Genomic DNA, 61,167 nt, shown 5'->3' with positions numbered 1-61,167 from the left:
GATTCAAGGTTGTAATACAAATTGAGTTTTAATCAGGGGAAATTCTTCAGTTTTGGTCAGGGAAAATCAGGAAAATTTCAGTTTTTGGCAAGGGAAATCAGGGAAATTTTAGTTTCTCAAGATCAGGAACACATTTTAGTTTTTGACTGGGAAATCGGAAATTATTTAGTTTTGGATAAGGAAAATCAGGGAAATTTTATTTTTTGAAGAAGATCAGGAACACATTTTAGTTTTTGATAAGGGGAAAATCGAAAAATATTTAGTTTCGGACAGGGAAAATCAGGAAAATTTCAGTTTTGGAAAGAGAAAATCAGGAACACATTTCAGTTTTTGACAGGAAAAATCTGAAATTATTTAGTTTCAGACATGAAAAATCAGGGAAATTTTCAAATTTTGTTTAAAGCAATTTTTGAGGTCTCAACGGGTAAATTATCTGACACGATAGCAGTTAAAGAATACAGCCTTCATTTTTAACTCTATGCTCCATTAACTCTAACCAAAACTTTGAAGGAAAAAAAAATTTTTAGCACGCTAATAAAAACTAAACTTCTCCCTCATCGCAATACCAGAAATTATAATAAATATTTTGTTAAAATTGAGTCGATCATTTACTACCTATAGCAGATCCCGTCTAAAATCAACAAACTGAATGAGCTTGCCACATATCGGATAACCTTTAAACTTGAGTGCATACAAAATTCAAAAACTATAGTAAGAAATATCTGGACCATCTGGGCGAATATGGCAAAAATGTATTTCGCATTGGTTAACAAAATTCTCTGTACGAAATGGGGATTCTCGAAGAAATTAACATGAATATTTTATAAAGCTTACTGATGCTTTTTGGATCTTTGAGCTTTCGTGATTTGAAAAAAAAAAATACCGGTTCAATAAATATCAAGATTATGTATTGGGTTCTGATCAAATTTTGACTAATCTGAAATTATATTCGTTCGTTAACCTGCTATCAGGAAAAATTTATAATTATATATGTATATTGTATACTCACATTCTGTTTTAACCTAGTCCTTTACAACAGCATGTGCGAAATCGGTGTGTATGTGTTTGTATCGACCTTTGACTTTCTAAATGTGAATTGTCCGATTATGATTTCCCTCGATGTTGCATTTCTTGAAAGCATGTATATCTGTTTCCATTGATGATGAAGATTATCGTTCTGATCAATTAAAATAATAGCTCATCTTCATTTTCTCACATTCACAAAATATTGTTTCTTATTTCAAACTTAGATAGTTCATGTAAAGCTCTCTGCTATTCATGCGAAGGGTTTTAACAAGTGACTGATGTGTGAAGATGTCAATAATTCACGGGGAAAGAAAATTTAACTTCCTCTACAGAGAATCGAACCCACTGTGGTGACAGCGTCCATCACGAGATGTCGCTGTCCCAGCACATACAAAGCAAGAGCATGCCTGTACAATGACAGTTGGAAGATGCGCTGTCGCATAAGCTGCTTGTTGTCATCCCTTCTTATAGGTTTTTTTTAGATTATATTCTTGTGTAATGCATTGTATATTAATATTACCAGTGTGTGGGAAGTGTTCATTCATCGCCTCTCACTACGCCATATTAACATATATTTTATTACACAAGAATATAACCACAAAAAACCTACAAGAAGGAATGGCAACAAGTGGCTTATGTGACCGCATTGGCAAGTCCTCCAACTTTTATCGTACTGGCACGCTCTTGTTTTGTGTGCGCTGGGGCAGGGCCATCTTGTGATGGATGCTGTTGCCACACCACATCCTCTCGCATGCTGGGCAAGCTTACTAAACCACTATGCTGCAGAAGCTGTGAACATCTTTCCTTAGAGCTTGCATGCGCTGAACAGGATTGTACATCGTACAAACAGACTTAACTCAGCTAATGGCTTGCATGCACTGATATTTTTTGCCACCAGATGGTGACTTATCTAAAGACATTATTATAGATATCTTATTTAGTAATAATAATTAGTATTATATTATCATTAGTGTATCTTATTATTAATAATAAGATACCTACGCATATAATAATATACGAAATCGAAACCCATGCGTAGGTTCAATTCCCCGCAGAAGCAGTTGAATTTGCCTTCTAGGATTCATCTTTGCATCAACCAGTTGTTAAAACCTTCATGCCAATCATATCAGACTCTGGTCTTTATACAAGTTTTTGGTTGATCTATGAGTTTTGTCGAAAAAATGTATCCAACCATAATTTTTTGTGCATGAACCAATAAAGAGAGAGAGAGACAGAGCTTGGTAGGCATGGTTTGGTGCACGTCTGTAGGCAATTCTAGTGCACATGCTTGAATTTTTTCCTTTCTAAAGAAGTTGCTCGCCACCACGAACCACTGATGAATGAAGAAGTGTAAGTAAGCAGGGTCGCATTTTTGTTTTTGACAAAATGGCAAGAAAAACTTGGACAACAGTACTGCATTAATCGTTATGAAACCGCTTGGTAGTACTCTTTGCCGATGGTTGTGCCGTGCGGTGCTGACTCGTGATGAACAACCACGTCACTGAAGTCATAGAAGACGGTCAACACGACTGACATTTCATCTCCTGAAGCCCAAATCACCAGTCAGAATAGAATGAACGGATCCAGTGCTAATGCTCACCTTGTCTACAAGTCCTCTGATCTTGATCTGATGATCCTACATCACCAGAGTCAATTGGTTAGTGACAGTTACATTTCAGGATGTCAAATGCATATCATCCCCCATTTGTTGCCAAAAGCCTGTATATGAAGGGGTTAAATCAGGGGGCTTGTGGAGCTGTTTGTTGCGGCCCATCGATCATTTTCAGAAAAGGTTGATACATTTAAAAACGATTTAATTCTAGAATTAATTGAAGAAATAATTTCGGAAATGAAAAATAATTTTGGAATCAATGAAAGAAATGATGTAATTTCAGAATTAATGAGAGAAATAATTCCAGAATAAATTGTGGAAAATTTAGAATTCTAATGAAAAATAATTCTAGGATTTTTATATTTTAATAAATTTCGCCCCCTTTGCAACATTAATGACGTATCTGAGGTCCACACGTTATTTGGATACTTTTTCTAACTGGAAGTATGCCTCTAGGATCAAGGGTTCACCTGGAAAATGTGGCAAAGGGAATTATGGAATGCACCCTGTATTATCTCCGCCTATGATGGAAAAACAAAAGACAATTGTCCTGAGCCCTGTCAACCCTACACTTGTGGGGGCCATGTGTACAGTCAAGTAATATCGTTCCCCATGCCAGAAGCATGAATGTGCAAATTTTCCCTTTTTTATCAGCTGTTTGGATACTTTATTTTGATATGTCTGAAAAGCGAATGTGTATCTCTATTGAAACAAATGTTACGAAAAAGTTTAGGAAAATAACTTCCATAGTCATTCAAATGTCATTTCCCACATTGCACATTCGTTCTGCTGGCATGGGGAGATATATCTATATGGGTTTTTATAAAAATATATTTCTATTTCGTAAATCAGGGGTTCTTTAACAGGGATTGTTAAAGATATTTCAGGTACACTGAAGCAGGCCATTGGAAGCTCCTTTCTGCTCCTCAACGATGACTTTCAGAATGTTTACCATGTGTGGCTCTCAAAAAACACATTTCACTCCTTTATCACTTCAATTCCCCCAGTATATACAGAAAGCATGGGCAGTGCAGGATAATTAGTTTAGCTAGTTAGCTTATAGTTATACAGTGAAGCCTCGTTACAACTATCCTTCCATAACCTGTTGCTCAATAGCACCAAGAGTATTCATGCAGATTTCATGCTCGCTAGCACTTGATCAACTCTTCAATTAAATACCCTGTAAAAATTTCATTACAATTAATGCAGATTTCAAGCATACGTATGTGAACCTTGCCATAAGGTGTCCATGCTCAACTCACACATGCTCGCGAGCATATTGTGGAGCCCTCTGAGTAATATGATGTGGCCTGCAACCTCAAACCATAATTTTGAAAGTAAATTACACTGCACATTTACAGTGCTGCATAGCCGACCTTCTCCTCAAGAGAAGGTGGGGGGAAACCTCACAAAAATGAGAACTAATTGAAATTTGAGAATTTTCCAAGTAGGGCATATCGGAAAAACCAATTGGTCCTTGCATTTACAGATAACTTGTGATCCGTGGCATATTTACAGATGGCTTAACTGGTCCATGGCACAGTTCCAGATCACTTAAGTGGCCCACAGAAAATTTAGATCACCAAAGCACATTCATAAATCACTTAACTGACCCGCAGCACATTTGCAGATCACTCAAGCGGCAGACAACACAGTTACATATCAATTTATTGTAGCTTCTGCCGTATAAGCCCCGTGGCACATTCATAGATCGCTTAAGTGACTTGCAACACGTTTTCAAACCAATGAAGTGGCCCGCAATCTCCTAAAGGTTGAGCACCCTTACCACTCTGTTTGATAAGCATATAGAAAGTGCTTGCAACTCATATTTTTTCACATCTTGTATGGAAATGTTTATACTCTAATGCAGAGGTCTTCAACCTTTTTCTAGTCGCGAGCACTGTTTGAACCCATCACCAAAAGATCACTCTTATGGCAAGTTTATGCATGATTTCAATCCTCCAATACAATTTGTGTTTACTTAAGACGTTGATCAAGTGCTTGCGAGCCTGAAATTGGACACAAGCATCAAGCACTCTGGATGCTTCAGAGAGCACAGATGCCTGCTCTATAGCTAGTTAGTTTATGAACTTGATGTCTCTTCTGTGGAAGAGAAAGGTATGAACACACTCTTTTCTCATCATATATCTCAGCTTCTGCATTTACTCGTTCTTTTCAAATATCTTGTCACAAAAACACACAAAGTTTTTTCAGAGAGCATTTATTTCTCTATAGACATGATTAAAACCAATACATAAGTCATCAAGAGCAACTAATATTACGTGAGCATTTCAATTCGTTTTTAATTGCATTCACAAATTATACACACCTAACAGAAACAGAGAAGAAAACCCAAAATTATCTGCTTGCAATATAAATTGAGAGAAAACAGGATTAACGCAAGTTCTGAGATTCCAACAGTCTTTCAAATAGGAGACAGAATCATGCAGCTTCTTTTTACACACATGCGATATTTTTTTCTTTTATAAATGCTACGTCCAATCAACATAAACTATCCAAATGGAGATATTACGATTGGCAGACAAAAGGACTAATTGCTTATAAAAACGAGATGACTTTTTTCCCCTCTTCTATCTTGAATCTCCGGTTTTCGGCTCCTTGGTTCTAGTCCAGCTGAGGGGAAAAAAATTACTTTAAAAACTGATATATACATGATATTTAAAAATACATGTGACCACAGAAGTTGATACACACACTACATAGCTATAAGAATGAATCAAATGAAAACGGATCAGTTGTTATAATTTAGTTTATTTTTGTATGAGTGTAAGTGAAACTTTGAGTAAAGGTAGGGAAGGCAACCCTACTGCAGAATGGACTTGCCATTGGTAGTCACTGGGAATCACGTGATATGTGTTGGCAGTCGGCCGACAGTATCGTCCACCAAGCAATAGTTTTTCAGCTGCGTCTGTGGAATGTTTACTGGTAAAGAAGAGCAATGTGATGTTATTCATTTTTTTAATGGGAGAAGGAGCTGGAGTTCCCAACGTGCATCACAAACAAAAGCACTGTACATAGACTGCCATTGACACATGTGCAGGACTGACACAAGCGTTTCCACTGTGTGCACTCACTTTTCTGTAGTGGAGTTTCTCTGCAGTGATGCCATAAACGGAACTGAAACACTCCCACCTGCTGATGTCCCTTATTGTGCGTTGTCTGTTTGAGTTGATTATCTGGTCAACTTCTTTCACCAAAGCATCCTGATGACGAGGTGACCTGGCCAGGTATGATTGATTCCCGTCCCTACGGAAACGCTTGTGCCAGTCTTGCACTAGAGTCAATGACAGTGCATGTTAATTGTACACTTTTTTTTGTTCACCAATGCACTTCACAAACTCCCAACTCTTTTTGCCACTAAAAAAATGGATAACACCACAGTGTTCTTCTGTACTCTCAAACATTTTGCAACTGCAGCTAAAAGAGCCACTGTGGTGGTGGTCATAGTGACGGACTCGTGTCGTGAGGTCCTGGGTTCGAACCCACCGTTGCCACAGTGGTGGTTGGCGGAAGTTGGTTTTCTGTGGTTCCCAACTCCAAGGCACGAATACGAGATGATCTCCCCTTTAAAAAGTCTTGCAACAGACCTACAAACAGTACAAATGTAATTCAATCATAACACATCACTTACTTCACTTCCGAAATATAGATGGCACCACTAAAAAATCGAACACAACACTACATAAGCACTCAGACTGTTAGGTATACACACAGTTGCACTTCCGGCACAACTCACTAGGTAATAAATCACCCATAGATGGTGATAGACCTGAGAGTTGTGCTCGGTTTGAAAGAAAGCTCATTGCTGAGTATTGTATACATTGTTTATGCATCCCCTAAAAATACAGATGACAATGGAATGCTATTGGATAGCATCAAAATTACCAAACATAGAATGTATCCAACTACTTTGTAATGCAAACTAGTAGGTAGTAAATCGCCCATAGATGGTGATAGACCTGAGCTGTGCTCAGTATGAAAGAAAGATGAAGCTGTAAAAACAACTGATTGTCTGTTGACGATACTGTTTGCTGACTGCCAGCACACAACTCGATTCCATTGTCTTCCTTATTCCTTCCGCTCTACCTCTACACAAAGTTTCGCCACACTCCTATAAAAATAAACCAAATTATAACTGTTCTGTTTTTATTTGATCCACCCTTATATAATTACATTTACTAATGACAGTTTGCAACCTCCCTCTAAATTTGGTACTTGTCCTGTATCACTGTGCATCAATAAACGAAGTAGGTTTTTGTACAAGCTCGTAACGAGGAACAATCATCATTTGCAGATTAATTACACACAGAGATGAGTAAAGGAATGATTTCAATTAGAATAGATTCTCGTATAAAATAACTAACTCTTGAAACTTGACATTAGTTAAATACTTGCAAAATTACCGATGAATCTAAACCAGCAGTTCTCAACTGGTGCTCCACAGCTCCTTGAGTAAAATAAAATAAATCAGTAAATTTGATAAATAAATAAAAAAAATAGGCCTACTGGGCTCCACCATAGAAATTATGTACCAAAAAACGAGTAAAAAAGGTTGAGAACCGCTGATTCAACAGCATTGGCCCTGCTTCCCCACATAGCCATTTATCTTATTCTCTGTGAAAAAGTAATCAACTTCTGTGCTGACGCAGGCTTCTACAGTCATCCATCGGATGACTAAAACTTGCCTTGCTATTTGGCCGTCATCTTTTCAAATTCTTGGTATCTCCCACAAAGGGATACTGATATTACCTAGATATACTAGAAAACTTGGTATCCAGAGGACCTGATACACACATTTCTATTTCATGGTCATGGTACACACAGATATTGGAGTATTGGCAACCAGAATCCCTTTGTGTCTGGTGGACTAGATTGCTAGTCCCCTCTCTACAGCAGTGAGGTGATTCTGAAGTATTTATGTTTGTTTGTAGTGTGCCTTTTCATATATAGATGGCTTATTGCCCCTCTCATGCTTCTTCCCATTTAAGCCTTCTCACTTAGACTGCTCTAATTAGACCAGGACCTACAATTTATTACCGATTCCAAACGGCAGCATTTTTTTTTATACTCACCAAGAGGTTGGTGCGCTAACCCCTCAATATGGGACTCCCTGAGCTAGCAATCTTTTTCTGTAGTCATGTGGCAGTTTCTGTTGTACTTATGCGCCAGGAAAGTTTCTGACAAGGACGACCCATATATCAAACTCACAACACCTCTAAACATCCTTTGGTACATTGGGCTCTTGGTCTCCGAGCTAATAGAGTTGTGAAATAGAGTACTTAAATTGCCAGTCTCTTGGTCTCTAGGATAATTGAGTTGTGCAGTCCTTTGGTCTCTAGGCTACTCAAATTGTCCAGTCTCTTCATCTCCAGCCTAATCAAGTTGTGCAGCATCTTGGTCTCTCTCTCTAGGCTACTCGAATCACCCATTCTCTGTCTCTGAGTTTGATATTTTTCGTCACACCACAGTCACTTTCTGCTCACAAGGGCTAACTAAACCAGGACCTAAAATTTATTGCCAATTAAAAATGGCAGCCCTTTTTTTATACTCAGCGAGAGGTTGGTGCACTAGCCCCTCAATATGGGACTCCCTGCCCTAGCAATCTTTTTTCTGTTTTGCAGTTTCTGTTGTGCCGTGCATCAGGATAATTTCTGACAAGGACGATCCAGGTATCAAACTCACACCTCTTAACATTTTTTGGCACCTTGGGCTTTAGGTCTCTGAGCTAATCAAGTTGTCCAGTCTCTCGGCTAAAAGAATTGCCTAGTCTCTTGATTTCTGGGCTAATCGAGTTGATCAGTCCCTGGTCTCTAGGCTACTCAAATTGCCAGTGTCTTGGTCCCTGGTCTCTAGGCTACACAAATTGCCAGTATCTTGGTCTCCGGGCTTATCAAGTTGACCGCTTTTCATTTGCAAAATATTATCTGCAATACTCAATGTGATGTAAACATTAAATATAATGCACTTAATATTAATGATTTCTAGAGAAATTTAAGGGAAAAAAATGTTGGTGTAATGAGATATGCAGATTAAATAAGTGGGAGGGCGTGGAGTAACAAATGTTAACAGCAGGTGGACATCACTTCTGAAGACATTTAATGTCATAACAGGTGAAAGATTGGGGGAGGAGGCAAGACGACCATGGGTAAACAGCCACGAAATTTGTGGATAGAGTGCAAAGAGTGAATTGTATTTTTGACTACTACTACTAAACCAAACATGTACCTTGTCCATATTCCTCTGCGGAACTTCTAATGAATTGGTACATGTTGGAATGTGTGTGTACGTGTAGTGAACCTTCAGTGAAGTTTGTTTCTGTGTAATGCTTGTTGTGTAGTGCTGCCATCTGCAATCACTTTTTTAAACTGAGTTTTTTCTCAGTTATACCGTTGTAGGCCTGTTGCTCTCTGCAGCAAGACTTTTTAACGGGGAGATCGACTCGCATTTGCCCCTCGAAGTTGGGAACTGTAGAAAACCAACTTCAGCTGACACCACTGCAGCAACGGTGGGGTTTGAACCCGGATCCTAGTGATGACAGTCTACTTCACCAAACACCAACTGTGGCCATATCGCTATATTGCAATTTGCTGCCATTAGTGAGATGGGTTGGAAGTGAAGTGGAAGTGAAGGCACTGTCTATCGGTGGTCGCCTCGAGTTTGTTAGGGAAAATATCTTATCTATATCCTCCCTTGGGTTCGAACAGTGATGACAGTCTGTCACTATGACCACTTGACCACCACAGCGACTGTATTTTTTTTAGCTAGCTATCTATATTCGTTTTCTACCTTTCATTCACAGACGCCCCAACTTTTGAAATCTGGAGATCCCCATGCCCATAGACCCGATCAAAAACTTTTTTGTGAAAAAAATGTCTCCCCTTCCCCTCCAGGCAGAATCTGTGTTCTGGTACCCCCAACCCAAATATAATAATGCAAGACATTTGTAAAGCCCCATGACTCCCCTTGAAAAGCGAAAAATTTTGATATAAAATTATATGAACAGACACCATCAGTATTCATCAACTTTCCAATAAGAGGCAACTCTATCTTGTTTTCAATTTTTATGCTATCTGGAATAGACGTGGGAGATGGGGGAACATAACCTTTCTCAAGTGGCACAAATAACAAGGAAAAAATCTGTCTATCCTGTAAAATATGTGACGATCCAACAAATTTACACAATAAATCGTCCCTCCCTGGAATATCTCCACTTTTTATTTTCGATGCAACTGTATTGCGACAGCTTTATATCACTGTATCATCACAGGTTTATATCTCGCAGTCAGCAGTGTCAGCACACAACAGCGACCATGTAGGGTTCCTATAGATCACTGTAGCTACCGTAATCTATGACAATGGCAGTCATAACGTACAGCAGAAACCATACCCGCAGCTACGGCAAACCAAACAAAATTGAAAACGTGGCTGAAGACAGCGCAGGCGATTATGATGCCGTAAAAGAATTGCAATGAAAGGGGGTGGGGGGAAGGGTACATATATACACTAAATCTTATTATTTGCCAGTCTGCTGGTGCTCAGGTGAGGGAGAAGTTCATATGAGCCAGCGACTGTTTTTTTGAAAAATTGAGCATAAAAAGAATCAGTTTTTAAGGCCAACTCTCTGCCATCACCTGGTAACTCTTGTTCATTCCTCATCACCCAAAGCATAAAATAACGTATGCACAGTTAGCGCTCGTAAGTTTTTGCTAAACTCGAGAGAATTTCAAACTATTCAGGAGAGCGGGAAGAAGGGCAAAAATCCAGAAAGTTTGCAGGTCTGCATTCCCCCACAACCTGGAACTTTATTTATTTGTTTGCTTAAAAAACGTGTAAATAAATGCAGTATCAATTAATTCTAAAGATGTAAAACTTTATGTCAGAAATGACTCTTAATGAACATAAATTCACTGTACGAGGAACTTATACTCACTGTTCACAGTTATGAATTATTTTCTCGGCTAGTTCACGAATCCTCTCCTGAGGATGGTGCATTAGCAGTTTTGTGACCATTTCGATGCCACCTTCCTCTTTCAACACAGAACAATATTTTTCAGGATAGACTAAAGTTAGGTTCGCCAAAGCCCAAATAGCCCAATACTGAGCCTCTGGAGTGTGATCCACAGAAAGTAGACGAAGTATCGGTTCAAAAGACCTAGATAGAAGAAATTGTGATGCACTTATCGATAATTCTATGATTTTATTCACATTCTAACTTTCGTTGCTTTTTTTTTTATACTTTGTATATTTAACATACAAATTATAATCAGCACATTACACCAATATTTCTATAACAATTACCGATGAATGATGATACTTTCAATTCATAATTGTCTACTTTTGTTCCAACTATTGAATGGCATAAACCAGTGTTCTTTAACCGCTGGTAAACGGGAATTTCTTACAAGATCTGTGGAAAATATTGACCAATTCACGCAGCCAGTACATAACTTCATTAATAAATTTAAAGTGTTCTGCCGAATAAGAGTCTATGATACATTTTTGCAAAATCGATTTTTTTTGATTGAATAACGTTCCATATAGCTTCCCTTACACATTCCTGAAGAAATCAACAAATGTAGTTGCTATGACCTTCGCACAGCTGCAATCAATGCAAACTAGGTGTTTCCCTAACTCAGAGATGACTTTCATTGTCTCTCTTCTAAAGTTTGAAAAAAGCATTGACAGGCCGAACGGTCTGTCAATGCTTACAATGTTGTGGCATCTCTATATTGTGTTTATTTCCGTCTTAGTTGTCAGCAGGTTCCAAAATTATTTCCCTGTTTATTTTTTGCTGGTCTGCAAATTAACTTTGCAAAGTAACTTTTCCCATTTATTTTTTTCCAGTTCAGATTATTTTGTCCATTTATTTATTGTTTCTAGTCTGCAAGTTATTTCTCCCATTTATTTATTACTTGCCAGTCTGCAAATTATTTTTTCCTATTTGTTTTTTTTTGTTAACAGATTATTTTGCCATTTTTTCTAGTCCGCAAGTTATTTCTCTCAATTTTTCGCCAGTCTGAAAATTATTTTTCCCATTCACTTATTTTTTGCCAGTCAAATAATTCCTCCTATTCCTGCCGGTCTGCAGCAGAAAAATGGTTGAAGAACAATGGTATCAATCACTGGTTGATATCAATTAACCATACATGTTATGATAGCATCTCTCACACAGCTATGCTATACGTTATCTTCAAAGATTCTGTTTAAGAAAAATCAAGAGCAAGCTTGTGCTGAAATTTAGCTCTACATGTTTAATCAGCTGTTTTAGAACAACAGCCATTTCTCGATCTTTAGCATTGCCTGTGACAGAACACCAAACATAAATCCAGACACAAATACAGAGTGACATATAATAGGGAAAGAAATATCCACAATACTCGAATTATTTGAAATTATTTGAAAAGGCAGTATTGTGAAAATATAGAAAATAATTTGTCTCACTATAGAAATAATCAATGCAAATATTCTGTTAATCAGAAAGTCTGCTGTTGAAGCTAATAGTTCAAATAATGATAATTAGTTTAATTTATTACATAGTATTTTTACCTTGTCTGGGGCTGTAAAATATCATGCGCATGGACAAGCTGTTGGCCACTCCTGTTCTAGGTGATAAGAAAGGTAGAGAAGAAAGAAAGAGCTCCAAAGTATTTTTTCTTCCTATTTTTTGTACAAGATATCTCGCCTTTATATAGAAAGGCGTTAATGACAAGGTTGGGGGAAGGAAGGGAAATCATCTGCCTCTTTTCCTGCTAACATACCTTCAATGAAATCAGAAAAGATTTAGCTTACTTTGGAGCGCAATGTTGTATGAAGTCCCCCCACCCCTCTCCAGAGTAACCTTGTAATCTCATTCATAGGAACAGAAGGAAAAATTCCCCTCCCCATTGTTCTTGTAGGACAGAAAAGCATTGATGTCAACATATTCCAATGGAACTATAATAATGCGAGAAAAATAATTTATCGTACCCAAGAGACAACATGCAAGAGCTCAAACATGGCAATTGAAAGGTTGATTACCTGTAATTTATGTTTCTTTTTGCATTAAGACTCCAACTCTGAATAGCTTGAGCCATGCGCTCGAGAACGACATCCCTACGGATCTGCAATCCCATCTGATCCCATAATTCGGGGCCGTCAGATGCTATGTGTGACAGAATTCCAGCTGCATTGTAGCTGACCTCAATCCCGTCACTCTTACTAGCCAACAGATCACTGAAAAGAAATAGAAATACAACTGTTTCACAAAACTGGTTTTGTAATGAATGGAGAAACTTTCAACTTCTTCACTGAATACAAAAAAAATCTTCAACAGCCCATATTTGCTGTAACACTTAACTTCAGGGACAGTTTAAGTGAGGGTGCACCCGGGCGGCATGTTGTAAGGAACAGCAGCCTAAGCTTTTATTCAGAAATACAGGTTTTTAAAATTTTGGAATAATAAAATGTCACGACACCACATGCTGTGTCTTTTGAGTCATATCAGACAACAAAAATGTTAAGAAAACTACAGAGAACGGCAGGGCCTGGGGTCGTAATACCAGAAATAGGAATGGATTCTATCACATGGGACAAGTGTGCATTTTGGTTTTTTCCACCCAGACGTGGATTTAGTTTTGCTCCCTGTAGACTCTACAAATTTTGCTGCCCTTCTAGTCTAATGAGAAAAAAAATTGTCTAAATTTTTTGTTCACTTATTCATCTAATTATCTGCTCTGCGCTTTAACGCAATTGCCCCCTCCACTTGTAAATATGTCTGTGTCACTATGTTACTCCTTTTGCCACTCCCATGTTCACAAACTCTCTAGGTCTCCCCTTCTCTCTGCAGAGGCAGATTTGTGGTTTTACTACCTGTGGGCTGTACAAATTTTGTTGCCCTTCTCCCATTCCACTAATTTTCTTAACCACTCATTCCTCAAATTTGCCGCTGTGAATTATAGGCTGATAAGACCCCCCCCCCCCCATGCAGTAATTTTTCGGGAGTGGTCAAATAAAGGCAAAGAAAGAATTTGGATTCTCATTTGTCTAGAGCCTGTAGCACCCTTCGCACTCCCTAGTTTCCACCCTGGGAACATTGGAATAGGTATTTTGGCATTAGCAAGGTTCAATACTAAAAAATTCAATCCTAAAAGAAAGGGAAATGTGTTGGCTCATCAATAAGAACTGTAATATAAAAAAGTTATCTGGCATAATTAACAGTGAAATAATTTTAGACTAAAAACGGGACAGTTTCTTTAAAAAGGGGGACGAATGGTCAAGTTCATTTTAGGTCGAAAATGGTGTGTGGTTTTGGACAGATAAACAATCAGGTTCCCCTTGGCTAAAGCCTCCACCAGGGTCGTCTTTAGGGACGGCACACAAGGTTTTGCACACGGACGGCAGGTGAAGTAGAGCCGTCCCTGGTTAACTTGCATGTAAGAACAAGTTAGATATAGATACTATTTTTCTCTAAATAACTGATATATTTTTCCCACAATAATGTCTCATCACAAATGTTCCAGCAGGTAATATTATGGCTTATATTCCAGAAGAGATAGAGCCCACGCCTGTCTGGTCTGACAGCCGGCAGCAATAAGATGGCAGTTTGGGTGCTCGGACCAAAGCCAGATTTATGGTTTGCTACCCTTCTTGCATGCTCCAGTCTAATTTTCTTCACCCCCCCCCCCCAATGTCTCAAATTTGCCACTCTGCGCTATAACCTGCTACGCCCCTACCTCTATCTCTAAGTCATTCTTTTGGTCACTTACATGCTCGCACACTTTCTTTGCCACTCATTGACCTGTTTTCTCAATCTTTTTGTCATGCACATGCTTTCATTCTGTTTTGGTCACTCCCATGCTTCACACTTTCTTAATCACTCTCATGCTTTCACATTTCCTTAGTCACTGACATGTTAGCACATTATCTTGGTAATTCTTTGGGTTTCTCACTGACCTGGTCCCTCACTGGATTGGTTACTCTTTTGGTTGCTCACTGACCTGGTCCCTTGCTAACCTGGTCTATCAGGCATGAATGTGAACTGGACTCGCATTTGAAACAGTCTCTCCACAGAAAGCAAGCAGACCTTAAACATACTTACATAACAGGAAAATTCAAGCATTTACCACCCATCTTTGCTTCGAAATATGTAAAGCAGATGGCAGCACTAGCAGAAACAAGCTCAACTCTAACAGTATAAATATGTTACAGGGACATACATTCTAGTACGTACCAATTCGTTAGAAATTCCACACAGGAATGCGTGCAAATCACATTTAAGGTTGAGTAATAGGTTACTCTTTTGGTTCTTCATATGCTTGCACAGTGTTTCTTGTCACTTCCATGCTTGCACACTATCTTGGTCACCCTTTTGGTTGCTCACTGACGGGTCTTTTGCTCTTTAGGTCACTCTCTTATTCACTCACATGCTTACTAACTTTAGGTCACTCACTCCATAGGCAGATTTATGGTTCTATCACCTGTGCGTTGTACAAATTTTTCCACCCTTCTAACACTCTATTAATGTTCTTGACCAATCATTCCTCAAATTAACTGCTCCTCCAAACTTGATGCCTTGGGCTTTAACCTGCTAAGCGCCCTCCCTCCCCCCTCCTGTGAATATGCCTCTGACCTAGACCTATGCATGGTTAGTTTTTTGTTAGTGGCAAAATAAACATTTACAAACTTCAGTGGCTGAAGAAAATGATTCAAATCCGATTGTAAAAGGGTAAAACTCATCTGATTTGTAAAGGGACAGTTAAGATAAAAATGAGTGCAAAATTCTACAACAGTCAACAAAACTTCTGGAAAGTTTTCAAAAAATATCGCACTGTGAAACATTTCCAATAGTGTATTTTTTTTTTTACAATTTTTATATAGAATAAAAGACTAATTGTTCTTCAAATATATTCCTGAAAATATGATGATAACTCAATGAGAATATAAATACTATTTCTGATCAAGCACACTTCACATAAATAAGCACTCTTTCAACAAAAAAAGATCAGGAAACTATTTCACAAAAAATTAAATATCAATTCCATTTTCTACCTGAATACAGTCAAGTATTCTTCTTTCATCAAATATGGCCTCTGTTCTTTTACTTCGGCAACATTTCCCTTTTAAATTTGAAAAATAAATAAATAAACACAGTTAGTCGTTTTTACTAAGTTTTCGATAATCGTGGAAAATATAGTGGTACAAAAATAAACATACCAAGAGACCCATCATATTCCTCAGTAACTCAGGCTTCTCAGGAAAGGTCTAAAGAGGAGAAAAACAAATTTGTAATCAACTAAATTAGAAAACACAGTAGAACACCTGTATAACAATACGGGAGAGACGAGAAAAACATATTATAAAGGAGTTATCATTATAAATGGAATAAGTGTTTTCTAAAAATATTATTTTGAAGAGTAATTTCACTCCTCTTAAAAGTTTTAAGGGGTATTTTTTTATTGTAATTGAAAAATAGCTCTACTAAAAAAATTACCTAAAATTTGATTACCTAAAAAAATATTTTAACTCTTCAATGAAATTTGGAGAAGTAAAATTGAATTTTTTCATGCGTGTTGGCAAAAACACTGGATGGAATATATTAACACAATGGAAAAGTGCATAGAGACTAGACATTAATAGTTGTAAAGATGATTATTGTTATAGAGGGTATCATTATCAGGTGTGTCCCAAAACAATAGTGACATGCATTTTTCAGTTTTTCCTAAATATAAGTTTATTCTGATAAGAGCTGTTACCCCACCCATACCTAGCTTGTATTGAATCTTTTTCAGACAAACATTTTGTTGAAATTTCAAAGGATAAAAAATTATTGAATATTCTCTCTAAAAAAATGTCCCAAAATGATAGAGCCACATAAATTTATTGCACTGTTATGCAAATTTTGCTACGTTTGCATAGTGAGTCTTTGCTGCAAGACTGGAGGGAAGAAAAAGACTGGTTTTATTATATTGGCAACTGCATAGTTTTCTGTCTCAAATTTAACATTTTGCGCTTTTATTCTGCAATGGATTGAGGAAGATCTCTAACATCTTGAGAACAAAAATTCATGAATTGCATTGGAATAGGTTGTCGTTTTGAGCATTTTACACAGTCAATTTACTGATTCTGTGCCGTAGTTTCTAATTATTTGTAATTGACGGGACTGTACGGCACCAGAAAGACTGAAAATAGTCATCACGCATTGACTAAACCTCAGAAAAGAGATTCTATGCAAAGTAAGTAACTATTTCATAAATTTAACACAAATAGCATCATTTCCTGATATGAATATAACTACATCTACAGTTCATCACCTTTTTAGGCGTTGTAATTACATTTGCCATAGCAAAATATTTACTCATCTGAAACTTATACTACAAACAGGAAATGTTCACAGTATCCCATCATTCAGAAAAATCTGAATGATGGGATATATCAGGAAATGTTGAATTGGTGTCTAATTTCATTTTTTGACTCTCAAAATGGCTCCATAGCAGGAGAATTTCAACAGGAAAATTTGACCTAGGAGTGGTTTCTTGAGAATGGGATTCCAGTGATGAATTGGCCTGCACACAAATACTCCAAACCTCAATTAGATGAAAAACATGTGGGATGCAGTGGCACGTAAAGTATAGAGCATTGCAAGCAACAGTGTTGGGCACGTAAAGTATAGAGCGTTGCAAGCAACGGTGTTGGGCATGTAAAGGGGCCGTTCAAGTATTACATCATTATCGATGGGGGGGGGGGGGAAGGGGGTTTCCGATTTGCTGACTTTTGATGACAAGGGGGGAGGGAGGTTTGGATAATGCTTACGTCATCAACCACCCTTTATGAAAATATGAGTTAGAATTCAGAGGGGCAGAGCTGATGACGAAATTTTGCTGACAAGGGGGTCCAAAATGGCTAAAAATTTGCTTACGTAATACTTGAATGGCTCCAAAGTATAGAGCATGGCAAAACAACAGTGTTTCAGAACTTGAAAGTGCAGTCTTCAAAGTGTGGCAGGGTGATATTACACAGCATCATTGATAACAACTTGATTCATGAATATGAAGAATGCTAAATTTTTGCTACCATACGACGATCATAGACTAACCCTAGAATCAATATAATTAAAGGGTGTTCAGCAAGAGAGTGCAGGTAACTCAATTAAGTGATCTGGGAATGTGCAATAGACATATACCTGTGCTACAGTGATCTGTAAATATGTTGAAGGAGACTTGAGTGATCTGGAAATGTGCTGCAGGCCAATTAAATGATCTGTAAATGTGCTGCAGGCCAATTAAATGATCTGTAAACATGCTATGGGTTACTCAAGTGATCTGAGAATGGTTTGCAGGCCACTTAAGTGATCTGGAAATGGGCCAAGAGCTACTTAAGCGGTCTGGAAATGTGCCGTGGGTCACTTGAGTGATCTGAGAATATGTCATGAACCACTAAAGCGATGTGGAACTACACCGTGGATCACTTCAATGATCTAAAAATGTGCTGCTTAGTTCATTTTTGCAAAATTAGGCTTGAAGTTGGGGGCCACATCACATGACTCAGAGGGCCACATTTAGCCCATGGGCTCTTGGTCGAACATACATGATACAATTTATAATCATGCAAACCATGATCGAAAACTAATACTCATTTGCATGAAAATAAATACCTGCAAACATCTCAGGAATAATGTCATGCCGTTTCCCGTGAGGAACCTTTGACAGTTAACTGGAGTTTCATCTGGTGAAAAAAAATGAAAAATAATTTTAATTAATAATGATATTAAAAAAAAAAACACATTCAAGTAAATTCTGATACAAATTAAATACAAGAATGTTTCAAAACTTCACTTTCAAAAAGAGAAAAGAAATATCAAAATAGAACATTAAAAAAACAATGTATCAGAAAATGTTACCCGTCACATTCCACAGCATGCTCCAAGCTGTTTCCATGACCTCATCACAAATTTGATTTTCCAGTCTTTTAGTTATTAACTGTAGCATTTTCTGTAAAACATAAAACAGATTTTTTTTAATGTGGAATTGGGTGGGGAGGGGATTCATTATGTGGCGATTAGGGATTGTTTTTTTTAATGCTGATCGCTGAGAGCATACTTGGATCATCCACAAGCTCTTTGAATAATATACAACAAGGGTACTCAATCTTTTCGGGACTGCAGGCCACCAGGGGCGTAGCCAGAAATTTCATTCAGGGGGGGACCAAAGTGAAAGAACAATAGATTTGGCCATCTTTTTCCCTTTTTTTGGTCATTTTATCGCATTTCGGGGAGGACCTTGTCCTTCCCCCCCCCCCCCTCCCACTACACCTTTGCAGGCCACTTCATTGGTTTGGAAACATGAGGGCCACTTCAGTTATCTGTAAATGTGTCACGCAATTGCAGTGATCTGGAAATGTGTGAAGAGCCACTTAAATGATCTATAAAAATGCAGCGGGCTGTTTAAGTGATTCGAAAATAAGGTTGCGAGCCAATGAAGTAATCTGGAAATGTTTCACAGGACACCTAAGTGATTTGATCATCGTTTGTGGGCCACTTGAGTAGTTTGGTTATTTGTCGCAGTTACTATATCAGAAGACCATATTTGGCCAGTGGGCCCTGGGGGTGAGCGTGTATGATTTGCTGCAAAAATTACTTTTTACGATACCCTCTATAGCAATAATCACCTATATAGTAAAACTTCGGCTTAAAAGTGATATTCAAGAAAATCAAAATCTTTTCTTCTTTCAATTTTGACTTGATATAAGAGTAATTTCTTGCAAGACAAGCAAAAATTAAAAAAAAAATTCAACATATTTGACTTAATAAATAAGATATTTCTCGCAATACGCACACCAAAGCTCCTAGATCAAAGTGTCTTTATTATCAAAGACTTTTCAAGGAGCTCTGGTTCATATGAGACTGTGTATTTACATTGTCTGTCAAGCATCACATGATCACAACTACGAAAGCAATCTTTTTCTTTCTTTCACAGCAGGCAAGGTTGTCTTAATGAGGTCAAGGGTTAAACCAAGAATTTTTCTGGGCTTTTTATTTTAATGAAAGACCAAATTGAAAAATATATTGTATGCATATGTGTACTAATGAAAGCTTTCAAAAGTTTAATGCACATTGTTTTATTTTGGCCCATTCATTAAGACATCACAGACTACAGGACTGGCATTCATAACATAATCCTATGGAAGACTGTCTCACCCTCTCTTCTTGGGTATTAATGTAAGTGGAAATTAAAAAGTCAAGCCCTTGCACTTCTATATCATTTTTAAAATACTTGAGCCTCCAATATAAAATAAGTAAAAGTACAATAATTTAAACTAAATCAACTTACACTTTTTCTTTGAAAAAGGATTGTGATTAACATGAGGGAGAACAGTTGTGGAATTAATCATTTGAGTTTTCATCATCTCTTATAAGGAAATTTGATTACAAGCACATTCACAGAACTAATTACTCTGATAGGATGGGAAATCTCAGCAAACTACTCAAGGACAAGATGTAACGTGCCTGTAGATGCAACTTTAATATATTCCATCTCTATGACTATAAATCCTTTATAACAATGTTTCTTTTGTCCCTTAGGTATCATTAAATGTGAGTTTTACTGTATATGTTCATATTCATTCAAACTGAAAGTAGTCAGAAGTGAAGTCAAAACCCACCATAATGCCATCCATATCTCCAATCATCTGCTTCTGTATGCCATTGACTTGACAAGCTAGGCTGTTTAATAAAAACACGCCAATTCTTTGTACAAACTCATCTTGATCATCTGGTGTTACGACTGTCAGCAAGATATCAACTAGCCTTCGATAATAGTAAAGCTGCAAGAGTGCAAAAAAAAAATTTCTTTTTAAGTAAATAAAACATTATCAATATTAAACAAAAACTAATTGTTATGAAAATTAAGTAATGAAGTTCCACCAGATTGTTAGTAAAAAATATAAATTTCATGATTTGTGATATTTTAGCTGAAATTAATGCAAATTCACTTATCGCTTACCATATCCTCAGGAATATTAAAGTGAACCAAAGTAAGACAGGCATTTCTGAGCATCTGTGAAACAAAAAACACCAGATGAATATTATCATTTTTCTTGTACTTGACTCACACGAATACATTTCTACAAATGGCTTCCAAAAAATTAAGCACACGACAGCTTATATAACATAAGGACACTACTTCAATCTTGCCCCATTGGATTGGTCAGTTAGTGGAACACAAATGAGTTGTACTCTGGCATACAGTCCTTTCACGTGGGGTCTTTGGCACCTAGTACTGGCAGATATTGTCTTATTGAGTAATGCTGCAACCATGGATGTAACAGTTGTGGAGGTCACTCGTCGATTCTGCTTAGCTGCAACAGCAATATACCCCAGTTGAGGAAACAATTCAAACAGTTGTCCAGAGACCTGTGCCAGGTCAACCACGGGTTACCACCACCTCTGAGGATTGTTATATTGCTACAGTAGCCTAACGATTGTCTTGAGAATAAGCCTGCAGCATTATGTGAATGACATAAGACGTATGTCTGATGCTATAGAAGATAAATGCTTGGGCATAACACATGTTCGTCAAAATGAAAAAAAAAACTGAGGGAAATTACACAAAATAATCGAAACATTAATTTGTGAAAAATCCCTTATGATGCATGTAACTTAAATTACAGCTCACAGTATTGCCAATATCTCTTTCTGAATTTTTGTGACATTTAACTGAAATTTTCATGTTAGTTACACTACACACATGGCAACCAAATTATGAAAAAATAAAATTGCTATTTCTTGTGCGTGTAATTAAAAATCATTTACTTAAAAAATGCTCATATCTCACCAAATACTAAATTGTTACATTTTAAATTTCTTTACGGTGTGTCTCATGTATTTTCTCAAATTTTTTGCCAGTTTTGTACACATTGGTAGAAAACTGCATGTTATAAGCAAAAAAGCATGCAATGAAAATTTAAATGTTTATTTAAAAAAAAAATTTATATCTTCATGAGTATATGTGCTATTTTCATGAAATTGCATACAAGAGTTGCACGAACAAAGTAAACTATTCTGTGAAAGTTACAACTTATTTGAAGCTTTTTTACATCACACAATGATACATTATCAAATTTTGATAAGCAGAGAGCAGGAGCATCAGAAATGCATCAATATTTACTCACCGTAACATCGGTACCATGAGCAGACATGGCATCCAACAAGATTTTGATTATTTTCCTATAAATAAAAATAGTAAGTCTCAATATTTTTTTAAAACATTTCACTAAAGGCAACCATATTTCAAGAACTGAAAAAATTTAACCAGTGTATTAACCAGTACAGAAAACACTCACATCTGCAACTAGTATATAGGCTTTTACTTCACATATTTTATCTTATTTTCAAATTTTTCAACATTCACCAATAACACAGTGACTGGAATAGTAAAAATATTCACAAAATTTTATTAACATACTTTTTTATCTTGATATTAAAGTTGGTTTTCTCCTCTCCTTTCACAATATAAAACAAAGATGCACTAAAAAAATAAATAGAAAGAAACAATTGTTGCTTAGAAAATGATTACAAAGTATCATATTTCATGAAGTTTATTTTTTGCACCAAGTGATGACACTGTGCATGTTTCCACACAAATGAATTTTAAAAAAATTTTCCTCAATTTTGATACACACAGAAAGACTTAGATGTTACAGGTATTCTGACAGGGTAATAACACAAAACCTTACACAGGGTAATAATACAAAATATTTCGAAAACGGAAAACACTAGCATCAAAGATCAACCTCACAGCAAACACACTCACACTGTCTCCACCAAAAACAACAACAAAAGAAATTGCAGCATAATTTATAACACGGTGGAGTGAAGGAAATTATTTGAAGGTTAGGTTTCAAAAAAATTTGTGCAAAACGCAAGGTCATCTATTGTTGAAAAGCTTTGGGCTTTGGACCCAAAATGTTTCAAGAACAAAATTTTAAAGAGAATAGTTGATCAGGTTTTTTAATTCCACATACAATAATTGTTTCGTCTTTAGCAAATTTAATTTAAAAGTTACAATTTTTTTCCTATTCATCCCATGTTAATTTTCATCCAGTATAACGACCAATCTGTATAATGATCAATCTAATACAACGTACAAACTCAGCTTTGCCCAGCCTTTTTTGAAATGTAAAAAATCCATGTTTTCGTTTGCTGAAATTGTGTTTGACCCTTGATATTAGAAAATTTTGTACGTAAGTGCACATGCATGCAAATTAATTATTAAAATTATTATTTTCCGACGTGATGAATTTTCACTGCACATTGTATCAAAATAAATAACTTTTTCTTTCCCATGCAAATATAAACCTCTCTCAGAAAGCTAATTTTTTTTAAACGATCGATATAAAACCTCCTAATATAAGGTTTCATGGAACAAGGGGGAGCAGGTCACTATAACTAAATTCAACTGCACAAAGTTTGAGTATGCACAAAAGTACAACAAATGAATTTTCTTCACCAAAAAAAAAAGATTGTGATTTTAAAAAAATTTGTCTCCTGAAGTTTAATTAAAGAGGTTTTGTTATATTTTACTGACGGTATCCATTAGACACGTATTCATATGCAAATTACCTTATGTCCAGAAGTTTGATATGTTTTACTAATGAATTTGTAAAAAGCAGGAATTTTTATAAATTTTCTTTTTCCCTACTTTGAAATCAGAATTTAAGATAAGTGGAACTAACAATAACTCTAAGTTTTTTGTCGGCTGCTACACACATTCAACGTATCTAAGTTTGGCTGTATATGAATAATTTTGAGTATCTAAAGTTTTTTTCACTGTATTTTAACAAGGAATTAACAAAATATCTCAAATAGATAGCAAAATGATCTCACCTGCCAGATATTTGTATATGCTTTTCAGCCATGTGTTCAGACATAGCTGCCAAAACAACATCTAGAGCAAGCTTCGGGTTATCACATGAAGAAAAACGGAATATGTGGAACAGATCACTGAGGACCTTCTGTATAATTTCTGCTCTGTGGAAGTACATCTGACCAGCTATGAGCACTTGCTGTTCATTCGCATCACCTGAAATCTAAAAACAGTGAAAGTATGTCAATCCCAGGTATGACTGTTCCCAACACAGAGAAATACAATATCATCCACTATAACCAAACTTGAGCAACCGAATTATGGTGACTACAGGTGACGAGTGATCAATCCCATGAGACTGAGATTTCTTGCAATCTATATGCTTTACATGCTAGTAATTTGATCATTTTTGGCACACCACAGTAATTTTTTGCACGAGGTGCTAATTACTGGGACCTGCAGTTCATTGCCGAATCTGTATGGCAGAGTTTGACATTTATTTTTCTCACCAAGGGGTTGCACGCTAACCCCTAGGTGGGGGGGACTTCAAGAGGTAGCAATGTATTCTGTGATGATCTTATCACTATTTCTGTTGTACTTCCGCATCAATAAAGATTCTGACAAGGACGAATCATGTATAGAACTCCCAACACCTCTGATCGTCCTAGTATCTTATTGACCTAGGCTACTGCACCTTACTTGCATGCTAGGGTGATTATATATTTTACTTTACCTATTTACAATGTCACTCATGTTTCCCTTCACCCCACTTCTTCAGTCAGAATACTTTCTGGTTCCATCTAAATATAGAAGCTGAAAATTTGAAAAATGACCAAAATTTCTTTGCGGGACATGATATTCTGTACCAGTTTGGTCCTAACTACTCACCACCACACCCAAAGAAAAGTACAGGCAGAGTAAGCCCTGAATATTCACCCCCAATTTAACAAATCTGAATCAGGATTGTCATCTCGAGACAACACCTCTCCACTTGAGATGCAATCTCAAACAAAAAGACATTGACAACTTGCATTCCAAAATGAGTCTGGCCAAAATGTCAATGGCGCTATGAAAGTGGAAATTGAACTGATTTAATAATTTATTTATTTCATTAATTTAACACTAATGAAGACCCAAAGCAGACAATTCAGATCGCGATACAAATTTCAAATCATTATCCTATACTTCTGTGTGATTGGGCAAGTTTATTTGACAAGTGATGAATGGATGACTCAATTTATCAATTAATGATCAATGCCATAGCAGCAGAGGACTTGGGGGTCTGCCCCCCCCCCCAAATGTGAGAAAATTACTGAAAAAAGGGAAAAAGAGGTCTAAATCTATTGTTTTATCACTTTGATCCCCCCCCCCTGAACAATGTTTCTGGCTATGGGCCTGTTCATGATTGATACCTTTTGATTTATTTTATATTTTTACCTTTTGATGATGCTTTTTCACCTTGCCATTGTTGCCCACTCTGGGGAATTGTTGAAATAATTTAAGTTTCAAATAAAGAAACCCAGATTCATCTATCCTTAGGGAAACGCTTCCATATCTTGCAAAAAATGTGAGGCAGGGTGAATTTGGTGATGTCATGTATCATTTCCTTGATATTCAGCAGAAATTTCAAAGGGAATTGGTTGTTATGGTCTTTGCAGAAGCATATAGAAGTCGGCCTTCAGTGGTGCCCCCTGGTTATCCAATTGCCTCTGGTCAGCTGCAGTTGCTTGTGTCGTGTTTGTCACATGTTTTACGCTTATAGTGGACGACCAACCTGAGATAGGTGACAGGCTAAGTATAGGCTGATGAATTGCATTCTGAATATTTGTTATTTTTAGGAAAAGAAAGAAAACATTTTTTCTCTTGCTCGTAAGAAGAGGCATATTTTTAACTATTTTGTGCAGTTTGAGAGACAATCATCCCTCATGTGTTTCTGCCATCAGCAAAATCATCGGGGAGGAGGATTAAAAACCTAAAACTAAATTTAACATACTACCTTTCTGGCGGGTATATGATGACGTAAACAAGATTGATAGGCAGTATTATAGAGTCCAAGAAATTCCAGAGGCCTAGAAACTCTACTCTTTAGACCAACTATATCTGTTGCCAACTCTTCTGGTACTTCAGGCCTTTTCGTTCTAAAAAAATAAAGAAAAGAAAAATATATAGGTCCTACATTTATGAGACTGCATATACAGGAAACAATTAAAAACTAAGGTCATGGATTGCCATAGTGTATAGAAGTGGTTTCCAAAAGGTGGTCTGCGGGTGGTTGCTGAAAGGATATATGCGATTTGTTTTAAAACAAAGCACGAGTTAGAATAAAAGTATGAGTAACTTAAACATAGTCCCTCAGTATTTGTTGAAGAGGTATTCAGGTAAGTGTTAATTTAACAAAATGTACAAATATTAACCTCTTGGCTGCTTACGACATATTACAGCAATTACAGTTTTCTTTAGAAATTCATATCACTATTTTCCTGTTGGCATCTTAATATGGGTGGGTTACATAGATGCTCACTTTGGAGAATAAGGGAGATTTTAGCATTGATCCAAATTCTGTATGCAGATAAATATAAAAGGGCTTTTTCATTAGCAAAAGTAAAATCATGAGGGGGGGTTTCCCCTACAGAAAACCATCACACTGCACTAGCCATAGCCAATTATTGCTAAATGGCAGAGTAAATTATCTGACATTACTACAACGAACTAAAAATCACAGCAACAACAAAAATGGCCATCTGGCCAAAAAACAGAACTTGCAGATTAATCAGAATGTATTGGCCATGCGGGTGGGGGGGGGGGGCACCATCTTCTAATGCTTATAAAGAATCTGAGATGCTCCTTATCAGTGAAAAATGGGGAATTTTGGTACCAACTCCATCAAAGCTCAATGAACAAGCATCGTTTTCGATCTGTGTGTATGGAGAAAGATGAGAAGTGGGGTGAATCACTCACTGAGATTGGAATTATGGTATTTGACTTTTGCAATAGCATAGCATTTGCAAAAACCTTTTTTTTTTTTTTTTAAATAATAGCAATACAATCACAAAAACATCAAATATTTATATTTTATTATACAAAACAGTAATTTTTCTTGCAAAAGAAATGAGTGATTGACGTTTTCACTTACCAAATACGGAACTCATTCAGCATTTTACGATTGATCAAACCCAGTTTTAAAAAAAATGTAAAACTGCTACAGATGATACATATGATTGTCATACACCTTCATATAGGTGATTCATTGGAAGGAAAATATGAATGAGGTGAGACATTACTTGTTAAATTGTAAAAACTGTTAGCCTCAATTGATTGCAATCGGTAATTGAGTGATAATATATCACATTCCCGAAAATAATTTTAACTGACCACTGTAAAAATTGCTTTAGGCCAGGATAACACTATAAAAGTTTGATTTTTACAAGATCTTTTACAAAACTTGAAAAATCAACCAATAAGCCTACATTCTCTTGAATGTAACTGATAAGTTTATTGGTTGAATTTTTCAAGTTTTATAAAAGGACTTTTCTAAAACTTTTATAGTATATAATTCTAGCCTAAGGCCGGGATTACACTATAAAAGTTTGATAAAAATAAAGTAAATAAAAAAAAATAAATAAGTTTATAAAACTTGAAAAATGCAGCCAATAAGGTCACCGGTTGCATTTTCTAGAATGTAACCAATAACCTTATTGACTGGATTTTTCAAGTTTTATAAAAATACTTATAAAACTTTTATAGTGTAATCCCGGCCTTAGGCTAGAATTATATACTATAAAAGTTTTAGAAAAGTTCTTTTATAAAACTTGAAAAATGCAACTACAAAATTCACTTTTTAAAAAAATTGCTCATTACAAATGTAAACAAGAAGAGCACACAGTTTTTAGCACCACCAAAAAGCAAAAAAAAAAAATCAGAAATGTGTGCCGGTGATTGGCCAGATGAAAGGGAAAATATTTTTTCTTTAATTTTCCTCCTTTCATGCCACGTGGTCTCAAGATTTGCCATAAACAGGTTCCCTTTCAACTATTATCCATAGAACAATCCTTATAAACTGGTTCTTGTTTCTCAGACTATTTGCAAAAAAACCCCTTAGAAAATAGTATGCCCCAGGACACTGGTCATCTCACTGATTCGATTGCAGAGACGTAGAACTATCACTGGCTGTTTGGGGGCTTCAATCTTCTCCTCACCAAAATTAAACATTTGTTCCCGATTCAGAACAATGACAACAGTTTAAACCTGTGACATTACTTTGGGAGAGAAAAAGAATTTTCTTTAGGCAACAGACTTTTTCAGCGAGGGAAAATTCTTTAAGTATATTTTTTCCCTTTAAAAGTGGAGACCCTTTTCAATCGCTGTCAAAATTCGGGTGATATAAGAATTTCAGGGGTACAAAAGATTTTTGAAAACTTTTTTGCAGGGGATGGGGGAAGCTAAAATACATGAAATTCACTGCATAAAAAGAACAAAAAATGAAACAGCCGAGTGATTGAGAAAAACAAATTACCTAGAGGTCCGATTATTTTTAGCATTTTCCAACATTTCCTCTTCTTCTCGCTCCTGAACTCTATCACCAGCTAAATTAGTTCCGGAAATGTCCAACGACTCCAGCTGTTCCAGATTCTCCACAAGTAACTTGAGTGTGCGATTCGGATTTTTATAATGTACATGATAGTCTCGAGCTTGGGACACATCCAAGAACCTGAAATGAATTTTGAATATTATGGAGACCCAAAAATGAAAATTTCAATAAGTCACACTTGGTCCACATGTTGACATAATTTCACCATTTCTGCCATCTAAAACAATTTTTATTGGGAGGTAATCATGGAATTGTTATCATAGTAGGCTAACTAAAACCTTAATGTTTCAAATTGTGAAAACAGAGGGGTTGGGGTTTCCTTCTTCACATAATCTGCCATAGAAAGGAAAAATACTACAATTGGAAAATTTTTTTAAAAATGTTTGATACAATGACTTCTCAATATAGCATCAGTTTTCTGTGCAACAAAGGGAGGGGGTTTGTTATGAGTGACAACTGCATTTGGTTAGACTTTCTCAATTAGAAAGATTGTTTCAATTCAATGATGATTTACTGCACCCTTCGGGGATGTCAGGACACTAACTATCTGCTCTGATCACAAGTGAACCTAAACTTGGCTATGTGCTAGCCAGGGCCTGTTTTTCTCATGGGCAAACTTTTTGGGCTCAGTTGCCCACAAATTTTCAGGACCCCTTCAGATGCCAAAATTCTTCTTCTGAACATACTTCTTTCAATATTTTAATTTTTTATAAAAACTAACGAGCATTTTTAATTTTTGTCTTAAGTATAAGGATGCAACTAGATACTTTGTCAGCTGGGGCATGCAGGGATTTTGATGCCCCCATGTAATGTAGAAGGAGCAATGTAAGGGTAAATTCAACATCTCTTCTAGTCCAGCACCCAGGGAACCAGATCCGCCTGCACCCTCTCAGTTGCTGCCCTGTTTAAAAGGACACAGTCTCTACCCCTAAAATATAGGCCTATACAATTTTTAGCAAAAAAAAAAAATCCAGCACCATGAAGAAAAGGACTGTTTTTATTGAAATTAAATATGTGTAAAGTTCATACACAAGTAATGAAATGATTAAAAATTCAAAGTCATGGGACCCATCAATGGCTAGCATTGCACCTGCTCCAAGACTGAAGTGGAATTCACGCTGAACACTGTGATGCCAGTCTGCTGGCAGCCATGATGATTGGCTACGACACCACTGCTAATATTGTGGGGTTAAAGAGAGACACTCAACCAAGTGACGTGAGATGGTGGAAGCAGTGTCATCTTAACGTGTGGGCCTCAAGAGAAGAGGGTCTCAGAAAAATAAGTAGTTGAAATTTTCAAGAATCTGCCAGGTGGGGCCTCAGAAAAATCACTTGGCCTTGGGTTTCATGATGCTCTAAAGACAGCCCTGGGTGAAAGGTACCACGGGTGGTATAGAAGAGAATGTTGGATAGCAGACAAAGATGCTGTTGGGGATAGTGTTTGGGCTTGTTGCACAATCATCCGATCTTGCCAGACCAGTCATTTGAGGGAGGGGGAATGTTAGGGGAGGCTGATTGCTCCTTGGCTTCAAAAAATACACTAGAAATGATATATATACACATACATTGAGTTTGTGTTCTTTGCCCCTCCCCCTTGGAAAAAGTTGAAATGACGGGCCCGGATCTCGCCTTGAATTTGTGCACCTTGGTCTTCCAGAGCCTTCATTCCCCTGAGTTCCTTGAAGCAACCATTGCTGCCAGCACCTTTGCACAGCCGCGTCTGTACAGTACAGGTGGCAACCTAATTTGCTTGGTATGACCAGCCAGCTTTATGCATCTCAATTATGCGACCATGTTCGAAGTCGTCTAATTAGCTATAAGGTCTTCAACAATGTTGTAACACCATTATTGTTTGTGTCTCCAGGGAACTGCAATGCTAACAACGAGAAATGATAAACCTTTCGCAATTGTTACTTGTGTTATACAATGCTAGTTACACAGTAGAAATGCGCACATGACCGAAGTTAACATTGATTGGCCTTGAAAATTTAATCATTTGCATACTCTGTATAAAGGGATTCACATGTAAAATTTTGAAACGATCAGATTATTTTTTAGAGGTGCTTCATTTCTTTTTTTTTCTGTTAAAGAGTGCATATTCTGAACCACATTTCCCGTGAGATCTCTGTCGACTTGACTCGAAAAATGATGAAAGGCATAATACATAGGTCTAGGTATTACAATAGTAACCAACCATATGCTTTTTATATTTACTTACTTTAACGACTTCAGGGTGAGTATAGAAGGAATGCATGCCTCCAGTTCCGGAACATTATACAAGATGAGAGAGACCAAGTTCTTGTGGTTCGCTAGATATGAAAGATCGCCCAAGTTTTTACACCTTGAAAGGTCCAAGTACGTCAGAAACCGCATGTTCTCTAGAGAATACTGCAAGTGCCTATAATATGTTGGGAAATCCAAGCTGTTGACGACTAGTTTGCGAAGACGAGGAGCGTTCAGAATATAATTGCAGTGCGGTTCGGATAATATTACATGCTGCTGCTCTTCAACGGGGAGTTTGCTGAGCTCCCCAAGATCAAAATACTCTACATCAGCTTCTTCGGAAAATATTTTCGTGCATTTTCCAATAACGAGAGATAACAGGCTGGACCTCAATCTATTGATATTATACAAACAGTCTTGCGTCAGGGTGTTGCATTTCGATATCACGAGTTCTTGTATGTCGTGTGAACATATAACGTCCATGTCATCATCTATAGCTGAAGAGTTCCCCAGATTCACACGACTCAAGCGTGTCCTTAAAGGGTCTTGGAATAAATTAAACAGCCTCTTCTTGGCCAGACTTTCTTCTTCCATCTCCTCTGTACATATTTCAATTACACGATCACATATTTCTCTCGGCAACGTGATGCCATCTCGTAACCTGCATCTGTCCGAATTCTCGACGCTACACAGCAGCACGTCCAAGTTCTGCAAGCAACATCGGATCGCTATATCAACCAGAGTATCTGGCGAATTCTCAACCCAGACGGTGCAAAGCTCTCCCATCTTTGCTGATAGAACCGAAAAATCAGAATATGTCTACACAAATTTACAAATCTTCCTGTAGACTCATGGAATCATCAACCAACTTGATGCACACATTGAAATAAGATTAAACCTGCGAATGAAAAAGCAAACAACATAATAAGAAACCTGAAATAAATTGCCCAAAACACATATACATAATAATTTTTTTTCGATTTGTTATCTTCATTAATGATGAGTTGAAGAAGCAGAAAAGGAACTGTCTCTTTTGACAGATATTGTAAAGTACCGTAATAATACATAAATTTTTGAGGTTATTTTGTTATAACCTCTTTAAACATTATCATATCAGGCTGAAATTTTCTAGGCAATGTTGAAACACACCTTAGCTTTCAATTCGTGGTTGAAGAAAAATTTTATCACTTGAGAGGGGGGGGATTATTTTTTCCGCACATTTTTTCCACCCAAGGTGGGGTAACAATGTGCCACCTTATTTTTTTAGACCAATACATGCTTTGAGCAACCCCCCCCCCCCAATACATTTTTACCTCTTCTATCCAATAGAACAAATTTTGTTTGTGGGGAAAAAATAAGTTCCAGTCAATCAAGTTACTGAAAATAGGGGGGGGGGGGAAATAGACATTTTCTTTTAGCACTTCATATTAAACCGTTTAAACTATAAAAGGAACTTCTGTGGTTATCGTAAAAAATATATATAGGACGCACAAAAAATTCATTTTTTGAAAGGCACCATGAACTTCCCCTCACTTCCGAATTTCACTAGGGGAGCGATTGTATTCTTTATCTCTGGGTCTTTTTATACCAAAATTCATCTTTAAGATTAGGTGAAACCCAAAACATGCTATTCACGGCTGAAACGCAAGACCCATCAAAATCTGTCATCATTTAACCTAGGTAAAGTTTGCCCCGGTATTCCACCAGGATAAAATCTCCCGGCACATCGCCGATATTGCGCTCCGCCAAACAGAACACATTAAAAATAAAAATTTGAAAGAAAATAGAATTCATTTAAAAATTCCTGAAGAGATAGTTTATTTAAGAGCCGCTGTGGTGGTCGAGTGGTCATAATGACGGACTCGCATCGTGGGGACCCAGGTTCGAGCCCCACCGTCACCACAGTGGTGGTCGGCTGAAGTTGGTTTTCTGTGGTTCCCAACTTCAAGGCGCAAATGCGAGCCAATCTCCCCGTTAAAAAGTCTCGCCACAGAGAGCAACAGTCCTACAAACAGTACAAATATTCAGTCACTACACATCACTCACTTCACTTCTGAGATATAGATGGCAGCACTGAAAAATCATACACAACACTAGATACGCACTCAGACTGTTAGGTACACGCACTTACACTTCCGGCACAACTCACTAGGTAGTAAATTGCCTATGGCAATAGACCTGAGTTGTGCTCGGTTTGCAAAAAAAAAAAATTTATTTAAGACTGAATGAGAAGGAAAACTTAATAGCATTTGAAGAACAAAAGAAAAATGACAAATACGTTCAAAATTTGGCGGCACATTAATACCCCCCACCCCCAAATTAGGCCTACACTTTATTTGAATTGCCATGCATAGATTGTAAATAAAATAACATAGAAATACGCCCTTTGGCATAATCTATCTTACACAGCACAATAAAGAAATAATATACTTGTTTGTGCTCAGGGCCGCCACTAGATGCTTGGTCACCCGCAGCAAGCGAGCATTTTGACACCCCCTTGTAATGTTGAAAGAGGTTTCCGAATGAAATTTGCGCCCCCCCCCCTCGGGTCTAGTGCCCGGGGCACAAGACCCACCTGCTCCCTATAGTTGCGGCCCTGTTTGTGATCCAAGATTATGTGTGCTTGGTATCACAGAGGAAGGTTTGCATAAGTTCCACACACTTTTAATAGGTAGTTTATATTAAAGGGTAATTCCAATTTTCTATTGAAGACAGATTTCTGTTTAATACAGGTTCCGTTAAAAAGCAGGTTTTACTGTATAAACCCATTACATAGTTGAAAAAAATCAAAATTTTCAAATGGCAAGTAACATTTACGGTCAAGCTCTGGCTGGCAATTTTTTAATGTTCATATCAGTATCAACATCACCATAGGCGTACACAGAATTTTTTCAATGGGGGGGGGGGGGTTTACGTTTTTTCCTGCAAAATAACACTATATTCTCAGCTTTGCGTACGCCAATGAACATCGCAAATATCGTCTTTTGATGGCCAAGTAAAAGTTCCTTTTTTTGCAGAAACTTTACTTTAACTGACATTTTCTGTGTCAAAAACCCAAAAAACATTTCATTTTACACTTCCCTGGAGATAGAACTAAAATCTGGTTGCCAACATTTATTCCACACGGTTCTTTGGCTGTCTCTCGTCATTATGCTGTTCTGTGTGAACTTCTCTCGTTTGCAGGTTTATTTTAGTGAATTTTTTTGGTTTTGGAGACAATTAGCTGCCTTCAACATTTAATCTGAAATTTTTATGAAAAAAGGGTTTCCTTGTATTTAGGGATAGAAAAGATTTCATTCCCTGCCTGGGAAACACAAGTGAACTGAGTGACTTTGTTTCTTTTTCAACTTTATTCTTTGAAATATACAATGAAGATATATTTTTCCAGATATTCTTCGCTGAATGGCAAAGAATATCCATACCAGCGGTTTTCAACCTTTTTGACACAGGAGCCCTTTCTGGTATATAATTTCCATGGTGGAGCCCTTTGGGCCTATTTTTTATTCACTTGTCAAAGTTACTAACTTATTTTTTTCGTTCAAAAAACTTTATAATTATTTTTTTCAAATTTACTGGTTTTTTTTTTAAATATTTTTCTGGAGCAGCCACAGAGCCCCTGGGAGTCCACACAGAGCACTGGTTGAGAACCGCTGATCTATACTATACTCTATGATACTATGAACTTTTCAGCACTGAGTGGGTCTCTCAGCATTTTCTCACTCATTAGCATTTTCTTGCTAATGTAGCTTCCCACACTCTGCATTTAATGGTTCCACCAACAGGTTTTTTCCATGCCCAATCGCAGTAAAATGTCATTCTATATCCCCTGGTTGTAGCATTGCTAAACAAATAGAATATTTCTGCTTAAAATGTTGAGCAGTTCCATCCGATTGATATATTTCTTTATAGATCATCAGCTGTAGAAAGTCATCTTTAATTTTTCTTGCAATAGCACTATTATTAACTATGGTAACTGCATATTTATCATGGTGCAGATAATCAGGCCCCACACTATTGGAATAGATTTGAGAGTATCATCATAAACGAAATAAGCCATAGCAGTATATATTGTACATAATGTGGAAACTCCAATGGGCTGACTGAATTTCATCTTGTGAAAAGAAACTGTAGTTTTCATTAAAATCAAATTGCAACAGCAGTGTATTAGATTGCAAGTTTTGCAAGTTTGTTTTTTTTTTAATATTCTCAAAAAACATTTCTTGTTGTTTTACATTAATATGCTGTAGAAACCATTTTTTTTTCGTATTTCGTGAATGAATCATTGAATGTTAAACAGATTTTTTTTTGTTTCACGACATTCGTTTCAACTTTCACATCCACTGAAAAAAACCTCTTCCTCTAGATGTGTTGATAAATCTTCAATTATACAATGAAATTTCTTTAAGCTTCCACAGTTACCACAAGATTGGTAATAAGTTTTCATTAGTTTCTTCACATATAATCAGTTTAACGAAATCAGATGTGCGATTAAGAAAAAAACTCATTCCTTCTAGTATGTCTTTCATGACACATGCACAAACACAAATTTGGTGGTGTTTTGTGCCTCAAGCAGATGGGTGTTGGGCGATACTCACAAAATTTAGAAAGACCAATCTTCATGTTCCAGTTTTCATTTTTAAAAATTTCGCATGTTTCTCCAAGAGTCATGTATAAATATCTTTTCTGTACCTTGGATTTTTTTACCACATGAATCTCTTATAATCAGTCTTTTGTACCAGGTAAGTTATGCAATCTTTTAACAAATGTTTCTGCTCGCAGTTTCTTGTCAAGTGTTGCAACTCTTGATTTTGGAAGAGGTGGCTGTAAAATACGTGGTAATAATTGATGAGCTAATTTTTTATATAATAACTGCTTTAGATTTATTTGGACTCTTAGGTAAACTTCTCTTGTCTTATGGAACAGCTTTCTCATATGAATGCCGATTCTTAAAAGCTTCTCTAGGTGAAATTGCATCAGAATATTCAGGTCTTCTGTTTTTATTGAAATTTTTATAACTTTCTTTGTTCTGTATTCCCTTATTTCCTTTCTTTTCTTAGCTCTTGATAATCCTTTTTCTTTGTCATTTTAAGTTTTCTGAATTCACCTACCATTTTGTTTCCTAGATGTTTTTGAAATTTTGATAGCTTACCTTCTTATTTTTGGTATTACGGTCACAGAGGCCCTGTCTATTTATTCCCCTCAAGTTATCTCAACATCTCCGTTTTCTAGGTATGACTCAAAAGCATGATGTCATGTGATTTTTCACTGCATAAAATTTTTTTAAATCATGGAGGCTTAACTAAAGTCTACAGTGTTGCCCCTTACAACACGACATCCGGGTGCACCATACCCTCACTTATGCTGCCCCTTGATCTTATACTTATTAGCATACAAGGAAAAAATATTCTATTAACATGCCATTTTAAATTTCAATACATTTTTTAACAGAATTATCAAGAAATATCTCCCTGCATTCACTTTGAACTTGAACAACCCATGCAGTCACTGCATTTAATTACAAATTCAATATTTCCATTTAGAACATTAATCAACGCAGTAAGACCTCCCCTTGATAGACACCCCTCTTTTACGGCCAAAATTATTTTCTCTTGTGCAATAAAAGTATTTTGTAACGCAGGTGTTGGCAAAAAAAGAGGTTTTACTGTAATTACTTTTATTATTTTTTATGATGATTTTACACGCATAGCAAAGAACATGATAAAGACAGTTTTGATGTTTTCATAAAAAATTCAACCAAAAAAAAAAATTTTTTTTTAATAGCTTCAAACTTAAAAGTGTATGCATCTTCGGAAAAGGGGCCACCATCGGTAGCACCCAGAGAAACTGATTGGCCAGTTGAATGGTTAAGCTGCCCTCAGCATATCTCCAGATCACTTAATATAAACCACAGTATATTTACAAATCACTTGCGGGACCCGCAGCACATTTCCACATCACTTGAGCGGCACATTTGGAGATTAATTTAAGTGGCCTGCAACACGTTTCCTTTCCAATGACACGGCATACATCCTCCAAAACGTGGAGCACCCTTACTTTGCCTCAAATTTTCAACCATTGGTAACCTTTTGAAGCATTAATGTTTCAAAACACACCTTTCGTGTTCTGCAGACCCTTTGTGCCACTAGGATGAAGGCAAGGGATCGCTTTTGCCATCAAGATGTAAGCCACGGGCCTCTTTGCTCATCAAGTCCACGGTCTCCTTTACTGGACCCCTGGTCAAGAACCACAGACTTTGATGATTTGGGGGGGGGGGGACGAGCCAACCAAATAATAATATAACAAATGACGTATAAAACGAAACATGCTTGTATTTGTATAAAACGAAACTCACAATTTATTTCATGAAACTGTTATTTCAGTGAAAATTACGTTTTTAATGTGTTTGTTCGAACCTTGCCAGCACATTACCTACCATTACATCACATACTGTTTACAGCTCGTCATTATTATTATTATTACCTGCGATGGCTAACAGTATTCATAGACACCTACAAAAATCGAGAAAGCCGTTCGGATAACAGAAAGATAAATTTTAACCACCGGATTATTAATTACCCCTCCTTTGCGATAATATTTGATTGGGGTGACGGGAAAGGATGATAACAGCGAAAAACGCACGTCATACCTGAACGAGCGACGTTCCGTTCCTCGTATGACCCTTTAATAATAATCGTGATTATGATCACTTTCAGCTATGTTGGTTACAGTCACTCACGGAGGCCTTACACGATGGCACATTACGGGGACGATATGATTATCAACGAACGCTTCATAAAAATAAAAATATCCAAATATAATGTAGCCGTGATATAGAAAATATCTTATTTATTATTAATATCTGATTATTTTCTAGATTTGATGCGCTATGTTTTGATTTCGTTTTCATTTCAGTAATCCTCATCAGAAATTTATTAATTGCGGAAGTGATTGTTTGTTTACTTTTGGCTTCGGCTGTTTTTGATATCCCCGACTCGGATGATGGCTAATATAAAGAGGAACCTTAATATCCGTCGCTATGTTGTTTACAGTTTTGCTATCGCCGTGGCGCTGGTTATCGCCGCTTTCGTGCATTTGAGCAATTTCTTTTGGGGTTGTTTTTTGGTGTTCATTTGCGTGACCATGTCCAATGTTAACCTCATGCTCTCTTACGGTAAAAACAACAACAACGCATCCTCAGCAACGCAAAAACGATCGGGATCTCATTCCGTAATCGCCGACCCCAGAGTAATAATTATTGATTCTTCTATCCTTCTTCATATCCTAATCTATTAACTTCATTTGTACGTGTATTAACAAATCCTGTGTCTATTAAGCACTAAGAAACTAATGAAACCTCTCTATGAGAGCTACCCATAAGCTCCTCAAAAACCACTGGTTAAGGTGGAATTTAGGGACTCAGCATGCCCCCCCCCCCTCTGTAATGAATTGTGTGTAAAGAAACAGGGAAATAAGAACTGTGTATCAGGCTGGAGTCATTTTAGCCTCACAATTATGTTTGAGGAATCCCCCCCCCCTTCCTCCAGTAAATTTTGAGAAGTGGGTGGGAGCCCCTTCAATAATTTATGAAAATATTGTGATTCAGAACTCATTGGGGCAACCATTTAAGGCTCAACACATGGCCGGTGGGCTCCAAAGTTGTCTGATGTGCCCCACACAACTGAAACCTAATTTTTAAGAATTAACAGAATCACTTTTAACAGTGGTCATCCCACATTGTGCCTTTTCACTGTTGATTCCAACAGGCCTGTGCTTGAAAGGGGTATCAAATTGCAATGAAGCACTCTCATAAAAAGATGGTCTTAGTTTTTCTTTTTAAAATTTTCTATATTGTTATATGAATGTTACATATTTGTAAACTTTGATGGGACCACTGAAATATTTTGTATATATATATATTACTATCAAAGCTCAAAGTTGGCTCGAAGTGGCCAGCCCAGTTGATCCGTCAAGTGTCCGAAATTTGGGTTTTTGCTGGTTCCTATATGTCTATCCCCGTATTGTTACGAAAATTTTGTTTTATCAGTAAATAATTGGTGGCACAATTTGTTGAGGAACCCTCATAATGCTGTCAAGTTGGAGTGATGCCAAACTGGAAATGTAAAGTTAAACACTTTAATCTTGTTTAAAAGTCTGGAAGTTCTCTGTAACCTTTAGAAAGTCGTGCCAAAAAACAAACTATGGAAGAATTTTAGAATTTTTGCTATGTCTATAAAACTATGTGATAGACAGAGTGAAGAGTCGGTGTTGCTGGACTTTCTCCTCAATGCGAGAACTTTATTTGTAGTTTGTGAAATCGTTGTCGGTAAATACATGTAAAATAGCTGTTCTGTGTGAAAAAATCTGTGACTTCCTGCAAATTATTTCATCCTCTGCTCATGTCAAGGACTTGCGAGACATTATCTAGATCAATATGTATCACTATGATATCGATATTCAGATTCCTTTGATCATTAGGGTTGCCATAGCTAACCATAATAATTATGGTTATCTATGGCTAATTATAAATGGTCATGATTATCACAAAAAAATATGCCAACACAGCGATGACCCCAAATCATAGGGATAGATATATTGAGGATGGTTTAAGGTTAAACAAAGGTGACCAACAAAGGTTAGATCAATGGCTCTGGGGAGCCTAAAATAAGTATTGATTAGAATACAAGACACCGCGGGTGGAAGAAGTTTGAAGTGGGAACCCTCCACTTCATGCATCTTTATTATTCACTGTCGTTTCATTGAAGTTTGACAATTTACCTTCATTTCACCTTTTTTTTTTTCCGCTGTTAAACTTATTTTTGCAACTTAATGAAACCAAAATATATCATTTCCATTATATTGGTGCTCAAGTCTTCGTGAGGCATTTTGAAAACATATTTCAATATTTAAAGTGTCCATTACTCTGAAAATGAAATGGTTACAATTGTTGTGATAACTGACAAAATTATAGCCATATGCCCACGGTTAAATAACTGTTGTGTGTATAGGTTTTCTTGGATATTGGTTTCTTATCAGTGTAAAACTGTTTTCCCAAAATGGGTAATATCGCCCCCTTGTGGGTGAGAAGGTGATGCGAGAAAAAATTTCCGAAAAGGAGATGTGTGGAGCAAAAAGTTTGGGAAACTATGATGTAATGGATATTCAATGACCATTTGTCATTATGTTGTTTGTCAATATAAGCAGGGCCACCCCTTATCACACATGGGGTCCGGTGCAAAAATAATTTAGGAGCTCCTTAGTCCCGATTCATTCATATATTTAATGGGGGAGGGTAATCAGGACATCCAAAGATTCATGCATCATCACAGAATACACAGGAATGCTGAAAAATATCCACTCAAAAAATAGAGACACAATGAAATGTTACACAAAAATTAATGGAAATTTTGAATCGAGGAAAATTTAGAATTGAAGAGAAAATTTTATGTTGATGAAAGAAATAATGAAAATTAGGGCCTAATGATCTGAGAACTAATGAAAAATTAAAACTGATGGATCAAAAATGATAAATAATTAAAAGATTTAATTCCAGCACAAATGGAAATTCAGAATTAATGAAAGAAAAAGTTAGAGAATTGATAATTCCTGAATCAAATCAGTTGAAGCTCAAACACACACCTTGTTTACTACAAAGAAAATGTATTTTTGATTATGTATATTCTTCACCTCTACCAGACCAGAATAGAATATGGAGCCGATTCCCATCCAACTAGGACGACTGTTGGCATACAAGATGGCCAGGAAGGCCTATGAAGAGAGTTAGAAAATTGGAAAGAAAAAAAAGGGGGTGATGAAGAAGAAAACGGGAAAAGAAAAGAGATGAATTGGTCAATTTGAACAAGACAGGCTAAACAAAATTATGCCAGGGATTTTTGCCACCACAACCTTCACATTCGTTCCAGGTCCCTCATCTTCACCTCTATTACTGTAAGTGCTGGGCTCTTTAAGCCGTGGGTCTTGGTACGACTGGTCCTGTCACGCACCTCTAAGAGTGACTCTGGATATATAAGCATAATAAATGGCTGATTTGATTAGCCAATGATTCTTTTAATCAGAATCTACTACTATACAGGGGGGAATTACACTTAATCTGCCAATCAAAAGAGGGAATAATAGATGAGCCCATGTGAAGCATAATACCATAGCAACTTTGTCTTATCTTTAACCATTTCCGAGTTACACTAGATAAGAATATTATAGAAAAAAAATTATGTCATGTCTGATAAAACCGCAAGTTTGTGGAGTTTCTGAAAGACCAACATGCAAACTAAGCACATACTATGCAAAAAGCAGAATTTAAAAAAAAAATCAGATAAGGTATACCATTTCCATCAGGATATCTGAATTTAATGGCGAGCTACAAGCTCTGGGAGATTGGCAAAACCTACCAAAATGTCTACTTCATCGAATACGGATTTCAGTGATGTATTTCATCAAACAAATAGGCAAAATTTCTCCTGAACTAGAACATCAATATGGTTTATTGCCGGATTTTTTGGAAAGGTGGTAGAATGGGAAACTTTATCGTAAATTTGATCAATTGTAGCTAGAAGGGTGTTTGTAGAATACGATTTGACTTTGTACACTGCCAATCTCTCTACACTTATAGCTCAACAAGGTTTTTTTCTGCCCTCTTCAATATGTGCTTAGTTTGCATGTAGGTCTTTCTCGGAAACTTCATGAATTTTTGTTTACTTCAGACCTGACACATTTCTCTTCTATTCACCATAACTCAAAAACGGTTAGAGATATGACAAGAGTGGCTATGGGGGCGTTTATGGGCTCATCTATTCACCCCCCCCCCCCCCCATTCATTCTGCAGTTTAAGTGAAATTCATCCTGTAAATCCCTTGTAAAAAAGTAAAAAAATACAAACATTATAGGAAAAATAGTGTTCAAAAGCTTTTGTAAAAAATTTAAAAGTAGTACCTCGGGTTAAAAAAAAAATGATTTTTCAGTTTGAAACATTGAATTTAAGGGTGAAGAAACCACAAATTTGTTTCATGCAGTTTTTTTCTTTTCAAATATAGTTTTTGAATCATAAGTGGTTTGATGAACAAATAATTTTATAATTATTTCTCCTATTTAGCTGGTCACAATCATCAAATATCTAATCGTACTCACAGTTTGTTGTTTCACATTTTACGTTGGTGCCGTGCTGTTTGGTGCTCCTTTCATGGAGTGAGTCTATTTTTTTTTAGTCAATAACATTTTTTGTCAATTTCATCAATTTGCGAGTCTTTTGTGAATCTATTTTTTGTCAATTGCCAATTTTTTTCTAAATTTAGTTTTTTTTCTTACATTCCTATATTCATAATACCTTCTTGTACAGTTGACGCTCGTTATACCTTCATAATTCTGTCAAACGGGTGTATTACCAGGTGATAATTGTATCAGAAGGAGAACATATATGATAGTTATGTGAAAACATTTGTGACTCAAACTACTAGTTGTAATGGAATGGTTGCTGTAACAGGGAGGGGGGTCATTATAACAAGCGTCAACAGAATTATAAATAAAAGTCTCTTGGGTTCGAGTATCATGTATCATTTCAATGTTTCTCTATCAGCCTTTTTTTAAATTTGATTCAAATTTGAAAAAATTTAAGGTGGTAAAGGCATGCTCCGCAAATGATACCCGAACTTGCACTGACCACCCTGCCCCAAGACACTTTTATTTATTGAACAATGGCTTTTTAAATTTAATCAGTTATTATATATCAGAGATTCTTAACCTATGGGTTGCAACCCAAACGTGGGTTGCCAGGGCTTCCAAAATAGGTCATTTAGATCAACTAACAGCCAGGGGTTCTTGAGTTATGGGACCCGATTCAAACTTCATTTGTAGCTGCCTCCGAGAAGGGTCATATGAATCAACTTAAAGCCAGAGACTTGAACTTTGAGTCACAACAAAAAGTTGGGTCTCCGGGGCTTCCGAGATGGGTCATTTAGATCAACTAACAGCCAGGGACCTTTGTGCAATGGGTCTGGATTCAAACTTGATTTGTAGGGGCTTCCGAGATGAGTTGTACAAACCAAATTACAATCCTGTTAGAAATTCACTTATTGCATGACTGGTTTTACCAATTTCGAAAAATAAATAGTCCTGTGGGTCACAAGGCTGGTCTTGATTTTGGATTGCAGCTGAAAAAGGTTGAGAACCCCTGCTATAGATGTTACCTCCATCTATAATTTCTCATTCTATCTACAGGTCGTTTTCAGCAACACTTTATTTCAGTTGTTTCATGACGTTATTGACTGCTTATCCGTTATGCATATATTGCTGGTGGAATGATACTAGTCTGGTGAATATGTTATTGATATTCCTCGATTCCAAGTGAGTATTTTCCTCCTCCTATCAATACTATGTGACAAAAAGAAAAGATTTCAAGGAAACATATTTTTTCTGGATAGTATGCTGAGGTAACTCCTAGAGAAAAGTCATGTAGTCTCCGCTGGGACTCAACACCAGGCCCTCTTGCAAACTGGGCAAGCATGCTACCATCTACACCACTCGAGACATGACCCTGCCTTCCTTATTTCATGTACTGTAGCATGAGGTGCTGAAATTGAGGCATTAGTAGCCTCCCTTAACTTCCAGCAAATGTTCCCCAAGTGGGATGGTAGAAAGAGATGCATATCCGAGTTTGTGCCTTGGCATAATATCCAGAAAAAAAAACTGTTTCCTTGATATATTAAGCGGGAAAAAAACTCTTTATCTCTAAAAAACTAGAGATGTGAGGTGAGAATATTCCGAGGATGTAAAAATTGGAGAATAATCGAGAATATTCATTTTCCTTTTAAATAATGAAATTTTTTTTTACCAATTTTATTTACATTATGAAATATAATTCAGTTTCCATTGCCTGAAGCATTTGAAACAAAGCAATTTTGGACATAATCACCCTCCCATCTCAATGACAACCTTTAGTTGGAGAATATTCTCTTATGGTCATGGTGAGAGAGGTTTTAAAAGTTTGGTTATGAAAATTTTGGGCATTTTAAGATTTAAACCTTAAAATGTTATTTTAAAATTAGATAAATTTTCAGAAATAAGTTCAAAACAAAAAAATTGAACCAAAGTTGATTGATTAAAAGGAAGCTATTCTTATACGATCACCTTCATTCTAAGAAGATACAGAACTGTTGTTTTCTTCAATGTACATACACTTAAATTCTCATTTGCTCACATTTACTTGCAAGTTGTGCAATTCAGTCATGTTGGTTTCATTTTCTTGCTTTCAAACTTTAATACTATGGGCTACAAACTTCAATATTTCCCATCTTCTTGACAGGAAGAGAGATGGGAGACAGAGAATATTCTCTTGAAGGACTATTATTATAAATTAATAGAGAATATTCTTATCGAAAATAATAAGAATTGGTTTTTTTTTTCAAGAGAGAAAAAGGCTTTTATTTGTATAAATGAAATACATACAATGACATCACAGAAACAACACATCGACTACACTCAAACTGAATACAAGTTTATGATCTCCCAAGGGACCTACCAGGTGTACAAGTATGAAATGCGGATTTTTTTTTAAAAAAAAACATGTTAAATTCGGAAGAGTGATAAAAAGTGCTTTATTCAAAGTATGCTCTATTGCTTGTTATACATTTCCCCCATCTTTCCTGAAATTTGTGAATACCACGCCAGTAAAAATCTTCCCCTTTTGCTGCGAACCATTCATCGAGCTATTTTTTCACATTTTCGTACAAACCAAAGCGTTGCTCAGAAAGTGCGTGACCCATCAATGCAAACAAGTGGTAATCAGAAAGAGCCAAGTCTGGTGAGTAAGCTGCATAGGGTAGAACTTCCAGCTGAGTGCTTCCAACGTGCCGCAAACCGCTTTTGCTGTATGTGATGGAGCATTGCACATTGAACATTGTCAAGGAGCATTTCACGTTGTCATGGGGCATTGCGATTGGAAACAGCTTGTTGATTAACGACCAATTGCTCTGCGAGTTGTTTTTGTGTCTGTGTAGTATCATCTTCGTCCAACAATGCTTCCAATTCCACATCTTCTTTTTTTTTGGCAGTTTTCCATGTTCCTTGTCTGCAACATCGAAGTCGCCACTTTTGAAAAACCGAAACCATCATTGACATGTATCTTGCGATGGAGCATGTTCACCATAAGCTTCTCGAAGTAATCGGTATGATGCAGCAGCAGTTTTCTTCAAATGAAAACAAAAAAATTAATGCTGTCTGCGAATGCTCTTCGTTCAGTATAACTTTCAACATATTGAACACAACAATACAACACTATGCACACACTTTTCCAATTTATCACTCGTGCGCATATGACACTTGTTGATGACACAACAAAATGGCATAGTGTCAATTCTTTATAGTACAAACTGCATTGGTGCACCATCAGTTTTCTGAAATCCGCATTTCATACTTGTACACCTGGTATGTCTGCTCAGGGCAGATCCATGAAAATAACAACAACAAAATGTTTTCTTGTGGCAACACATCGTGATTTACACATTCTAAAGTTAGTTATATTTATTATAATATATGTTATTACAAATATTCTTGAGAATACTCTCTGGAAGGACTATTATTAATAACTTGAGAATATTTCTTAATTATTTTTGATAAGAATATTCCCCAGTTATTTATAAAAGTAGTCCTTCCAGAGAATATTCTCCTAAAGATTATTCTCAAAAATTTTACATCTCTAAAAAAACAAAAAAAAAACTATTCCTTTGTTCCTGGGTAGAAGTTGTAATTTCTGTGTTTGCTTAGTCTGAATAATTACGAAAATGATGATTCCCCCCCTAAAACTGTGTGGCGAGGAGATTCGTATTTGTGAATTAGTCAATCACCATCGGGTGACTGGAATATTGAAATTAGTCTAAAATTACTTGGTGAAGGTACTCTTTTGAGTATTATTCTTCACTATTTAAATGTAGTCTGTATCACTATTGAAATTTAATTTCCACTTTAAAATCTAATCATCTAGGAAACTAGAGTCAATCTGACAAAACTAAAGCCAAATTCGGTTTTCCCCAGCGCCCTAGAATTATTAAGATACCTTTGATTTTTAAAATAACTTTAGCATCTCATGATACTAAGTCGAATGAGAAGAGGCTGCAATAATACTATTGATATATCTGCAGTTTTTGTTCTGAAAAATCAGGTTTTCTTGGGCTCAGCTGTAGTTTTGGTAATGGGAGGCAATTTGACATTTTTGTTGATTTATTGGCGATGACTGGCTGTACGTCACCCGTGAGTATCCATGATTTATGAGATCAATAACTGACACCTTTAGAGAAAAACTCATTTATTGCATAACATTTTCGTGACACTTCCTTACAATTCACATAATTTCGCTTTTCAGGTATTTGAATTGCAAAATAAAAATTTGTCCTCCTGAGTTCTCAAAAGCAAAATTTAAAGTATAAAATTGTTATTTTCTGTCCTTTTTAGTCGTAAGTGATTGGGAAATGAGGCTGGTTACTTAGGAACAAAAATCGTGTTGTAGTTTTGGAGATTTTTCTTCATGCAAGTTCACTAAACACATACAGGGTATCCCAGAACTCTACCTACTGCTGAAATAAAATGGGTGACAGACAAAAGAAAATTTTGTGATTGAACCACTTTTTTCGAGAAATATGTGTATAGGTGTAAACTTGTATCTGCCCCCCACCCACCAGAAATATTGGGTTTGAGCCCTCCAAGCATTTTCAATAACTTTACGCCTATAAATATGGGCATTACCCTATTTCAGAAGTTGCCAATATACAGTAATGTTGCTCACATTATGGAGAAAAATTTCATACACTGTGTGGAATAATTTTTTTCTTCCACACCCACACAATTATGAAGGAAGATAATATATCGCCCCTTTTCCTCTTTAAAGATGTTATGTGTGCGCAAAGGAAATATTTTTTTTCCCTTTCGCTCTCAAGGTTACTTTATAGAGCCTTTCTTTCTCTCCCCTTTTTTGGTGCCAGTCGCTTGAATTTCACGCTAACACACAACTAAAAAAACTCATCTGCAACCCTAGGTTCTTCCCTAAAATAGTTCCCTTTCTCTTATTTTAGTGGTGGAGTGCTCAAGGTGTCTACCATCACGGAGAAGTCACTAAGTTCAGGGAAGTGAAGAAAAAGTCACAAAATGTGAAAGGTCACAGATTTTTTTAATGAATAAATTTTTGGATTTTTCTCAGAAAGTTCCTGTGCTCGATTTTATTCCAGAAAAATCACGCTCCCCCTCCATCAGGCTTCCCATCACGAAAGCCCAATAGGCATACGAGTGTGTTGTGGTGGTCAATTAAAGATGATTTTCTCTGGTTTTCCAACTTTAAAGCACGAATGCAAGTCTATTTTCGTTTGACCCTCTATCAGGCACATCGTGAACTCATTGTACATTGTACCCGACGGAGGGTTTAAAAAAGTCAACACAGCGAGCAGCAAAAACAACCAGGGTTTCTATTGTTGATCATCATTGTGCTAAATCTTGACAAAGTGTTTTATTTTGTGAGCAAAAGAGATTTTGCAAAATACTGATTGTTAATTTCTCAATGTTGCTAAATATTGAATGGTGAATCGTCAATGTTGCCAAATAATGAGTGTTAAACTACAATGATGTCACCAAATGTCAAGGAAAAGTCACAGAATTTCCTGTTGGGCATGTGGGTAAACACTCTGTTTCTATATTGTAGGCTCACTTTACACGATTATTTTGAAGAACCAATCAATTATGTAAAACACAGGGTGCATGTACACTTACATTAAAATAATCTGCATTACACAATAATTATTTCCATATATCAATAAAAACCTTTTTCCCGTTCACCAGGCATGAAACAGCGAGTGAGAATTACTTGTACACTTCTGTGATGCTGAGCATAATAGGTGCTTGGTTTGGTGCATTCCCGATTCCTTTGGACTGGGACAGACCGTGGCAGGAATGGCCCACAACGTGTTGTGTCGGTGCATGCATTGGCTATGCGGCAGCACACTGTCATATCGGATTAACAAGTGTGTGGAGTTCCTGCAGAGATAAGAGGCATATTTCGTGGAACATATTTGTGTAGAACAATTTTTTTTTTGTAAATATCCGAAGTATTACACTGTGAACATTGTTTTATCAGATGTGTTTGTGCTGTGTCATTATTAGTCAGAAGTGTGTCTCAAAACTCAATATATGCATCTTTGGGTGTGCTTATGTGTAGTATATGGCAGGGCTGACAAATGCCGGGTCGCCATGGTGAGTAAGAGGACAATACAGACTTTAAGGAAAAAAATATCAGCGTGTGTGTAAAATTTAAAAAAGAAGTTATTTTAAACTGTTTACTTTTATGTTTCACTTCTGAAAAATTTGTCTGGTGCCTAAATCACTTTTCGGTTTGTCACGCCCTGGCATAAAGCATTTAAATATTGATTCTATCATTCTGGTCTGCTTTGTTACATCAGGGTTCGATTGTAGTTTATGGGGGGGAAAATAAGAGATCTTGTCATAATGCAAGAGTGTTCAACCTTTAGAAGAGTGCCAGCCGTTTCATTTATTTGTAAACATGTCACTGGCCACTTAATTAAGTTATCTAGAACTGTACCATGGGTTACTTATGTGATCTGTAAATTTGAACACGCTCGCTGTGTTAAGAATCAGGAATGAGAAAAATCGACCATCGCCGCTCACTGTTGGCAAGAAAGCCAAAAATTCAAATTTCAAGAAGCGAGAGTTTTTCACAAAGTCAAGTCCACAGTTGATCTATATTTCTATGAAGGCACATATATTCAGGCCTTCAAAAATATACTAGTGAACGATAATAAATCGCAACACCATGGCTTAAATTCATTTCGAGCGGGAATTACAAGAAAATTCGAATGGACCAATCGGATAGCACTATTTCACAAATGTCCAATCAGGACGCTGCATTAATATCTCACGCAGGCTCACCGCTTCATTCTGACCGCAACGTTTGAAGTGAACAGACGTACTTCTTCCGCTGAGCAACCGAGCATTTGGTATTCAACCCAAATGGGAAACTCGGTCAGCGAAACTAGTGGTTAAATTTTTCCTCTGAAGACGGCACCCATTGGTGTTGAAATGCATTAGGACTTTTATTATTTTTTGTGTATTTGCCTTATTCGTTGGTGTCTTCTAAATACTCTTAAAACTGTCCATCATTTTAGTGAGCGAATACAAACTCTCTGTTCTGATGGGATGGCTATTAACGGATGGCTTTTTTTCAGATTAATCTATTTGAGAGTTCATATTCAATGATGTTTATATATGTATGCATACATTTGTTATTTGTATCTCAATTTATTTTTGTTAGGCTTAACTGACATTTTCATTGAAATTATTAGATCAAATGGAGATGTGATGAGGGCTGCAGAAAAAAAAGATGGCATGTTTTGCAAGAGCAGAAAATTCAGTGTTTCACTCCATGATAAACACATCTGGTGGGGGAGGAAAATAAATAAGTAGAAGAAATGATTTACGAACTGGCAAAAAATAGATAAGTTGGAGAAATAATTGGTGGGCAGGCAAAAAATAATTAGGAGAAATGATTCGACAAAAAATAGATAAGTGTAAGAAATAACTTGTGGACTAGCAAAAAATAAATAAGGAGAAATGGTTTGCAGACCAGCAGAAGTAAATAAGTAGGAGAGAGAAATAACTTGACAAAATGGCAAAAAATAAACAAGTAATTTGACAAACCAGGAAATTATTTGTGAACCGGTGAAAAAAAGAAACTAAGGAGAAAAATAATATTTATACAGTTGATGTTGTTTATGCTTTCCAAAAAACTGTCATGAAAAACATTGTAAGCGGGAAATCTTAACGAGAATTTGTTCAGACCATGAAAATAAGTCTTACTAAACAGAAAAATATTATAAGCGGTATTGCACCTGTATATATAAATATATATACCGTAAATAGGAGAAATAGTTCCCGGACCTGCTGACAGTTAAGAAATAAAAATTAGTTTAGAAACACATATTCATTAAATATAAAATTATTTAACAGCTTTACAAATTGAGCAAAATGTTTTGCAAACCAGCAGTTGAATAATACTGATGCAGAACAAATAGTGTTTGATTCCCCTCCCACATGCCTCAGCCTCTATATTAACAACCAATCTTCTTGTCAAATTTTGCTGCGATTTACTGGAACATCCCCAATCTATAGTCCAGACCCATCCTTAGTTGCCTCATCTCCTATTTGAAAGAACATAGGCTAGCCATGGACACTGAAATGAAAATTTTTTTGCCCCCTTTATTCTAACTGGTATAGATATGTTTATCAGTTCGGACTGTCTCATCAACTCTTCATTTGATCAACAGCTAGTATGTATCACTATTTTAACAGCATTTTGAATTCTAGTCTGAAACTGATGTTAATGTGATGACATTTATTTTATTATTTAATAACGATATAAAAAATTTCGATGTGAATTTATTTTTTATGTGTAACATATTTGTGTTGTTGCAACATTAAAAATGAGAAAAGTAAACTGTGGCTGCCCAAGACTTATGTACTAAAATGATCAAGCTCTATTTCATTACCATTTCTTTCTGCAAGGAAGAAAATCGAGTCTTTATTTACATTAACCAAAATAAAAACATTGTTTCAAATCTCTACCGTCATATATATGTACATCAAGTAAATTAAAATCGCCCAAAAAGTTCAAATAATTCTACTTCTAACAAAACAACCCAGTTGAAAAAAAATTTCCATGTCATTATAACTTTATTTTACCGCTGGAAGCGCCAACCGTGAGATCAAACAGACGAGGATCGTGGTAAGTTCCTTTCTGATCGAGAAGGAAATAAAAAGCTTTCCCTTTGACTTTGAGTGACAGATACGAAGGATTCGCTTGCCTGGTATGTAAACAGTTCAGCCTGTTCAAAGGGATTTCCATGGCTTGTGTTTTCCCAAAAGGTCCGTAAGTTTCTAATATGGTGTAACGAGCTCCTTTTTGAAGAACGATTGACTTTACCATGCGGAGTGGCAGAGTTAACGTTATAAATGCTGTTGCAATACCTGCAAAATATTTTTAAAACATTATACAGTAAAACCTGTTAATAATGATACTGTAGGGACCTGGGAAAAATATTGTTAGACAGGTTATCATTTGTGCATCCAACGTTTATTGTGCATGTGCAATATATTTGCATGTGCAATATAACATACAATGTTGTATAACGTAGCATTGATAAATTAAGAATCCGATAGCATTTAAGATGAAATAAGACCACAAAAAAGCAACAGCAACCACGTCACTGGGAAAAGTAAAAAAAAATGTAATGCACAAGAGAAATGTTGGCAACTGTAGTTCTAACCCATCGCTCTATTTGACACACAAGTTCACAACTGGTTTCTCCATAGAAGTCACAGCGCTTTAATTTTCAACAAGCTTTGGGTTTGACAATTGCCTACCTGGAAAAAGAAGCCCCCCCCCCCCCCCCGATGGCAAGATTTCTGTAAGCTGGGTAGTACACAGCAAGTTTGCGAAGTTTTTCATCTCCAACATGTGATACTTGGCTATATATTGTATATGAATAGGCCAGACTGTGATGCCACTCAAAAGAATTAGAAGTCATATTTTTAATATTTCACCATTACTCGCAAGGTTCATGGGGAATTGTTCCCAAACCATGAATGTGGTGAAATGGGAGTCAACCCATTTCTTTATTATTGGTTCATAATGAAAATAGATTCACTTGGAAACGAAAAAAAAAAGTGTTGTCGTAAGCTGCTACATTCCTATTTGACACTATCATTATTTACAAGGGGGTGGTACCGGGTGTTGTCAAGTAACAAATGCAGCAGCACTTCAATGCAAATTTTATATTTCATTTCCAAGTGAATCTATTTTCATCATGAATCAATAACCAAGAAATGGGTCAGCTTGCTGTGGTCTCCTCCCACAAAGGACTTGTGCCCCTGTCTTGCCACATTCAGGATTTGGCGCTTGCTGCATAGAGCGGTGGATCAACGTACGAGTTCCAAAATAGCAGGAAGCAAGAACAACACCTTTTTTTTTTATGGTCAATGCCCTTTTGATTTCAGATGCCAACAAACATGGTGCCTGTTTGCGGAATTCCTTATTTTACAAGCCACAAGTTTGAATCAATTTTTCTCATGACCAACAGAGCACCTACCAATAATGGTTATCTTCACAGAATTAATCAAATAAGTTCACCCCCAGCTGTATCTGTGGCAACATTTGTGAATCTAACAATCATACTTTCAAGTGTCAATTTTCAGGGGATGCTTTCTACAGAATGTAGGACTGACTGACTCTGGACACACTCATTGAAGTGCCTCCGGGTACCTTAAAGAATTCAAAATTTTCATGAAAAAATGTAATCAATATTGATATATCGGCTGCCTTCAACTTTTCTCTGAGCTGAGATTTTTTTTTTCATTAACCACCAGTTTTTGTTTCCATTGGTTGATGCTGAGAACGTTTGTATACTATACTTCTTTGTCCTGCTCTGTCCGATCTCCTCACCAATATCATTTCGCTCAGTTCTTGAATATTAATTCAATATCTAAACATAGGGAACTTTGATGCCACAAGTGTGGGTTGCTTTTGTTACGGTAGAGTTTTCGTTTGACCTGAGGGCAGGGCTGTCCTTCGGAAGTTGTGAAACAGAGTGCGGTCACACACAGCCGCCCCCCCCCCCCCCCCATGTTTTGGAGGGTTCCTGTATTTACAGCCACAATAATTTTTCACAATTCTGAAAATGTTCATCAATTCTGCAAATCTTCTTGATCTGTGATTCCCACTGTGGGAGCCAATTTGATTTTTAATGGGGTGGGGGGCAATTAGAGAATGAGTTTTGTTAAGGCTTGGAACTTTTCAGAAATTCTACCGTTTTTATATCACTTCAAATTTAGACTTTTAAAACAATTTCTTGATGACTTTTTTTCCCCCAGGTGTTTTCTTTGAAAGGGGTTTAACCACAGGTTTTGCCTTACACGGACAATTTGTGCCAGTAAGATGAAATCCACAGAACCCTTTACAAAATAATATTCGGTTTGTATCTGTGTGGAGTTGATTTTTATCTCACCCAAACTCACAGACCCTCTGAAGTTTCCCCAAGGACCTCTGGTTAAGAACTGCTGTTTTTTACTGAGCAAATAAATTTTTTGGATTCTTCAACGTAAATAGGACTTTTTGAATAACAAGAAATTGCTGGGGAGGGATATAGATGGCAGCACTGAAAAATCATACACAACACTATATATGCACTCGGACTGTTAGGTATGCACACTTACACTTTTGGCACAACAACTCACTAGGTAGTAAATTGTCAGTGACGATAGACCAGAGTTGTGCTCAGAATGAAAGAAAGAACTGGGGGGGGGGGCGAGGTGTAACGCCCCTGGTTGATAAATTTAAGGAATGCCAAGCAAAAAAGTTCATAACAAAAAAAAACTTTTGTCATGTAATTATGAATTTCCACGCAGGGGAAATCACGATTTCAGAGCGGCTTTGGTGACATGGCCTAAAAGGGGTTGCGAACCACTGATCTACATAGAATTAATTTTGTATTTATCTATACATCTGCAAAGAAATAATTCTGATATTTTTTATAAATTTTGAATTTCCACTATACCTGGATTTTTTTCAAAAATGAATTCTGAATTTTCGTCATCTTTGGAATTCTTAATTTTCATGAATTCCGAAACGATTTCTTTTATTTATTCCGAAACGATTTTTTATTTATTCTGAAAAGCTATTCTTGCATTTATTCCTGAATTTCCATGATCATCATTTTCTGAATTTTCAATTTCCTACTTTCACAGACGAGAAAAATCTAGGCTTGGGGGACCACATCTGGTAAGTGTGGCCCTGCTTAATACGTTTGAGTTGGAAATATGGTGAATATGAACTTTGGGGGGACTTACACAAGAGGGCAGCACTTTAGGTTGAACTTTCAGGGGTTTTTTAAGGTGGCTTCCGGGTAGAGTTACCAAGGTCCTTTTTGATATCATTTCAAGTATCGTCCTATGTTCTCCCAGATTAACTTTTTTCTTCTGGGGGAACTTTTTTTTTCCACTTTGAAACATATATTTCTTCACTGATATGAATGTTTTTTCCCCACAGCATTCACCAATTGCCGTCAAAATTCCTAGAATTTTTTCTGTTGTTTAGCTGTTTCAGAGTTAGGAAAACTTGCAACAGCTTTTTGTTCTGTGCAGTTTTATTTATTGGAATAGTGGCACCATCTACTGCGGAAATATGGATAAGTGGCGTCACCACGGATGTGTGGAAATTTTGATTTGGAATCTCAAATTTTCCCCCGTGTTTTCCAAGGGAATGTGGTCAGCGCAGCTTCGTACTAATGATTTGAAATCCCATGTACTCAAATTCCCGTGTTTATGGAAAACACTGGCATTTGCCAATTGTTGCCAAAAATGGTGATGAAGGTGAACGAACAAAACCGCTAATTATGAGAAAAATACCTGAAAAAATTGACAAATGGCGGGAAATGAAACAATCATAGGCAGAGTTGGACATAAAGGTCTGGGAGGAGGCAAGATACAGCCTACACACATATGTGTGTGTTTGTACTAATTGCCGAAACATGTCCTGACTTAGAAATGAACTAAGGGCCAACTGTGTCCCTGAAAATTCAAGCAGACAGCTTTTTAGTATATAAATGAGTGAATTAGCAAGTGAGAAAAATTAAAAAGGACTGCAAAAACACACGAAATACAGCAAGTTATATCACACTCACTCTATCACAAAATCTCTCACTGACTAGCTCATTCATTCATTCACGTCCTCACCCACTCATGTGGTTCACTTACTCATTAGCTCACTTTCTTAGCCGCTGTGGTGGTCATAGTGACGGACGCGCATCGCGAGGATCCGGGTTCAAACCCCACCGGCGCCACAGTGATGGCCGGCTGAAGTTGGTTTTCTGTGGTTCCCAACTTCAAGGTTTGAATGCGAGCCGATCTCCCCGTTAAAAAGTCTCACCACAGAGAGCAACAGGCCTACAACGTTACAAATATTCAATCATTACACTTCACTCACAATTTGAAGATGGCAGCACTGAAATATCATACACAACACTAGCTACACACTCAGACTGTTAGGTGCACTCGCTTTGTTCCAGACTCTGCCACAAAGCTGGGCTGGAAGAGATCTCGGCAACGGGATAAGTCCGGTGGCAGAGACCCTGGCGTTCATTCATTCAGCTCACTTTCTTATTCACTCACTCATTTGCTTGCTCACTCACTGGTGGGAAGTCCCGGATACACATGCTTTCGTGTTATTTAGTAGCATGTGTATCACGGGCCGGAAACTGCACGAGCGTACAAAAATATTGAACATGCATGTTCGTCAAGTGCGCAGTTACGCGTATGTGTGAGGCAGCCCTTGGTCACGCAATTTTGATGGCATCGATAATTATAATTGCGGTAAAGAATATACGCGATTCAATAATTACCAACGGTTAGACATGTAGCGAAGGCGCCGATCCGATAGACCTGGTCACCCAGATTGATCCTCCTCCACAGCGAGCTTTGCGTCGAGTCGACCACTTGATAATCGCCGACGTCTTTGAGGTCTCTGTGCATCGAGTATCCCCAGTACGACCACACAACGGCCTGCCCGACACCGATAATGCCGAAGTACTTGTAGCGCCGTCCCTTGTCGTCACAAGAATACAGTTTCACGTTCTCTTTCAGCTTGCGGACCGCGTCCATCGGCGTGACTTCATCGCGATTGGGACGCGTGACGCCGACGGAACGTTTAACAAATAAACGGACGTCGCTGAAGACATTCCCGAGTCTCCGAAAACAACACAACAAACTCATGCCGTCTTGTCTTGCCGAGCTTCTTCTTCTTCTTCTTCTTCAATTATACAGGGCTTTATGCCTTCGGGCCATCCCCTGTTAGAGAAAGAAACTTCCACAAGAGCATAGAATATGTTATAAAAATGTACTAACGAAAGAGCTTTCAACAATCACAGAACACATAGAAATTGTCTTGCCGAGCTGAAAAGAATGTAAACAAATAATCTTCATAAGGCTTTCATTGAGAGTGCCTTTACATCGGCTGGAATTACGACTCAAGTACGTATGAGTAGTGCTGTCACCTAGCGTGAATAAAAATAACTATTTTCGAAGAGGCACCAGTGCACGAAAAAATTGCTCAGCGAAGGCAAACATTTTGCAAAATCAACCGGTAAATCGGTATTTTCCTATCAGAGGTGGATTTGACGCAGACGCACTCTTTTAGGAGGACATGTTTCCTTTTTTAATGTCATTTCAAGTGTCCTCCAACGTTTTAGAAAATTCACCCTTTTGTCTTCCTTTTCAGGTTCCCCGAATTTTTTTTTTTTTTTTTGCACTCTGACACATATACACAGTATTTAAGTTTTTTTCTCTATCACATGTTTACACACTTTGACCAATCCCGCATTGCCAATCTATTCAAATTTGAACAGATTTGAAAGTCTGAGGAAGGGGGAGGAGCAGGGCCGCAACTAGATGCTTGGTCACCCGGGGCAAGCGCGCATTTTAACGCCCCCTTGTAATGTAGAAGGAGTGGTTTCAGAATGAAATTTGCGCCCACTCGGATCCAGCGCCCGGGGCACGAGACTCGCCCGCTCCCCCCCCCCCCCAGTTGCGGCCCTGGAGAGGAGAACGACGATGATTTGTGAGGGGGTCATGATACAAATACAAATAAAATACAAATACAACGCCACAACAGGCAAACTGCCCAACGAGGTGGCTGACTCCATCATGGATCCCCGAACCATTTTTTGGAGGCCCTACCAACTACTGCTACACCACACATGCACCCCGCCCACACAACCACCCCCCGCGGAACCCCCAACGAATCGGTACATGCGGGAATGTGCATGTACGTGTAGTGAAACCTGACGTGAAGTTTTTTTTTGTTTCTCTGTAATGGTTGTTATGTGTAATGCTGCCATCTGTCACCAGGTTTTCTAACTATGAGTGAAGTGTTATGATTGAATGATTTATCGTTGTAAGACTGTTGCTCTCTGTGGCGAAACTTTTTAACGGGGAGATCGGCTCGCATTTGCACCTTGAAGTTGGGAACCACAGAAAACCAACTTCAGCCGACCATAATGATGATGATGATGTCAGTTCATATATACTGTTGCGGATAATTTTCCACAAGACTTCGAGAAAACAAGAAGCGGTTCGACGGACAAACACAGATTTATATACAGAACAGCAATTTACACGTATTTACAGGCTAATCAGAGAGCTAACAACTTTCTCTCAACGTTTACACACGACTGACTAAATCTCCTTGAGCCTCTCTAGCCTGCCATCTTGTGAGCGCCGCACTATTTATAACCCCGGAGAAACTTCGAGAAAAAGAACATGCCACAAAATTCTATTTTACAGTTTCCTAGTCGACGGCGCCCCCATACGGACTGCCTGGAAGGGCGTTGAATCCCTGTTTGGAGGGGCGGGACTTTCTAGATTTTTCTCTACACGCACTGCCAGTTCTCCACCAATCACAGTCATTTCCGCCACACCGAAACCGGTATCAACCGATTTCAATATTTCTTAGAGCCATCGAACGAATCGCGCCATCGTAACAATACGCATATGCATTAGATCAGTCGGCTCCACCTTTGACACTGACTTCCCCTTTTGTGAAATGCCGCCAATGTTCGGCCGTGGTCCATCTTACTCCAGAATAATATGGAAAATAGTCTATAACTACTACTACTACTACTAAACCAGACATGCACCTCGTCCATATTCTTCTGCGGAACTTCTACCGAATTGGTACATGTTAGAATGTGTGTGTGTATAAATAGTGAACCTTCCGTGAAGTTTGTTTCTGTGTAATGCTTGTTATGTGTACTGTTGACATCTGCAATGAATTTTTTTAAACTATGCGTTTTTTCTCAACACAGAGATTGAAGTGTAATGAATGAATAATTATACCGTTGTACGCCTGTTGCTCTCTGCGGCGCGAATTTTTAACAGGAAGATCAGCTCGTATTCATGCCTCGAAATTAGGAACCACAGAAAACCAACTTGGTCGACCACCACTGTGCAACGGTGGGGTTTGAACTGAAAAATAGTTTGAAAAACAGTTCTGAAAGAAGGAAAACCCTGACATCCATGTTATATATAAAGAAGTTGGACCAGATCTCATTTTCATGAGGCCCCGGGCCATGCCCGGGTGGGCCCATGCGTTAAGACGCCATGACACTTGACGGTGGGAACAATTCATTACAAGCGGTCATTTAAGACGGGTTGTTTTTTTTTTTTTCCTACAACTCATAATGTTTAGCACTATAAAAAAAAAAGCCTCTGTGGTGGTCGAGTGCAGGTGACGGTGCACTCGCATTGCGAGAACCCGGGTTCAAACCCTACCCCAGTTGGGGTCGGATGAAGTTCGTTTTGTGTGGTTACTGAATGCGAGCCGATCTCCCCATTAAAGTCTCACCACAGAGAGGAGAGAACGAGCCTACAACAATACAAGTATTCGGTCATTACACTTCACTGATAATTCGAAAAATTGATGGCAGATGGCAGCGCTATAACAAGCATTACGCAGAAACAAATTTCACCCTTCGGAAAATTCACCCTTTTGAGGTTTCTGGAATTAATATTCTTTTCTTTTTCCTTTTTTTCACTCTGAAACACACTTCTTTAACATGAGTGTTTTGTAGTTTAGTGTTTTCCCGTTGACCAATAGCCGTAATAATGCGCAAATAATTTCTTCATTGATATATAAGAGTTTTTATGTGTTTTTAATCCACACATTAATACGCTTTGACCAATCACCGTCGAAATTCTCAGAATATAAGAACCTAAGTTGCCTTCAAGCAGGGCCAGATACTATTCTACGGTGGCTCATGGCTTGCCCCAGGATAACGACGGTCCGAGAAACCTCTTTGGAAGATCAAAACGTCAACAACCATTGTGAGAATGCCATTGTTTGCTCACCAACAGCGAATGCCGTGTATTGAAGTAGAAAGGGAGGAGGTGTTACCTCTTCCATTCAGAAGCAAATAAAATAGGATGGAAACAAGACTCAATACTGATTCCTATGGCAAATCTTCTCTGGCAAAAAACGCAACCCTCCTGAAAAAAAAGAAAACTTTCTGAAGGTAGAGCTTAAACAGGGCTTTTTCACAAATGCCAATAGATAAAACAAAAGACAAGGTTCTTGGCCATTAAAACCTGACCATGCTCCAGACAAAGGCTGCAAAGCAATAAAACTGACCGTATACTTGTAGGAATTCATATTTTTTTTCTTCTGTTTTTGCTCTTTTTTAGGAGTTCTGTTTCAGTTAAGGTTAATAGACGTCCTCTTTTAGGAGGACATTTCCTTCTTTTTGATGTGATTTCAAGTGTCCTCCTGCATTTTAGAAAATTTGCCCTTTTATCCTCCTTTTCAGGTTTAAAAGAATTACTTTCAATTTTTTTCTCCTGAGAGGAATTTTTTCCCCTCTGAAACATACAGCATATCTCGTTTTTTTCCACCAATTTCTGTACCCTTCGACCACTCGCCGTCGAAATTCCTGGAATACAAGAATCCACAATTAGTTGCCCCAAGGTTAAATGATGTTTTAACCATGGTTTATAAATTGCTCCAGGCTAATATGAAAAGACAGTCCGAAAAACCACTACTCTGGAAGAACAAAACTACAACATTCATTTCAAGAATACCATTTTCTCCCCAGCTAATGCCACGTACTGAGGAGGAGGGGTGGGGACGTGTTGTCTTTTCCATTCAGAAATGAAGAAAATACACTTCACAAACAACACTCAATGACGATTCCTGTGGCGAAATCACCTCTGGCAATAAAACAAACGCTCCCAAAATTAAAAAAAAAGCCTTATGAGAGTAGGGAAAGAGAGCATCTTGCCTTGTTCCAGGCAAAGTAATAAAACTGACCAGACTGTGTGAATTATTCATTATAAGCGAGGGGAAATTTGTTGTTTTTATTTTGTTTTTTTTTAAAGGTTCTGTTTTAATTGGAAAAAATTGTTGTGGCAGAGGGAGAGGGTTTTTTTTTTGTTAGTATCGTGGTGCCATGTGTTGTGGGAGTTGGGAAAAGTGACCCTATAATTGTGTGCGCAAGCGTCCCCTTTTCTCGGAATTCGAATTTAGTAACCCTGATTTTAGTTAGTACAGTGGCACCACCTGTTGTGAAAACTGAAAAAAGTGACTTCACCAAGTGCGTGCAGGCATCCTTCTTTCTGTTTTCGAATCTGGTAACTGGGAGATCACTGCCCTTTCCTCCATGAGATCACTGAGCTAAGGAAAGGTTTCCTTATAGCTTCCAGTGAGCATGGGCGGAGATACGGGGGGTGGGGGCAATATATGAATTGACGTCATCATCATCTTGCCCCCCCCCCAGACTTCCAAGTCTATCTCCGCCTATGCCAGTGAGGGAGGATGGATCGCTATTTGTTTTTTCGTCAGTGCAGTGGCGGCCATGGAGGATTCTTTCCTCCATGAGTGGCGGCACCATTTGTTGTGAAAATTCAGAAAAGGTTTCGTTACCAAGGATGCGCGCGCAAGCGTACAGCTTTCTTATTTTTCATCTTACTGGAAGGAGCTGCAATGAAAATGCAGCAGGTGTTAGAAAATAACAATAATAATAAAATTGTAATAAGTAGTTCTGAAATAATTTCAGAATCATGCGAATCTCGTTTTTAGTGCTGCCACCTTTCTTTCACGCTAAAAAGTGAAAGTGCCCGTATTTTTGTGCCGTGTAAGTAATTGTTTGAGGATATACAGTATTTCATCTTAAAAAAAAACTTAAAAGACGTATCTATAATACTATCCATGCTAGAGGACCCCCCTCCCCTCCCCATTCTTTGGGACCCGATTTTTGGCAAAAAAGGGGGTTCCTTATACATGTTAAAATACGGTAATATACTATCTCTCTCTCATATTACAATTTCACTATTATTATTTTCTAATCTCTGGTGCACCTTCATTGCAGTCACAAACATCACAGCAAGATGAAATTTTATTTCGTGCACACACATCTATGGAGAAGTTGATTTTTTTTCATACTTTTTCGATATAACGTTCGTTTTCCGCGGAATGGGACTCGCTATAGCGAACGTCGGCTGCATTAACCCCTTTACGTACAGGCTTTTGACAATGTGCAATTCAACCCCATGTATGTAATGTTTTTGCTCATCAAACTATAGCATGGGAGAAAAGGAAAAGCGTTATTACTGAAGTAAGAGGGAGGGAATGGTTTACAGGGTTACTAATGAAGCCTAGTGAGACGGGAGAGTACAAATGCATTTCTTCTAGACATTTCACATCTATACATTGAGTGATTAATAAAGCCTAAATATTACAAGCAATTACCAAAAATTATATGCTTCTAACAAGGTAGCAAGCCCCCCCCCCCCCCAAAGACAGCACTGAAAACTGGACCCTGCATTTGAAAAGTTGACCCCATTGAAGAACTGTCCTTTTCATAATTTCAAAAACAATTGGGAATTGTCTCATTGCAAATATAGCAGGCTGTGTAGGGAAAAGCAAATGAATCCTATACACACAGCGATTTTGTAAAAATAAACTTTAGAGAAATTGAATAGTTTGCTGAGATCCTGTTTGTTTTCGTTCTAAGTAACTACTCTGCGCATTTTTGCCATTGTTCATACAAAGATGTAATTGTGGATTGCAAGCCCTTTCTTCTGCCACACCTTTCAGTGCCCTCGTCACTGCTGTTCTTCGGAACCTGATAATCGTTGCCCCTTAAGTAAATTCTTTATCCAAGGAAAATGTCACATGGGGGGCAAAATCAGGCGAACGGGCTGGTGGTACATGTATTGGAATGTAATGTTTTGACAGACAGGTAATCTGACAACAAGCG

The 61,167-nt window shown here is 37.3% G+C and overlaps 3 protein-coding genes across 5 annotated transcripts; 1 reads left to right on the top strand and 2 right to left on the bottom strand.

Annotated features, from left to right (window-relative positions):
* Nucleotides 1-4,849: 4,849 nt before the first annotated feature.
* Nucleotides 4,850-37,059, bottom strand: LOC149081200 (protein zer-1 homolog). Of its 3 annotated transcripts, none has more exons than XM_089238013.1 (16): nt 36,954-37,059; nt 30,303-31,205; nt 28,010-28,204; nt 25,493-25,634; nt 23,517-23,719; nt 22,096-22,158; nt 21,803-21,857; nt 20,635-20,688; nt 20,294-20,455; nt 18,534-18,624; nt 18,288-18,358; nt 15,851-15,898; nt 15,686-15,753; nt 12,677-12,871; nt 10,590-10,811; nt 4,850-5,272 (listed from the first exon to the last, which is right to left on the bottom strand). In XM_089238013.1, the coding sequence occupies exons 2-16, from the start codon at nt 31,091-31,093 to the stop codon at nt 5,230-5,232; spliced, it is 2,403 nt and encodes an 800-aa protein (XP_089094139.1). In that variant the 5' UTR covers nt 31,094-31,205; nt 36,954-37,059; the 3' UTR covers nt 4,850-5,229. The 3 variants fall into 3 exon arrangements, with proteins under 3 accessions (XP_089094139.1, XP_089094140.1, XP_089094141.1); XM_089238014.1 differs by having other exon boundaries at nt 36,788-36,993; XM_089238015.1 differs by having other exon boundaries at nt 36,741-36,976.
* Nucleotides 37,060-37,256: 197 nt separating this feature from the next.
* On the top strand, nt 37,257-49,805 carry PIG-F (phosphatidylinositol glycan anchor biosynthesis class F). The gene is made up of 4 exons (XM_089238016.1): nt 37,257-37,552; nt 41,415-41,506; nt 42,536-42,661; nt 47,138-49,805. Exons 1-4 carry the CDS (start codon nt 37,304-37,306, stop codon nt 47,373-47,375), a joined length of 705 nt encoding a protein of 234 aa, XP_089094142.1. The 5' UTR covers nt 37,257-37,303; the 3' UTR covers nt 47,376-49,805.
* Nucleotides 49,806-49,851: 46 nt separating this feature from the next.
* On the bottom strand, nt 49,852-55,172 carry LOC149081198 (transmembrane protein 223). Its single transcript, XM_089238017.1, has 2 exons — nt 54,763-55,172; nt 49,852-50,335 (listed from the first exon to the last, which is right to left on the bottom strand). Exons 1-2 carry the CDS (start codon nt 55,130-55,132, stop codon nt 50,034-50,036), a joined length of 672 nt encoding a protein of 223 aa, XP_089094143.1. The 5' UTR covers nt 55,133-55,172; the 3' UTR covers nt 49,852-50,033.
* Between the last annotated feature and the right edge of the window lie 5,995 nt (nt 55,173-61,167).

The sequence above is a fragment of the Pholcus phalangioides genome, unplaced genomic scaffold (genome assembly GCF_987345545.1).
Source record: "Pholcus phalangioides strain wild (caught in Gottingen) unplaced genomic scaffold, Ppha-v1.0 ptg000010l_1, whole genome shotgun sequence".
NCBI classification, from domain to species: Eukaryota; Metazoa; Arthropoda; class Arachnida; order Araneae; family Pholcidae; genus Pholcus; species Pholcus phalangioides.
Note: the sequence above shows the minus strand (reverse complement) of the source record. Positions and strands in the feature narration are given on the sequence as shown.

What these genes read in the sequence shown, in the direction of transcription:
- PIG-F (XM_089238016.1), top strand. Translation starts at nt 37,304, where the DNA reads ATGATGGCTAATATAAAGAGGAACCTTAATATCCGTCGCTATGTTGTT. An exon ending in CCGTAATCGCCGACCCCAGA is followed by an intron (nt 37,553 to 41,414) that starts GTAATAATTATT and finishes TCTCCTATTTAG; the next exon opens with CTGGTCACAATCATCAAATA. An exon ending in TTTGGTGCTCCTTTCATGGA is followed by an intron (nt 41,507 to 42,535) that starts GTGAGTCTATTT and finishes TTCTATCTACAG; the next exon opens with GTCGTTTTCAGCAACACTTT.
- LOC149081198 (XM_089238017.1), bottom strand. Translation starts at nt 55,132, where the DNA reads ATGAGTTTGTTGTGTTGTTTTCGGAGACTCGGGAATGTCTTCAGCGAC. An exon ending in CGCTACATGTCTAACCGTTG is followed by an intron (nt 50,336 to 54,762) that starts GTAATTATTGAA and finishes AATATTTTGCAG; the next exon opens with GTATTGCAACAGCATTTATA.
- LOC149081200 (XM_089238013.1), bottom strand. Translation starts at nt 31,093, where the DNA reads ATGGGAGAGCTTTGCACCGTCTGGGTTGAGAATTCGCCAGATACTCTG. An exon ending in AAAAATAATCGGACCTCTAG is followed by an intron (nt 25,635 to 28,009) that starts GTAATTTGTTTT and finishes TTATTTTTTTAG; the next exon opens with AACGAAAAGGCCTGAAGTAC. An exon ending in AAAAGAAACATAAATTACAG is followed by an intron (nt 10,812 to 12,676) that starts GTAATCAACCTT and finishes TCTTCTATCTAG; the next exon opens with GTCTTTTGAACCGATACTTC.